Below are 62,500 nucleotides of genomic sequence, written 5' to 3' on the forward strand. Positions count from 1 at the left end.
TGTGTACACTAGCTAGAAATAATCAGAAGACCCGATTAGTGTCTTTTGAAATTATTTTATTTTAGGTGACTTTCAAGTTTCTTTACAGTCCAATCGTTATCATGAACAACACACTATTTTCAGTTTATCTTTGAAATCAATGAAATGTCAATTGACATACAAGGGATTCCATATTTTTAAGGTGGTTAATTTGTCACCAATTACGTCAAACCGGAAACGGATATTATGCAACCACAGATAAATCGAATGAGTATTCTTGATAAGGGATAACTTGAGAGGCCTTACATGACGCTACTCTTAGATAGGGTGCTAGCGACCCCACACAAGACTGGTATCATGTGCAGCGCTCTATCAACGAATCCTGGGTTTTCATCTTACTGTTGTCGGCTCTGATTGAGTAGCAGCTGTTGTCTCAAGCTCTCCACTGTCTTCTCTATGCCTTTATTTGATTTCTACATTAGCGCAAGTCGTTAGTTGCATGTTTGGTTTTCTTGAATGAAATTTCGTCTTTGTTTTTCAGCTTGCATCATTCTCGCCTTGACCATGTTCTCCATTTCTTGTCGTTGGACTCGCTACTTCAGATTCCATCTATTCACTGAGTCTTTTTTTCCTCCTCCTGTTTTTCTTGCAGCATTTCCATCTATTTACAAGAAAAAGTTCAGGTCAGACAGCCTAACCCTAACCCTAACCTAGCCATGTTTTACGTGTGTGTTCACAAACTGTAACTGAACAGTTTTGGCTGTTTCTATAGTTAACTTGCTCATAAAAAATTGGAATTATTAAAGATTTTTCCTGACTAAGTCAATCAAAGAAAGCTGGGAAGCGCTGTAACTGTTATTTTTAGGCATTCAAGGTTTTATGTACAAATATATATATTTATTTATCGCTTACTAATCCAAGTTAGGTCCTTCCATGAAATGAACAAGCTGCAGCCTCCATCTGGTGCAAAATATGCTCAAATATATTGGTCATCAGAAATTGTGTAACAACAGGCGTTAGCAAAACTTAAGGAAAGTTTTGAGACGCTAGGAAAAAATAACCAATGTTATTCTCTTTCCTGAAATTGCCTTTGCACAACTCATAATTTTCACCGCGTTCGATTTCGGACCTTTTACTCAGCAGCTTTGTAAATGTATCACAAAGATACGAAAATATCAGTGGAGTAATTAGAGTTGGTTTTGTTAGACTTCTATCTCAGGAATATCGAAACTCTCATACATACACACAAACTGATACTGGGAAAAGAATGGACTTATTTTGACAAGGTTCATCTGAATTCTTTTTATTCTAAAGCGCTGAATGAGGCATATTTGAGTAATACCTCCTCACAACCGGTTCGTTCAGGTACCTCTCGGTTGTAATGGAGGATATTCCGATTGTTTCAGCCTCTAACTGACCAATTGCTTGGTCAAGTACAGTTTCTGATCTGTTTAGTGCTGTAGAGTCTACGAAATGCCTTGCTACATGTTAAGGACACTAGACAGAAGGCTCATTTTTAAATTGATTGTTTGATTAGTTCACTAATATCAGCATGATCTTAGATACTTACTGATTACAATTGTTGTGAGATAATATTGGAAGTTTTTGTTTTGAGAATTTTCCAGTTAAGCGTTTTGTTTTGTTACGCCTTGCCTTTTGCGCCTAGGTGTTGTTTTGCTAGATTTATAGTTTTGATCTTTTATTTTTAGTGTATGCTCGAACTTGGCTCAGTTCGCGGATTTCCTTCTTACCGTGCTAGACATTTATTCGCTTGTTATGGTTGAGAATAATTAGTTTCATAGGTGGTCATGTTTGGATTGGTAAAACTGACCCTGAGGTTTACCCAAACCGAAGATCCTGTTTTTGCGCGCGATTCTCGTGCGCAGCTCGATGATTGGCGTTTGATTGGTTCCTTGGTGCTCGCCAAGTACTTCGGAGCGAGCCACCCAATTTCCCCCTTTGCAAAACAACGGATACACTATGGAAACTTCCACGGTCAGCTAACCCAGACATGTCTGCGATTTTTGTATTTAATACGTGGACACTCCTCGCTAAAAAGTAGTTGTAGGAGAAGAAAAGACCTGAAACGTTGTAGTAGGAAACAATAAAAAGAGAAGAGTCCAGAGTCTTGGTACTTCTTGTTAAAAGTCAAGCGAATTGCTAACCCCCCAACACGATGTATATCTGTTTTTCTGTATCCCTATCGGTTTTGTAATCAGACCTTTCAGCGTCACTACGCGCATAAAAAAGGCGAGTTTAGCGTCCCTTAAATCAGTTCTTCCTAAGTTTTTGAGCAGTCTTGGTAAACTTTCGCCCTTTCGTTTTCTCAACCTTTGGCACAAGCAGAACCGTTATATCAGTACCTCTGCAACTTTGCTCATTTCTGGTCTAGTTTTTTCAGTGTTGGGCGACAATGCACGAAGAGATATTCCGTTGTATGGCCAAAATTGTACCAAATGCAAGTGAACGTCCACAATTTAGATAAGAACAATGGGCTGTTAACCAGCCACCAAAATTCTTGTATTTTGTTTCGATACTTTTGTACTGTTTTATTTGTGTTGTTCTTTGTCATTTGAATCTCGTTATTGGCGTTGGGGCACAGCTTTTTATACGCGATTCTTTGATTATGTATTCAACGAAATTTCATAGATTAACAGAACTTGTTGTATTATTGTTTCAGCTTACGATCCATAGATTGATCGATTGTGAGATTGATTGTGATTTTCATCGATGATTGTGGTCCGTGGTCGATTGCCTTTCAAGAGTAAAGACTCGTACAAACGGTCAACTTTGGTTTGTTATCTCGATCTGTAAAATAGTCCACAAACGCCTCGTTGACCGCGTCTTGGAGCGACGCCCCATTTAAACTTGAGAATCTAGATTTGTGGTCGCCGCAAATGCTACACTACAGATGTTACCGATGTGAACATCCTTCCGCGTATGAAAATCAAGACATGCATGGCTGCGTGTGTTGTTATCAGCTATAATTATGTCATAGGCTGACTGGACATTGGGAATCACTCCAGGAGGGTGTTAATGGCCTTCACGTTAAGTCCAACTAGGTCAGCCAGACCTGCAAATAGAGTGGGTCATCGAAGGATAGAAAATTAACTTCAAGTTAAAGGACCTTTGAGGAAATACTTTAAAGTCAAATTCAAAGTGTGTACTTTAGACAAAAAAGTGTAAAAGTAATGTAAAATTGAAAAACATGGGACAGGATTGGGAACGCGGGACAACTCAAGAGTTAGGCCGCCACTTTATATAAAATTCCAGGGATTAAGCTAATACCTCTAAAATTGTCGTCAAAACATTTTTTTTCTATCTGAAAAATTCTTAGAATTTTGGACAAGTTAGGCGTTGCTCTTTCAAGAGAGATGAAGTTAAATGGAGACCTAGCACAATAAGCTTTTCCTCCACCAGTAACTAGTTCAGCCCATCGTTGAGGTTGGGCTTAGGAGTGAGCTCGGAATCCTCTTCAACAAAACCTTGCACTTTTCTCTCCTCGGCAGAGAAGCCTTAACTGTTGATCTGACTTCTGTACGTGTTGATGTTTTCATGAATTCCTCATTTCTAAAAGGTGGACGGAGGTAGTTTCATCACGGCTACGAAGCCAGGGGAAGAAACGCAGAATGCTTTCAGCTACTTTTTGGGTGTGGCCTGCCTGTTCCATTCATCGTTGCTTGAAAACTTGTTTGATTAAACAAGAAGCTGGTTTAGAGATCATAACTCAGCGAGTCTGAGGAGACGAGGGAAAAGGTGGCCACACCCTCTAGCTTTTTTTTCCCTGTATATTCACGAAATGCTTTGATGTGCTTGCTTCTCGAAGTATTAAAATTTAGTCAAGGCCTTGATATCCCGCGAACCAATTTTCAAAACCCTTCTCGCCAAGGATGAAGCAAATTACAAAGTCCTCAATGTTGTCACGGTGAACTAGTCAATCAGTTCAGTTTTTGTTAATAGGATACAACTAACTTTAAAGCGTAGTCAAAATATAGATGAACTAAACAGACATACCAAATTACTAATTAAATTACTAAAAGTGGAAATAAAGCTTTTTCTCTGGTTTTGGTTGAGTTACATGTAAGAAAACATCTCCATTAGTTTAGACGATATGTGATGAGTTGGTTAGGTTTTCCATTGGAACCCGCAGATTTACAAACGTTCAAGTTAGATCAGAAGAGATTAGTAAGTCTGTGCCTCTCTAACAGGGAGAAAATAAAATTCAAAAGTGGGTGTTTTCTTTTGTGTGTTGATAACACTCGTCATCCATAGTTTGGTCAACACTACTCCATTGTTAGATCAGAAGAGTTTAGTAAACCTGTGCCTCACTAACAGGGAGAAAATAAAAATCAAGAGTGGGTGTTTTCTTTGTATGTTGATAACACCCGTGTGACCGGCAAAATCATCCACAGGTAGGTCAACACTACTTCATCGTTAAATCAGAAGAGTTTGGTAAACCTGTGCCTCACTAACAAGGAGAAAATAAAATTCAAGAGTGGGTGTTTTCTTTGTATGTTGATAACACTTGTGTACATGTCAAGGTCAAGACTATTTCATCAATTAATTAATGGTGAAATGGCGAAATCGTTACTGAAGATCGCACATGTGAACAGAACTACACTAACATTCCCAATTAAAAAACGGCCGCTTGACTTGCCGTTTTATTAAAGAGACCTCAGATTCTTCCAGAAGGAAAAAGCAGAGCGAAGCTGGGGAGATCAGATGCTGCTTTGTCGCAGAAATGCATGATTGACTTTCGTTTTATTGCTGTGACCTTATTTTGCTGTTATTAGTAATTTTTCCAAATTTTTATTTGTTAAAGATCAGCAAAATTTTCAATGGAAATGAACCTGAGACAAGAATTTTCTTTTGAATTGATTGATAACTCCAAGGTGGATGATTGCCTCGAATGTTTGCTCGTTAAATCGGAGCGTGATCATCAATATCCTGCAGATCGATGTCCTACCGCGTGTAAATAGCGGCTGATAAGCCCCCTCTACTTATAACCTCCCCTTTGTTATAGACCCATTTACCTGTAAACAACAACAACAAAAAATCTGACCACAAGCCCCAAACTAGCTTTTCTTTAAGAGGTAGGAACTCTGTGCTGTTTCAAACTAAAAGTTTGAAAAGTGTGAAACAATAAGTTGACCTCTTCATTTTTAAAAAGAAAAAAAAATTAAAAAGAACCTACACAAAACAAACAAACAAACAAACTTTCATAGTAAATCGCAGACGGCTTCTTGGTGTATTAAATTACTATCAAAGGGCTACAGTATTTTCTTTCTTGCTTCCCTTTAATTTTAACCAGACATATGTTCAGAGAAAAGGGTGTATCGCCTGATTCCCGTTCTCTTGCATTCACTTCGCCCAACTTGATGTGCTTTATCCAATGTGATGTAGACGTTCGCGCATGTTTTGTGGAATGACTGATTGGTTTTCTGAGATACTGCAACAGATGATGGAGATAAACTCTATCTCTTGTCCGAAATGGAAAATGTTGTTCAAAATTACACTAGTTTCCTAACTAGAGTGCTTAGAGGTAATTATGTCTAGACAATAGCCCATTTCCGAATTACCCTTGGCCTCTTTTTCAGGACGAGGCCTGGTGCTCTGCCATTCTTGTGAAAATGAGTTTAATTTGCATGTGAATGAATACTTATAATCATATGAAAGAATGAGCACCAGGACTCGTTTTGAAAATGAGGCCAAGGGTAATTCGGAAATTGGCTATTATGGCCGTGCCTTGGTACGCATATTCAACATGTTCTCAGAGAGTCACGGAATGCTTAAACTCCAGTATTTCGCTGAATATTTCTCTTTCTTTTTATGACTTAAAGGGCCATCTGTGGAATTTTGGGCAAGACTGTTACTACCACAAGTAACAATGAGACATATTTTTATAACATTCAACACTTCCGTCTTGCGCTAAAGATTATCTTATCACGTGACTGACTTGCTTGAGTGGAATGCACTAGCTGGGCAGTTTCCTTGTGAAATCAACAGTCCGGTGGAGTGAAGTTTCAGCTAAAGAATCATTGTGTTTCCTTCTTTCATCTCAGCTCTGAAGTTGTAAAACAGTTCTGTATGTAAAGTAGATCTCACCAAGTCGAAGTTGTACAGCAGCTGTAGCTCAGTTTCATTAACCCATTAACGTCCAGTGCGCCCGTATGCGCCCATGGGGACCCACACCCTTTCTACGCCCTGTGACGTCATCAATTTTAACTCTGGAGCACGAATTCGAGCATGTACTTGAACGGGTTGAAAATATCTTGCAGACGATACCAGAATGAGCGCAACTGAGTGGAGGAGATTGGGGAAATAGCCAAAAAACCGTGTCACTTTGACTGGAAAATCTGCACGAAGATCGTGTTTCACTACCCACCTACCTTTCCGAGCATGTGCTTTGAAAATAATGAGTAGTTTCTGAAAAATCTCTACACCGAAATGAAGCCTACTCAATTTCCAGCAAGTGAGGAGAAACTTTAGGCAAGGAGAGGGGAAAAAAAGGGCAGGAGAAAGAGAGAAAAGTAGAAGTCGTAAGTGGGCTCTCTGCGCGTGCCCGAGATTTTCAGGCCGCCATTTTGCATTTGGATCGAAAGGCCGTCGAGTGCCCGAGCTGTCAAGTGGTTTTTGGTAAGTTCGAGCTTTTAAAACCCCAACAGTGACCCGAAATCTGCTGGACTAGCTTCAAAACACAGTTTTCCACAAAAGCTGCGGCCATTAATGGGTTAAACACCAACGTCTGCAGTCGTCTAGTAGAGAGGAAAGTTACAGAGGTAAGGTTGATGTCTGCTTACCTAAGCGAGCATGCATTTATTAGATTGTTTTACTGGATTCCAAGGTTTCATACTCATGTATGTGCGAATAATATGGCACAGTTTTATGGCTGCTTTGGTGAGTTTTGGAGATTGGCATTTACAACAGTTGTATAATAAATATGCTCATTTTAAATTAGCAACCTTTGCATTGCTTGATCATGAAAGTGAAAGTTGCCTATCTCATCATGTTCCTGGTTATTTATAGGGAACTGCACCTATGAATTCTTTGTTTTCCCAGTATCTCATTGCTGTTTGGTTGTCTATTTGTTTTATTTCATTTACTTGAGACTATTTTTTTGAAAAATAGATGACTTTCGATTTCCTCGGTATAACTGCGTGCATTCAAGACATCAATTTAAATGTATTTGGATATGGTTATCAACAACAGTTTGCAAATATTAAAACTTAAATTACCACATTGAAAAACATCTCGGCCTGGAGAATTAGACTTTATTCCAGTGAACTGAATGGCTAAAGCCAAGATAATTCTGGAATATCGTGAATGCTTTCAGAGGATTTTTTAATGTGACATATGCATTATACGTACGAGGCTGTAATGTGCTTATTTCACGAGTCATTTTAGCATATCAACTCCAGTCACTCTCCTTTAAATTTTGATGATGGCGGCTTATTACCTGACGCCTATTTACACCTCGACAGAAAAACGGCAAGTAATTAGTGAGCGTGTAAAAGGGTCTCTTGTTACAACGATCAGATCACCCCTGATGAAGGCACTAGTGAGACAGGAGTGTCGAAACGTTGGGTCTATGAATTGTAATTCTAACCTCGCCCTAAATTCTAAGAAAACCAAGGCCATTATTTTCTCAACTCTACAGATAGCTTATTTACATTCTCTCGGAAATCTGGAGTTGGGATTAGAGATCTCTGATAGATACTCCACTGGAACGTATAAATGTTACAAAACTCCTAGAAGTACACATTGACTCGAATCTTAAATGGGAATCCCATGTTAGTTCTATTCTTAAACCTTGTTATGCAACTCTGAGAACCTTTAGAAAAATAAGGAACTTTACTGATTTTAAACAACGGAAACATTTGGTAGAAACATTAATTCTGTCTATAATAAGCTACCGTGACATTGTTTTTTATCCACTATCAAACTTTCTCTCAGCCAGACTACAAAGGCTCCAGTTTGCTATCCCTAGTTTCGTCACTTGTAAGTGTGTAAACAGTATATCCACCATCTTGGATCTTGGCTTGCTACCTATCCTGGAGCTAAGAGACTACTCGCTACTAAACACTATTTTTAAAGCATTGTATTCTGATAACTGGCTCTCCCATTAAAATCTGGAAGTCGTTACAGCCGTTTAGGCATCTCTGTTCCAGTGTTCCTCCAAGGCTTTATATTTCATTTATACAAAGCACCTTTCAACATTCAGCAGCAATGATTTTTTAATGAATTGCCAGCAAATATAAGGAATTGAAAAGATATTAAAGAATAATGCAGGCTCTGCAAGGCGTTCTTAAAGGTGCGCGCTCTATCTTCCTTGTAAAGACATAGAAACGACCAACCACCAACCATTACATTCTACATATTCATATTCATGTATAGTTTTATTACAATTAGGTTTTTTTCCATTTTTATTGTACATGTAATATAAATATTAGTCTCGTAGGCCTTCACAGATGAAGAGCCACACCTTTTTATGTGGATGTACTGTGAATAATCCGTTATTATTATGTCGCAGAGAAATCAACTGAATGCTACATTCTAATCAGGCAGCACAGGGCGAAAACCGTAGCCTGTGAGCCATGGAGTAAAAAATAAATGTACATTAACTAATCCTAAGAAGCTTTTCCGTTGTTTCTACGGTCCTCCTTCTAACAGGAACTCAAACAGCCACCTTGAAAGTCCGGGAAAAATTCAGCGTGTCCGAGAGCACTGCCCTCTGCATCTTTCGCAGTACGTCTGTGCTTCTGCCTCCCACCAGCTTGCGCATCATGACATCCAGCTCCCGTGACCACCCCTCCGAGGGCATCCATAATGATGTTATATTGCTTGACCTCGTAGCCTGGGAACTGCTGCCTTAGTTCCCAGCGAAGGGGTCCGTACTTCAGTGTCTTCTCTTCATCCTTTCTTGTCCGATTGTTGACCCACGGGCAGCTCATTTCCATCGTCACAACTCTCTTGCACATATGATGTACAGTGCGTGCATCCACCCTATTGCATCTGACCTCTTGTTGATCAGCATATATAGGGACATCCTAATAAGCTTTAACATTCTCTGACTCATACACGGGCTTCGGCTTGTCGGGAGAGTACCAGGGTGGTATCTCGTCTATAATTATCTTTATAATTATCATTATTATTATTATTATTATTATTATCATTATTATTATTTTGATTACATTCATTGAATCTTTAAACCAGAGTCGCATCAAACCATGTTAGATATATGCCCATTTACTACAATTTAACAACTCATAAAATAATAAGGGTGTTGTATCCAAACCGTTTATTCCATTTCCAACTCTATGACATCTCCTAAAGGTTAAACAATAAACCTTACATCCAAAGAAAAGAACCATTTACTCGAACATTCGGGAATTATGTTGATAGGACAAAGTCTAACAGTCCAGTCCGGGAAAACAATATATTGATTAATTTTCTGCGGCTGTAACAAAGGGTTTTACATTGTTTTCAGTTTGGAAAAGATATTACTTTTTAGGGAGCGTCTGATTTATTATTTCGTCAACTCTGTCCAACGTTTCAAAATCAGTTGCCTTATCCTTGTAAGGAAGTACTTCTTAATGTCTCTAGAGTCGGGTGGAATGGATCGTCTGAGTAATATCCCTGAGAAGCCGGATAAAGAATGGGAAAGTCTTGTGGAAGAATTCTGTGTCCTTGTGCTCACGCTGAGCGAAGTCTTATTTACGGGTGAATAAAGGCTGATAGTTTCGAAAGAAACTGTTTTGGGCTGCGTCGGTGGGGGTAACGAAATAATTTGGATATATCAACAAAGTTGAAATGGTAAATTGGCCGCCGTAACGATTACAAAAGCTGACGTTTCGAACGTTAACCCTTCGTCGGAGCGAAGGGGACAACTTCATGATAAAACTGCGAAATGTTAAGAAATTTTTATTTCTCGTTTCATCTGTCGCCCACGATAGCTTTTATTTTTATTCTACGTTTGGCTTAGTATCCTTTTTGGGCCTAAAATCTTTATATCAAGGGGTTCCTGTTTCACTGTTGCGTGTTAGAGAAGGTAGACAAGGGTTTATGTTATCGGGAAATTTCAACTACCACGCTGTGTTCGAGAAATAAGTTCGAGAAATAAGCCTCCGTCAAGTTCTCATTGGAAGGTTTGTGTACAAAAATCGGATTCTTCGTGTCGACGTTTCAGAGTGCATGCTTCACGAATAGGCTTCAGTATCTATTTAGAGCGAGGAAACCGTGCGCGCTTTAAAATGGTTTAAATAACGTGTCTGGATTTCAACAATACAAGCACTCAAGTACACGCAGATAAACTAGTGCCCAGTTTATGGGCTCCCTTCCCACTCCACTTATCTCCCAAACCCTATAATCTGACGTACTTGTTAAAGGATACTCCAATGGCGCTGCGCGTTTGTGACGTCACAAAGTTTTGACCCCCTAGAGCGATTAGGAAAAACAAACAAGTTTCTCGAGTAAAGGAATATGGGCTATGATGCACCCATCTGTAGTTTAAACGTCTCTAAAGCTCGTATTTTAAATCAAAACGACGGTGTTCCTGGCTCAAAAGTTCGAGCAAGACCCATAGAACTATACAAACACACAATTGAAGCGTTGGTTAAAGTGTAGAGGCTTGAAATTAAGCGGAAAACGACCAGACCTCATCGCACGTGTTCGTGACTGCGTCATGTCGGGAAAACATTATGTACTTGATTCAAGTATAGATGACGGGAAATGGCTTCAGGCGAAGATACTAAAGACAAGTAAAGTCGATCGCGTGAAACTTAAGGATCTAACAGTTCAATGTAAAAAGGGAGTTGACAGGCCGCCTACACGACTGCCCAGCGCGTGTTTAGAATAGCCTATTCAAAGTTTGGCTCTTACGAGTATATCTTCGAGCGATCGCCCTCTTTTGTAAGATACGAGTGGCGGATTTTTGTATAGCTCGCTCAGTACTGGTTTTGTTTCTATTAAATGCCTGTGTCTCATGAGAATTTGCTTTAGGTTTGGCACTGATGGTTGGTATTGGGAAATAAAAGGCAAGATTCGTTAGTTCGTCTTCGGTTTCTGTTGAAGAGCTAGTTTTCTGTTTTTGAAATTCATCTCTGAGAGAGGGCCTCTGGGTAGCCTCTCTTTCGCAAATGCGCTTTGAAATTTGAAATTTTCTCCTCGAATATTGTTTGAGAGGAGTTTGTTCTGAGAAGTCTAAGGGCCTCTCCTTTTATTAAGACTTTCTTAACTTGTTGTGGGTGACAGGAACTATAGTGCGTATACTGAAATGTCTCAGTTTGTTTAAAATGAGTACGCACATCAAGGATTGCGTCCTTTTCGAATCGTTCGCCTTTGTAGATGTAGGTGTCCAGGAATGTTGTTTCCTTATTAGAAATTTCAGCCGTAAATTTTAATGTTGGATGATGATTGTTTGCTTTTTCAATGAAACGTTCTATTGTTGGTTTGTTTGTACTCCATAGCGAGATGTCGTGTATATAACGTTTCCAAACAAGCGGTTTGAAAAGGTTTTTGTCAAGGATTTCAGTTTACAGCCCAAATATAAGTATTGTAGTTAATACTATCAACTGAGAAATTCTTTCTTGAACATGGTTTACCCGGTGTTCACAAAGTTCCAAGTCATGCTTCGGCTTTCCGACTGTTTTTAAGCATTTCTTTAAGCGAATCTGGCAATCTCTCTGGATATCTTGAGTCATTTTTATATGTACCCCAATAGCAATGTTTAGTTGCAACCATTTTAGAAATTAGAGCACTTTTTGACCGAAAATATTCTTGCTTCTGACATGTTTCGCATACAACTCCTTGTAAAGACTCCGAGTGTCTGTCCTAAACCAGCGGGGGGTTTAAAGATGACATATCTATTTTTAGACCTGACGCGCAGCGCCATTCATTGAGAGCATGTCTATTGGGAACCCCTGCTGAGTTGTAGATCAACACAGAGGCCAACCAAAACAGTGAAAGTAAATATCTGATTGTCATCCAAACCTCCTCCCTTCACTGCATCAGTTCCCTCTGAGTCTAACAAGATCACAGTACATTCCCTGCCAGTGGAATCCTGAAAACCGAAGTAGAAAGTTGCAAGTTGTTGGAGCTATGGTGTGCGCAACGTAAAAAGAGACATCATCATCTCTTAGGCGAGTCAAAGATGGTCGAAAGATGTTTAGACTGAAGCATTGTTGATGGTAAAGTTGTTAAAATTACAACCGTATGTGTTTGTTTACTTTGCTTTCCATGTCTCTGTGACATCGCTGAGCATGAACAACTTTTTGATGTGTTATTCTTATTGCCATCACCGGAATAAAAGATCTGCCCATCTATATCGCTGCTTTCTCTTCTTTCCTGTGACCTGTGGACCTTCGTTTTAGCTTCAAGGAATACGGAATTTAAGGAATCCTCCTTCTAATCTCAAAACGAAGCAAACTGGAAACTACTGTAGCTTGAAATAAGACGAGGATAGGTTAGGAGGAGTCAGTTAAGCGAAGCTCAAGCGTACAGTATTTAATTCAATTCGTGTGCTTGCTTGTAAACCTTCAACTTTTTTTTAATCGTCAAGAACCGTTGTTGTTTGTAAATGAGAACATTTCCCTTGTTGTAAAATAAAGTTTTTGGTCACTTGAAGCTATTTGCATAAAAGAAAAATGATTGTTCTCTTTTACCGCTCCCTACATGGACAAATATCTTTGAATGCGTCAAATATTTATTTTGTGTATTAAAATGTAAGTTGAGTGAAACGAAGAATTAATGAATCAGGTGTTTTTTCGCCATATCGAACGAAATACGAAATACGATAGGGAAAGTAAGTTGCTTTAGGTATTTATCTTGCGATTGATTCATATTTTTTCCTGTAGTAGGCAGTTGTATATTTTGGGGGAGGATGGATCAAGCTACTTCTTACAAAAGCTGAGCTGAAAAAAAGAGGACTAAGGTTCAAAAAAGAGCTAGATGGCAACTGATTTGGCTAGGTAATGAACGGAGTAACAATTTAGAATAACTTGGCTGTTTTTAAGTCGTGTGTTGTATCAGCGAGGTACCAAAGATTCAATCTGAAATCTGCTTGACAAGGAAATCAGAATACAGCGTATACAATACTTTCCTTTAAGATCGTCAATGTAAAGTAATTTGGTCAAGTTCTGAGGCAAACAAGCAAAAAAGGCAAAAAGAAGAGAGGGAGGGAAAGTCTAGTATTCTCTCTCTTCTCGCCCTAGGCCTCTGCACGTTTATCTCTTGGCTCGTGCCACTAAAGCAAGCGTGATCTCTCAAGCATTCATCACATTTCTCGTAAACAAAGCCTACAATGACTAGTTAGTTTTCGGGCTCAATTCCTCTGAAGGGGAATTTATTTGTGCTTGCTGGTAAATAATCAGAAGACACGAGTAGTTTCTTTTTCAAATTATTTTATTTTAGATCACATTCAAGTTGTTTTGCAGTCCAATTGCTATCATGGAAAACACACAATTTTCAGCTCATCTATGAAATCAAGAATATGTCCATCGATATTAAACGGACTGTATAACTTTAAGGTAGTTAAGTCGTTGCAAGTCACAGTAGAGGCCTTACATGACGCTACACTTTGATAGGGTGCTAGCGACCCCACCCAAGACTGGTATCATTTGCAGCGCTCGATCAAAGAATCCCGGCTTTTCAATTTGCTGTCGTCGGCTCTGATTGAGTAGCAGCTGTTGTCTCAAGCTCTCCACTGTCTTCTCCATGCCTTCATTAGATTTCTGCATTTGTGCAAGTCGTTGGTTAAGTGTTTGGTGTTCTTGCATGAAATTTCGTCTTTGTTTTTCAGCTTGCATCATTCTCGCGTTTACCATGTTCTCCATCTGTTGTCATTGGACTGCTGCTTCAGCTTCCATCTGTTCACGGGGTCTCTTTGTTTCCTCCTCCTGTTTTGACTTCAGTATCTTCATCTATTTACCAAACAGGAAAAAGTTGAGGTCAGACAGCCATAAGAGAGTCATGGTGAAGAATATAATGGCATCTACCCTGGTTCCCCCTTTGTGCAAAAAACATTTAATGTCTCAGTCGCATAGAATGAATTTCTGGTGAGAAAAACTAAAATAAGATCTATTCTTGCTGGTGTGAATCAACTAAAGATACATTTAAAGGTAATTGTAAATGAAAAAGTTTTTATGAGGTAATATTCTTATAACATAGAAATTATGGAACGATGAATTTAATTTGGCTCATCACAAAATGAAGAGAGAAGGAGCTGGCAGAGACGAAGGCCCCAGCACCAGGACTCATTCAGACAAGATGCAACCTCGGGTACCTTGAGTGATCACCTTCTCTGCTACCAAAAAGGAAGTGACTCAAATAACCTGGAGTGAGTTTTGCTCACGCTTTTACCAAAGGCTTAGTTTTCTCCGTCTTTCCTTGGAATTCGCTGTATATAATTGATCGCCATGAAATTTGTGTTTCTATTCCTTGGAACAAAGGTGCGACTATTCAGCTCACCAATAGAATTCAATGGTCCTCCTCGTTCACTTTTTGTGATCTGGAAAACTGGAAATCGTCAAATGGTGGATTTGACGATGGTAGATTATTTATGATGTGGGATTAATGTCAGTGTCTCAGCAACTGCGCACCCACCCCTCTCTTAACAGACATTAGTCCTAACTCGTTATTATTTGACTGTCGTTGGTCAAGGGAGGGGTAGGTGTGCAGTTTATCAGATACTGACACTGGTTCAAAATGTCTTACTTCCTTCTGGCGCTGGCGATTTTCTTGTTGCAAACGCTCGTATTCTTCCTAGAAAAATGGATAAAAATTCAAATCAACATAAGCTTTGTCCAGCAGATGATAATATTCTATTGCATGTAAAATAATGAATCTTATTATCCAACTACACTTCTTTGAGTACAAATAACGCCATAGACCAGTACAAATATCACGCGCTATTTGTACTCTAGAGTACCGGTTAAACAGGTTTTCTCGCATAGCGCAAGCGAAGAATTGGATTGTAGTAACGAAAAAAAAAAAAAAAGTGGCGGACAATTTGAATCATATTTCCGACGACAAAGAGTCAGAATGGTTGGTAAATATAGATCTAAATTTACTAGATGAATCGAACGAAGAAAAACAGCTAGACGACCAGGAAATTTCTTCATTTATTGAACAAAACAGAAACAGCAACACGACAACACGCCAATTTCGTTTCGCTTCGGATACTTCTGTCACGCACTCCCCGAAATAAATATCCGTGAAATTCGCCCGCACTGAAATAACAGTTTGGCCTGTTGGATAATAAATAACTTATTAGACGTTTTGTTGTGTAGTATCGCTGAGTATTTTTACTTGTTATTTGTATTTTGACTCGCCCTACGGGCTCGTCAAAATACTGCACAACTCGTAAACATACTCAGCGATACTACACAACAAAACGTCTCATAAGGTATATATATTTCATGCTTTTGGTAAAAAAACACAAAGAAAGGATGAATTGCGGTCAGCTTATGTTCTCTTAAATCTCAGTTGATTGAGGTTTTTGAGAAATGGAATGCTATTATTCCATATATTTTTCGGTTTTTTTTTATTTTGATGTAGAGCATTAAAAAAAATTCCCATTTAGTCTCCCATTCCCTTTTTCCCTTTTTTCCCTATTCCTAATTTGCCATTCCTCGTTGTAAATTTCACTAACATCCGCTAAAAATAAATATGATCAGTACGTCGATTAAAGGTGTATCATCAAAACCTCAAGTTTTATCTTCTCTTGCTGTTGATAAGCTTTAGCTGCAATTTCTCGACTCAAATTCTCGTCTAAAAACCTTCAATTGTTTCAGCACGCCTAAGTTTTGCTGCATTTCTGTCATAAGTTCCTGGGATAAAAGTACAACTTTCACTTACAATCTTTTCTTTGTGTGTTGGTTTTCTTTACAGTAACTACCAGCTGTTACAGTCTCTTGAAGCTACATAATGATTACTACGAGAATCGCAATGTACTTGTACTAAAGGAACTGCATTCAATGGATATCCATATCTTTTTTTGTCCGTGAAATTATTAATGTCAAAAATTATGTAAGATGCAGATGAGGAGGCTTCAAACTCATTCATTTTTCTCATTTCTGGTCTAACTTTTAATTTCAAATAAAAAGCATTTTTACCGGATGGAATTCGAAGAACACAGCCGCACAAATTTGTTTAGCTCCGGTGGCACGATCCTTATAATCCTGTTCAATGTTTTTGTATCCTGCTACGATGTCGTCGAACATGACTTTGGCGCCTTCCTTCCCGTGAAGCTGAGCGAGGATTGGGTCCAAGTGTTGTTTTTTGAGTTGCTTTAGGAGAGCGTTGTAAGCCTCTCGAGTGAACTGATCATTTTCAGTCTGCCACATGAAATAATCTCGTTCAGCAAGCGACTGAGAAATAAAAAGAAGAAAAGACCTTACGCATCTATTGTACTTTCCCTGCTGTTGTTGGTTTTTGTTTTACGTGTGTTTCCAAACAATAACTGAACCGTTATTGGCTGTTCTTACAAGTAACTTAATAAAAAACATTGAACTTAATGAAAATTTTCCCGGCCAAGGGCCGCAAAGAATGCTAGGAAGCATAGTTACTGTTTTTTTTTAAGTATCCAAGATTGTCGGAGATGCCTTCGCACAACTTGATTTCACCGCGTTCGAATTCCGACCAGGTACGTACTCTTCCGTTTTTAAATATTTCATCATGATCCAAAACCTCTAGCCTTATTATTAGTAAAATCTTAAAAATTTTTTCCCGTTACAATTATCGAAAATTTCACTCATCCGTATAAAAAGGTTGGGACTGGGGAGAGCAATGGACGAGTTTTTCAAAAGGTCGTGGGAAGTTTTTTTTTTTTTTTTTAGAGTACTGAATGAGGTATATTTACGCAATGTGTAAAAACTCCTTACCATCAGTTCGTTCAGGTACTTCTCGCTTGTAACAGAGGATATTCCGATTGTTTCAAATTCTAACTGACCGATTGTTTGGTCAAGTGCAGTTTCATGATATTTACGAATGTCTTCGGAGTCACAAGGCAGCTGATTAGACAGTTTTGATTGCATGATGGCGTTATAGACATGCATGGCTGCGTGCGTTGCTTCAAAACATTTATCAGTTACAAATGTGTCCCAGGCTGACTGGATATTAGGAATAACTCCGGGAGTGTTGATGGCCTTCACATAAAGTTCAACCAAAGCAGCCAGACCTGGAAATAGAGTGGGTTATCGAGGGATGGAAAATTGTCGGTGTACTGTAGACAAAAGGTTTAAAAAGTAATCTAAAAATGAAAACATAATATAGGATTGGGAAGGATAATTCAAGAAGTAGGCCGTAACCTAAGATTCCAGAGATTTTGTTTATCCTCCTAATATTTTCCTCAAAACTGTTAATTTTTGAAAAATACACATAAATCTATGAGAAGTTACGTGTTGCTCTCTAACAGGAGATGGAAGTTGACAGAAGATCCAATGATAAGCTTTACCTTGACCAGTCACCAGTTCTCCATCGTTAAAGCTGCGCTTAGGAGTTAAAGTACTCTTCAGCAAGACCTGCAACCTTTTTTTCTCAGAGAAGAACTCACTGTTGATCTGACTTCTGTTTCTGTTGATGTTTTTCATGGCCTCTTCATCTACAGATGGTGGAGATAGTTTGAAGGCTTTGAAGCCAGGGCAGAAACGCAAAATGCTTTCAGCGACTTGTTTGGTGTGGTCTGCCTGTTCCATTCCTTGATCCTTGAAAACCTTGTTGGATTTAAAAGCAGTTGTAACAAGGAACCAGTCAATATCTCCTGGGGTGGAAGGGAAGGATTTTTGAGGGAAGACAGTTTTAAGGGAGGAACAGAGTGGGGAATCATGTTTATCATCAGTGTAGAGAAGAGGGACTGTAGAATATTAAACAGCCTTAGGGAGGATCAGGTAAATTTTAGTTCGACACAACCAAAATCCTTTGCCCCCCTCCCCACCTCCCCTCCCCAAGGGATCAACAAGGACCGGTCCCTCATTGTCTGGTATTGTGTCACGGAAACTTTGCGAATCTAAGGGGACAAGGAAAAAGGCTACCACGCCTTCTTTTATTTCTCCTGTATGTGTACAGAGTTGAAATGTGCTTGCTGCTCGTAAAATTTATAACTGTTTACGAACCAATTTTATATACGCCTCGCCGGGGATGGAGCAGTGTGATCAAGGTGACCCACTCAATCAGTCTCGTTCGTTTATTGGACACGACTGCGGTTCGAGCGTTGTCAAAATGTAAATAAACTTAGCAGACTTATTAATTACCATGGAGGATAAAGAAAGCTTTCGTCTCTTGTTTTGGTTGAGTCAAGAATATATTTGAGTTTAGACGACTTGTAATTAGATATATACATAGTTATAACAATCAAACAGCTCATAAAATGATGAGAGTAGTTTATCCAAACGGCCTATTCCATTCCGAAACCATCACACCTCCAAAAAGTTAAAAAATGACCCTTCCATCCAGAAAACAAAGCCATTTACTCGAAGACTCGGGTATATCATTGATATAACAAACTTTAATCATTAAAAAAGAGTACTCCATTGTTTTCAGTTTGTAGTAGAAGATATTTTTGGGAAGCGTTTGAATAATACTTTTGTCATTTCTGTCCAATGTTTCAAAATGAGTTGCCTTGCCCTTGAAAGGAAGTACTCCTTAATATCTCTGCAGTGGGGTGGAATGGACTGAGTAACATCCCTAAGCAGCCAGATAATGAATGGAAAAGTCTTGTGGAAGAATTCTGTGTCGTCTTGAGGACCACTCGCACTCACATACTGCCGTCGTCGGAGCGAAGTCTTATTCGTTGGGACAACTTCATGATAAAACTGCGAAATGTTAAGAAATTTTCTCGTTTCATCTATCGCGCGCGGTAGCTTTCTTTTTCTTCTTTGTTCAGCTTAGTATCTTTTTTGGGCAAAAAATCCTTTAAGGTTCTTGTTTCACTTTTGCTTATTAAAGAAGCTATACAAGGACTTGTTTTAACAGGAAAATTTTGCCGGTGTAAGCTCGGCTACCATTCTGTGCTCGAGAAATAAGGCGGACTCCTTCCCATTAAGCGCTCAGTAGAAGGTTTGTGTTCAAAACTCGGATCGTTCTTGTCGAGGTTGTGGAGTGCATATATCGGAGCTAGTTTTCACGAATAGGCTTCAACATCTAACTAAAATAAATTTTGAAAACGCCCCACGTTCACTAAAGCTGTTTAAATATCGCCCCCTGGGTTTCACCAAACTCCGGAGTACACGTAGACGTATTCCCAGCTCATGAGCTCCCTGCACCCCACCCCACCCCGCTTATTTCCCCATCCTTAGATGTACTTGTTAAAGGATACTCCAATCCATGGAGATTATGTCTGAGTGGGAACCCCTGCTGAGTTGTAGATCAACACAGAGGCCAGCAAAACAGTGAGAGTAAATATCTGATTGTCATCCACACCTCCTCTCATCACTGCATCAATTCCCTCAGAGACTAACAAGATCACGATACATTCCTTGCCAGTAGAGTCCTGGAGACCCAAATAGAAAGTTTCAAATTGTGTGAGCTTTGGTGTGTGTAACGTGAATATGGAGATTATCATTGTTTTAGTCAAGCCAAAAATAGTCAAAATATATTTAAATTGAATATAGAATCCTTGTAACTGGTGTCGAAGGCAGTAATTACTCGCTACTATTAGAATGACTTTTAAAGCAGGGCAGCTTGATTGTGGTCAGAAGCGGAGAAAACGCTGATTTCAAAACTTTCTTAGCGTGCACGACGTTGAGATTGCTGCACTGTCTCTATAAGACAAGCCATGCGAAATTTTATGGAAGAAATGTTTGTTACATTAATGCTTCTTTCATTTAGTTTCCTCTTATTCTTGGATACACTAGCGGGGAAAAATATACCTCACTGTCCCCGCCCCAGCCTTTTTTACAGGGAACTTTCAATTCTTTATTCGACATTAATAAGTCATAAATTCAGACATTCACAAACACTCTACTGCCACAGAAACCTAGAATACTCACCAAAACATTTGTCCTGGATCCCTAATTCTGAATGCTTTCAAAACCTGCTATGCTTTTACCAATTGGGATTTAGTAATCGTGTCAATAAATGAGCAAAAGACAGTCGCAGCTGTCAGAGAACATTGAGCGGTTGAGGTTACTTGCCAGTAACGAAACTGCGACGTACGGATGAACTTTTTCAGTTACCGGATTAAAGCGTACTCACTCGCATTTTTCGTGGTACTATCCACATCCAGATTCCAACGGTTTCCGGATCAAAATGACGCCCGAGAGGGAACACCTCAGGTTGATCAAAAGTTTCAATCAGAATATCGACTTTCCTTTCCTGTATGGACCTGCAATCGATACAAGCGGGACCTACACGCAGGAGATGAAATAAAACATATTTTTTAGTTAACAATGAACTCTAGTAATTATGAATTATTCCTTGAAATTTCGACTAAACAGTCACATCAAGTTATCATATCGGCATACATAGGAATTTACCAGCAGGAATCACAGGTAGCCCATGGCCAAATTCGATACACGACTATTACTGTACTGAGGCTTGCAACCATTAGAAATGTAAGATTTCTGTTGGTAAATTGGTTCATTTAAAAGCAGAATATTTCAGGAGGTAAATAAAGAAATGCATGTACCGTTCCTCTCTTCAGTCGTCTTTTTACCAAAATTTTTTGGTTGGTTATTCATTCCCTCATTTAGAATATACGTAAAGGAAAAAAAGAAAAAAATAAAAACGGCTTAAATGGCCATAACAAGGTCAGAAAAAAAAAGGACACGGATATGCGCACGCGAACTAAGCAAGATAAGTTATTTTCGAAACTTCATATCCCAGTGCAATTTCATGCGAGTCCTGGTGTGTTATGAGATTGCAGGTTGGCAAGTGGCCATTACAATGCTGGAAAGAAAGACACACCCACATGCATGCGCGTAAGAACGAGGCAAGATAAATTGTTGTTGAAACTTAGCCATTCTCTAATCGTAAAGAAACTCGAGGCCAATGGCATGGGACAAAATTCTCTCAACCTTCTTAGATCATACTTTCACAATAGGCTCAATAGAGTGAAAATAAAAGGAGTGAATGGAAAAGAATGGTGCTTGGCTGCCCGCAAGGCTCGTCCTTTGGCCCCCTTCTGTGGAATTTGTTCCAAAATGATATGTCATTTCATATAAATAATGCTAATTTGAGCATGTATGCCGACGACCATCTGATGTATGTCACGGGGAAGAAGCATGACATTTTCGCGCTAAGTATCAAGATACATGGAGAGAAAGCTCTATCCTGGTACAAGAACAACTATCTCTCAACCAACCCAGAAAAGTTCCAGCTATTAACGATCAACCCGAGAAATGTTGACAAAGACAACGATAATCAAAATTTTTCTGTTGATGGTCATACGATTAAGAGAATGGGGAAAATACGGCTTTTAGGAGTTCAAATAGATGAAAAATTGAGTTTTACTAGTCATATCAGTGATCTATGCTCTAAGGCCAGTCAAAAAGTAGGGGTCCTAGTGCGGCTACGCAACTTGATACACTGTAATGCTAAACTATTACTTTACAGGTCCTCAATTCTGCCCCATCTAACCTACTGTCATTTAGTATGGCACTTTTGTAATGCATCGGATCGGAGAAAGCTTGAGCGGATTCAGGAGCGAGCACTTAGGGCGGTGTACAAAACTAGATCAGCGTCCTATCAAGAACTGCTAAGTCGCACCAAACTACCGACGTTGAACAATCGGCGCCTACATGACATTGCCACTTTGATGTTTAAAGTTAAGCACAGTCTCGTACCTGAGAATATTTCTGACTTATTTGATATAAAGAACACTCAATATAATTAACGGAACAGTGACTTTGAACTGCCAAGATTCGAAACTGTAAGATTTGGTAGGAATTCTATTAAATATATGGGACCTCTCATCTGGTCGAAGTTACCAAGACACCTAAGAACGATAGAAACTCTAAATTCGTTCAAGAAGAACATAAGAAAAGTCGACCTTTTAACTCTCGTTGAAATTTAAAACTTTACTAAATACCTTTATAATCTTTTTAATTATCTACTGTAAATAACTATCATCTACATATGTAAATGTAAGTGACTTTTAAATTTTTTAGTGTCCCCCATTAGCTTATAGCTAAAAACATAGACACTTAAATAAAGTTTTTCATTCATTCATTCACTTAATGCAATCTCATACGAGTCCTGTTGTGTTACGAGATTGCGGGTTGCATGTATTCGCATATCGACCGTGGGATAAGCTGTGCTTTGGTGAGTAAGATGGGCTTCATTGTAAGTATAGGGCTTTCCCCTTTAAGGCTGCACGACTGCAAGGTCCCACAAGTGCAAATCATTTGTAGCCGTAGCGCGTCGTGGCGGCAACTTTTGAAGTGTTTGTAGAAATTTTTTCTAGGATATTGAGTATCTGACTGCCAGAGCGGCCAGCTGAGGTTTTTATGAAAAGTAATTGATTGGTTTCTTGTAAGATACAACTGAATTTTGAATGAATAATGAGAAATATTCTTCCTTCTTTGGAGCTCTTCTCCCATTTACGTTGGAAGCGTTTATAAAAAAGAAACAAACAAACTGTTATACTAAATCGCACACGGCTTCTTGTTGTCTTAACTTATTATCAAAGGGATACAGTATTTTCTTTATTGCTTGAACTTTAACCGGACCTATGTTCAGACAAAAGGGTGTATCGCCTGATTCCCGTCTTCTTGCTTTCAGTTCGCCCAACTTGATGTGTTTTATCCGATGTGATGTAGACGTTAGCGCATGTTTTGTGGAATAACTGATTGGTATTCTGAGATACTGCAACAGGTGACGGAGATGAACTCTATCTCTGGTCCGAAATGGAAAATGTTGTTCAAAATTGCACTAGTTTCCTAACTGAAGAGCTTAGAAGTAATTTTATGTCTTGCCGTGCCTAGGTACTGTACATATAATTTGTCACGCAATGTTCAACATGTACTCAGAGAGTCACGGAATGCTAAAACATCAGTATTTCACTGAATATTTCTCTTTCTTTTTATGACTTAAAGGGCCGTCTGTGGAATTTATAGCAAAAAAATTACTACCACAAGTAACAATGAGACATATTTTTAGAACATTAACACTTCCGGCTTGCGGTAAAAATTATCTTATCACGTGACTGACTTGCTTGAGTGGAATGCAGTAGCTGGGCAGTTTTCTTGTGAAATCAACAGTCCGGTGGAGTGAAGTTTCAGCTAAAGAATCCTTGTGTTTCCTTCTTTCATCTCGGCTCTGAACTTGTAATACAGTTCTTTATGTAAAGTAGATCTCACCAAGTCGAAGTTGTACAGCAGCTGTTGCTCAGTTTCATTAAACACCAACATCTGCAGTCGTCGAGTAGAGAGGAAACGGAGGTAAGGTTGTTGTCTGCTAACCTAAGCGAGCATGCATTTATTAGATTGTTTTACTGGATGTCCAAGGTTTCATACTCATGTATGTGCGAGTAATATGGCACAGTTTTATGGCTGCTTAGGTGAGTTTTGGAGATTGGCATTTACAACAGTTGTATAATGAATATGCTCGTTTTAGATTAGCAACCTTTGCATTGCTTGATCATGAAAGTGAAAGTTGCCTATCTCATCATGTTCCTGGTTATTTATAGGGAACTGCACCTATGAATTCTTTGTTTTCCCAGTATCTCATAATTGTTTTGTTGTCTATTTGTTTTATTTCATGTACTTGAGACTATTTCTTGAAAAATAGATGACTTTCGATTTTATCGGTATAACTGCGTGCATTCAAGACATCAATGTAAATGTATTGGATATTGTTATCAACAACAGTTTGCAAATTGAAAACTTGAATTACTACATTGAAAACCATCTCGGCCGGGAGATTTAGTCTTTATTCCAGTGAACTGAGGGGCTAAAGCCAAGACAATTCTGGAATATCGTGAATGCTGTAGAGTATTTTTTAATGTGACATGCATTTGCGATCAAGACTTTGCCGAGCTTCCTATACTAGCGGTTTTCGAATGAATCGTCTTTTTCTTCAAGTTAATTTTGATATTGCTGGCAATTAATTAAAAGTGCTATATTCTAATTTTTACCTTTTACTGCTGTAGATGCATTTTTGAATATAGTTGCTTTGACACTGTAGAGCACTCGGTTTGAATCTTAAAGTGGTGAGAGACTTCTGGGGCGGACCCAGGGGTGGTTCAGGTGGTTCGGTCGAACCCCCTAAATTTTCCCTCGTGACGCTGGAAATCATGTTTCCGAAGACCTAATTTTCAAAATCTTGGACCCCTCAGAAGGGGAACAATTCTCTGAACCCCCCTTGACTAAATCCTGGATCTGCCCCAGGACTTCTACATGTAGTTCCAATTTGCTCTTTAACCCTGAGCTGGGCAATGGCTTCACTGCAAACAGCTTTGCTTTGCCCAATATTTGTTAAAATTTCTCCTGTTCAGTTCACTCTACATCAAATGCAAGGGAGCATTAATTTTTAATTGAATCACGTCTGTCACTGTCTAACCCCTGTGAAATATTTGTTCTATTTCATTTTACCACTTTTATAAAATTCAGATTTTACTAGTGGACATCAGAGTATTGCAAAGAACAGTGTCTTTTCCAATCCCTATAAGCTTCTTCAGTGTTACTAATTTGACCTATTTTGAAATGCTCTCCTGGTTCTGTTTTTATTTCCTTGTCAACTCAGCTAGGTTGTAGAATTCATTTTTATATGGGTGCCAACTGTCAATTAAAGAATTGTGATTCGGTTGCCGTATGAAGCCATAATTTGGTTGCCTTTAAATCTCAGTGATTAAAAACTTGTTCTCTTTACTTGCAATACAAAAAATTTTTAAAGACCTGGACACTTTGCTGTAAACTATACCAACCAAAATAACCACCAACAAGATGGTGTGGGGGAATTCTGTTTTCCAAAATGGATCTCCCACAATGGGCTCTGTCGCATAATGTGTATCAGTAAAATTTTGATCAGCAAACGTGACAGATAATTTGCAACGCAACCAGAAAGAATATTGAAAGTTTTGAAGACCAACCCCTCAGGATTCAAATTGTGCAGAAGTTTTACTTGTGCAGTGGGATTTGATTTGTGATTAATTTGCTTGAAGAAAGGTTGTCCATTTTGTATTGTTGCACCCCAGGTGGTTTACAATTCAATCAAGCTAAGACAAATAGTGCATTAATTTTTGTTACCTTTCCACTGATATATAGTTTATGGTGGTTATATGCTTAAAATAGCATGTTGAGAATTGTCTTTTTGCAAAGAACACCCAACAAGGTCTACAGTATTTGTAATAAAGAACACTGCCAAAATGTTAAATACATGTAGATTGCCTACCAGCATTACTAACCCTAACATTATAGTTCCAAACATTCAATTTTCAGTAGTATTGTCAGCCAGCTCAAGTTGCAATTTTGCTCCTTGTCTCCATGAATGGTATTCATCCAATTGTTTTTCTGTTGAAATTGTGTTTGCAAAATTTTTATATTTGAATGGATTGTTAGTTTGTTTGTAACTTTTTTCATCATGTACAGTACCTGTAATTTTTTTTATTGGCACTAGTGGAGCTTTATTTTTTTGACAAATGACTCAGAAGTGAGGGCCTGTTTTAATTGCAAATCCATGTGTTCAGGAGCAAATGAACAAAAAGTTACAACTTAAAATTAATATCTGAACAACTCACTTGATATTTTTTTATGGTGCATGCATATTGAACTGTAAAATAATTGGTTAATCTACTTAACCCTTTACCAGCAGGCCACGCATACATGGTATTAATTACGACTATTGCTGTTATTTGTTTCTTGTTGAAATTAAGAGACCACATTATGTAAGTGTGTACATTGCAAGGCTGTTTGATGTGACACCTATTGCAGCCTAAAACACCCACAATGATTCCCGATTTCCATTGTAGTAAACCGTTCATATAACAACAAATCCCAAAACTCCAGCATTCTGCTCCAAGAGCATTACACTGAAAAAGTGTCGATCTTTTAAGATCAAAACTTGCTCAAGAAATCAAAAGTTTCCAATTAAAACACACCTCAGGGCCAGATCTTGCTGTTTGGCTGGAAAATGCCTTCTCACTTTATCCGTGCATCATACGTATCTAATACCGCAGTTCAAAATATATGAACTTCATATATCCAATGTATCTGATTTATCATCACGGGTTTATTACGAATCAACTCAACGGTCTGCTCCCAGTTGGCTTGTTAGCTCAATTGGTAGAGCGCTGCACTAGTATCGCAGAGGTCAGTGGTTCGAATCCCGTACAGGCCTGATTTTTTTCGGGTCTGATTTTCGTTACTGCATAAATTCTTCGTTTTCACGTTACTTCACGGCTAATTATGCAATGGCCTGTGAACCGGAAGTCGGCCATGCTGGTGGACAAGCGGCCGATCGCGTGGTGTCAAGACAAAGGGGATCAAGGTCAATTCAGGTCACGGTTGTCGAAGGTCTTTGTGTTTTAAGCACTTAATCAATGGGTTACATTTGTGCAGTGAAGAATTGCGGACACAACAGTGCAAGAGATAAAGAAAGATTTAAATTTTACCGGTTTCCTTCGATAATATTGAACAAGGGAGAAGAAATTCACAAATTGAGTAAAGCCCGAAGAAGACAGTGTTTCGCGAGTATTTACAGAAAGGAGTTTGACGACAACTGAGAGAGCTGAAAACCCTCGCGTCTCTAGCAATCACTTTATTTCTGGTAAGTAGATAACGTGAAATACTTTGGTAAAATTTTTAATCTCTTCTCGGGAATCAGTCCTCACTTCCACAAGGAATAAAATTGTCGACCGAACCAAATGATAGGGAATCACCTCGCGCACATGTTCGTACGTATGGTCTGTCATCTTTGAATTTGCGTGAATTATCAGGAGATAACCAAGTTATTTCTTACGAATTGTCCGAAAAAATGACCTAAATTAACGATTTGTTATCATTACATAGAAATTTTGTCAAAGAAATAGGACATTAATAAATGTTTACTTGTAGGAGAACGTGCTGAGCTCCAGGACCCCACCAACCATTACTGGGCACCTACCATAAATCTTGGTCACGACAAAATTAAAAATGTTTCCCTGGCAGTTGATCGAAATGCTCGCGCTCGAAAGAGGAATGAAATCAAGCGGAAATATTATGAGTTAACTTCCTTTAGTACTACCCAAGACAGCGGTGTGGAGGAGGGTTTACAATGCAGCGAGTTTGTCGAGACTGAAACACCTTGTGAGTGTACTTTGTCATGACCCAAATGCGGTCCTAATCGCACACTTGCTTACTTGTTTCAAGTTTCTTCGATGGAGGGTGTTGTGTGTTAACTAAAAATGTTGGCACTTGCATCTTGTCTTCTTGTTGTCACTGTGCCAGAATGCAAGTTTATATGGAATAATATTATCCCTTTCATTTCAATTAATTCAAATTGTAGACAGTATTGTATTTAGTAAGACAGATATGTTGGTAAACCCAACAGCAACCCAGTTTTTGGCCTTTCATTCTTGCCACCAACAAGCCTATGTTGGAATATTTATACAGCCATTACTAAATAAAATTATACACTTGACATATGATGCATCTATATTTTTCATGGGAGCACGCACAACCAATTTCACTTCAGGGTTATGTCCCATTGAGGATGGCACTTCAGGTTCATGTCCAATTGATGATGCCATTAACCTTGCTGACAACAGTGATTGTAATGATAATGATAAACATGACCAATCTTGCCAGACTGAAGTAAAGGTTTTGTCAGAGGGATGCTACCAGACTGACCTTGATATGGCTCAACTGGACAAACAGCAGATCTACTTGCAACCCATCACTGATGAGCTAAGCAGTACAAAGGGACAACTTCTGTCTCTTCAGTTAACTATGGAAAGCTTTACAAATAATGACAAAAAAACTAAGTTTTATACAGGAGTCCCCACATTTTCCCTTTTAATGCATGTTTTTAATATTATTGCTCCTAGCATAAAAGTAACCACCCAAAATGCACTTGGCCAGTTTCAAGAGTTTCTTTTAGTTTTAATTAGACTTAAACTCAATTCTCCATTGCAGGATTTAGCTTTTCGTTCCAATATATCTGTGCCAACCACATCAAGAATTTCATTTAGTGTCTATCAGACTAAAGTTTTTAATCCAGTGGCCAAAGCATGAGGAACTGCAAGCCACCATGCCAGCAGTTTTCCAACACAATTTTTGCAAGAGAGTTGCAGTCATCATTGACTGCTTTGAGATCTTTATGGAAAGACCATCTAGCCTAATTGTTGTGACCATCCAGGAACTGCCGGGCGGTGGCTTTGTCCCTTGTGGCTTTTCGGGTAGAAATAGGTTTTGGAAGAAAAACGTTTTTGAATCGATGTTTAAGGATTTTACAGTCAATAAATTACTTGGTTTGATTAATATTGGATTTAACGCTAATTGCTAGGGCAATGACCTGGTATAATTATAAACATAACAATACTATAAAGTTTCTTATTACACGACTTGGGAAGTCAAGAGGGCATATAACTAAAATCAACCAATCAAAATGCTTTCTTGGCGGTCAATATTCTCTCAGTATTGGACCGGGCACTGTCCAGAATGGTCCCAAATGATACTGCACTAGTGTCCCTTTGAACTTCAGTCGTGTAATAAATCTCTTATTAACCAAGCTTGCTCGGGACCATACTGGGAGATTATTGGCCCTCGGTCTTTTTTGTACGGACCTCACTGCGCTCGGTCCGTACTGTCAAGACCTCAGGCCAATATTCTCCCAGTACGGTCCTCGTGCTTGGTTAATAAGATATATTTTTTGGTGTAACACCACAAGGTGTTATCTCATTCATTTCAAAGGCATGGGGTGGGAGAGTGAGTGACAAATATCTCACAGAAAAGTCTGGTTTGTTGAGAAAGCTTTTACCTGGGGGACATAGTGCTTGCTGACAGGGGCTTTGATATTGCTGACCCTGTATCAAGCTCACCTTCATATACCAGCATTTACTAGAGGTAAGAAACAGTTGTCTGCAGAGGAAGTGGAGCAAACCAGAAAAATTGCTAATGTCCGAATCCACGTGGAAAGGGTGATTGGTCTTGTCCACAGAAAGTACACTATATTGCAAGAAATACTCCCTATTCAGCTGGTGACAGCTCGGCAAGGTGATGACTTGGCTCCAATAGACAAAATTGCAGTAACTTGCTGTGCCCTTACTAATATATCAGAGTGTCTGTGCCTTTTAATTAGAGTATTTGGACCCTTTGTGAGAGTATCAATATTGTATCAGGAATCATTGAGAAAATATGATGTTTAATTCAGCAACAATTTCCTCTTCAAGGGGTTTCTAAGTTAAGAAAAATAACTTTTAGGCCTAATCCATACCTTACAGTCAACGGAATTGAATTAAAATTTGTGTAGTTATTAATAATTATGGTGGTTCCTAATACTAATAAAACATTCAACCAACGATAAAAATGCCTAAAGGGTTAACATTTTTTGTATAGGTAGCTAAAAAAATGTTCCAGTTGTAATCAAAAGGTATCATAACAAATAAATGCAAGAACTGAATAACTTTGTACATCATGAACAACAACATTTCTTTATACCAGCAATTCCAAATTTTTGCACATCAATTTTATGGTGCACATGAAGGGCAAATCCATTCTCCATCAGGCTCTGTTCTAAGTCCCACACATGACTTATACGCTTTCATTTGCTGCCCGGGTATCCACGAGGTCTGGAGTACCAGATAATTCACAATGTCGGGATATTCCACGCTGGGATAATCCACTAAATCCTCGCTACACTCCGATTTTTTTAACGTGTATGGATCAAATCCACGAATAAGAACTTTTACTCGATACCTGGCCTAAGCAGAACCGGTAAGACTGCCATAATTCTTCGAAAAAGGAACACTTTCGCTCGAAGACGCGTCTACCGAAGCCATATTTACTTTAACACATGTTCACCAGCATGGCGGTCGCGACTTTCGTTACAAAATTTGGTCACGTGGCTGAAAACGAAGAATAGCGCTCTCTACTGCGAGGATCGTGCATCATACGTAAAGATCACCTTGTCATGTGATTCTATTAACTATGGTTCCCTCGCGGGATTAAAGGGTCGATGGCGTGAAGATTTAGCTAAAGAATCCTTGTATTTCGTTGTTTCAGCTTGGCTGGGAACTTGTAAAACAGTTCCTCATGTAAAGTTCATCTATCCAAATTTCAGTTGCACAACGGCCGTTGCTCAGTTTCAATAAACAAGCATCTGCAGTCGTCGAGTAAAGTGGAAAGAAAGGTATGTAATATTGTCTGCCAACTTGACCGAGCATGCATTGATTAGATGGTTTTACTGGATGTCTAAGATTTCTTAATCATATATGCTTGAGAAAATGTTAAATGGCACAGTTAATTAGCTTCTAGACTGAGTTTCGTAGATCGCTGTTAACAACAGTTGTTTACGTTCAAATTAGCTCCCTTTGCTTGATCATGAAAGTGAACTGGCTATCTCTCATCATGTTCTTGTTTATTTCGAGGGATTGTGTTGCAATCTATATGCCATAATTTGTATACTCAAATTAGATCGCTATTCCTGGTACGCACCATTCTTTTAGATTTATGTTTCTTTTTTAAATGTCTGAAGGGGCACATTGAGTTTGACGTCCTATCATATGTTAGCTTCAAATCATAGAAGTACGATATGAGGAATACAGAAGCCATACTTGCCAAGGGTCGTTTTAGAACCGATGCTTTAAATTCTCATTTTTTAATCGCATTGTGAATTTATGGAATGGCCTGCCTGTAGCTATTAGGACAATTGATCGAGTATCATTGTTTAGTAAGAAAGTGAATCAGTTTTATATCAGTATATTTAACTTAAGTGAGGATACATTTTTATAGTTTTTGATTACTTATTGTTGTTGCTATTTGTCTATGTTAGTGTTTCATTTGTTTTTTGTATTTTATCACAGGCAGTTTATTCAAAATAGAGTTCTAAAGTGTGACGTCACGTTGCCATGGCGCTGAAAAAGTCAGTTCTAAACAACTCGGACAATCTCTTGCGCGTGGGTCACGTAGTGCTTGTCTCTGCTTTGTCTTATAATTAAAACGTTTATTAACCTTGTGTTATATTACAAAAGAGGTCAAGAAGAAGAACACAGGGTCAAAATGTCAAATACTATTTGAAAATTATCGCTTTTTGTCGGAAGAAATTTATCGGAACGAACACAACAGCACAATGGTGTACTGCTTTGCTCCGACATGCAGTCATTCATCAGAAAGCCACACTTGCAAGTTCTTTGCATTTCCAAGCGATAAAAAGGAAAAAGACGAATACAAGCGATGGATCCGTCTGATAAGGTTTGTAAACGGCACTTGTAATTAGCGCTTTGCTCAAAAGAACATCTTAACATTTGCCATTTTTTTGCGAGTGTGCGATTTCCATCGATGAACAAGCGCATGTAGTGTCAAGTTTGTGGGTACTGAGTAGGTTTTTGTGTATTTGCTTTTCATTACATTTTAAATTTTGAAAAACCTCGAATACAACTGTGCTGAAAGAATATGTGTTTGTCTGAACGCCACTGTGCTAACATGTGCTTACTTTCAAAACTTAAAATTTCTCGGTGCCCATACTGAGTCATATATTTCAATGTTGTTTGTGCTATGAAATGCATATGGCTTACTGATTTATTTAATATATTTTTAAGAGCTTCTGGACTTCAGGAGTTAGCTGAAAGTTTGAAACGAATTTTGAGCAATTTCAATCTTTACAAGTGTTTAGGATTAAGTTCTGTTATCTGTTTTTTTGAAATAGGAGGAAAGACAGAGAACCAAGCAAGCATTCTAGAGTGTGCAGTTGTCATTTTGTGGATGGAGATAAATTAAATGGGCCCACAATTTACGAAAGAAATCGAGATAAGATATTTCCTGGTGAAGGAGGACCACCAAAGAAAAAGAGAAAAGTAACAGCTAAACAGAAGACGGTGCAGGAAATGGTGGCTGAGGCAATCACAACATCTGAGCAGCAGTCCACTAATAATGACACTGATGATACCAAACAAGAAAGTTGCAACAAGACAACAAATGAGATAATACTGGAGGCAGAATTAAATCAAGCCAGGGAGGAACTTCAGGACCTGCAAGAAAAAGAAAGCTACACACAAAAACACTACTCAGCTTCTGGATTGAGTGTAGAGGTTCTTAGAATGGAAACAGGGCTTCCAACAAAAGAAGTTTTTAACATTGTAGTACTTCATGCCTTGAGATTCAAAGATTTTATTGTTTATTATTCTGGTTGGAAAGTAGAGTCCATTAATTTTGAGGACCAGATTTTCATTACTTTAATGAAACTAAGACAAAATTATACCAACTTGCACCTCTCCCAGCTTTTCAGTTGCAGTGTTGCAACAATAGCTAATATTGTCACCACTTTTGTCCATGTTTTGCATTCCATATTATTTCATGACATCATGACAACCATTCCGTCCAGGCAAAAAAATGTGTTATGTGCACCATCTTCTTTTTCAGAGTTTACTTCTTGTAGAATTGTCATTGATTGTACCGATGTGGAGATCGCAGCCCCGGGGTTAATGAGTTTGCAAAATGCCACTTATTCAAGCTACAGGGGTATGAACTCATTTAAAGTAATTGTCGGGGTTGCACCAAATGCAGTAATAACTTTTGTTAGCAAATTGTACCCTCGGTCCATTTCTGATAAAGCCATAGTACAACAGTCAGGTCTGTTGAACCATCTTGTTCCAGGGGATATGGTTTTGGCCGACAAAGGCTTTCTTATCCAAGACATCTTGCCCAATAATGTTTCTCTTAACATTCCACCTTTTTTGAATAATGGTGTTTTCACTGAAAGCGAAGCAAGGAAAACAAAATCCATTGCCAGAGCAAGGATCCATGTAGAGAGGGCAAATGCAAGGTTAAAGGATTTCAAAATTTTAACTTTCATCCCATATTATTTAAGATGTTATGCTGATGTTATTTTTCAGTTATGTGCTGCACTGGTAAATTTACAATTTCCACTTATCAAAGAGGGGTGTGAGGGGGCAGAGTTTGAGTGATCTGAGTACAAAAAGGATGTTTGGCTGTTATCAGTAAACAAATATAATGGTCATCATATGATAGAACTGAGTCAATCGAATAACTTTTTTCAATTATGTTAATATATAAACAAAGTCAGAATGCCATTATATTTTGTAAGACATTTAGTAGAAATAATAAAGATCAACACAACCTGCACTCTTTGTTACTCAAATTTACAATCTTATGTTTATCTCTTTAAAATTTGGCCCAATAGTCCAATACATTTACCAAATCTTTGCTGGTGACACTGACATTGCTCGAGAAAAGTTACAGCCAGAGACAGTACAACCAATACTCTCAGGTGAAAAGCCTTGCACGCATGTCTGTTTAAGGAAATAAAATTACAATGCACCTTCCACTATCTTGGGAAAAATGTGTTTAAAATAGAATTCTTTCAAGACTGGAATATTTGCATCCCAGGTTTCATCTTGCTCTATTTTGACAACAGCCACGTCCTTAGAAGTCCAAACAACAAAGTAGCAAAACTTTCGCTGTGTAAAAAAGATTTCACCCTGTACCTGGTCCCAATAGACATGGTCCTTCTTTAACACATATCCATTTCCATCCTGTGCTTTTTTTAAGCAAAATGTTGGTGAAGTAGCAATGGCTTCTTCAATTGTTAGGTTCCTTTCAGTGTAAGGACACTTAGCTTCTAGGACGGTTTCATCATCTACAATTCCATCCGGAGAGGCCCCAAGGATTCCAGAAGCATCCAACCAAATACCAGTTTCCTGGACGGTTTTCCCTGTCAACATAGTGAATGCTTTGAGTGCTTCCTGTTCATTGTTCACACCCCATTGTACAGCCTTAACTCCAGACAAATCGTATTCTCCAAGAAGGCCCTTCAAGAGAGACTGGGTCACCCGTTTGGCCTTCAAAATGCAACCAAAGTTACTTGCTGTTAATCTGCCCCTTCTAGCTAAATGCCAAGTTGGGTTGTTTCTCTGTCCAATGGTAATGTCACTTATTTTTAAGATGTACTCATCAGGAATCTTTGCCTGTCTTACTAGGCAATCAATTTGTTGCTGTGATCCTTGTAATTTAAGAAATTCTTCCGAGTAAATGATATCCTCTATTGTCGGTATGGGAAGGTTACTAACAGTAGCTGGTTCAGGGCTCATAAGCCAACAAAGGCCAGTAAATCTTCCATACTCCTGTAGGTCTCTGTAAAGGGAAGACCGATCAGATTGAGTAGGGTTTCTTGATAAGCAGCAATACTGTTTTGTGGGAGGAAACATTTCTTCGACGGATTGCCAAGAGAGCGGTGTATTTGCTTTGCGTTTCTTCCAATTGCATTCAACATCTGTCCGGCTGACGTTGTAGATGCCGTGAATGAAAAGTGTAGCCGCGTGGCTGCACTTAAACTTCCCCCTTGGACACTCGCACTCACTTGATCTTATAGCATTCTCGCTATCTAAGTAAACCTAGCAAATCGGAAAAAAAAAGACGCGTGAGGACATGAAAAGCAACTGTCAAAGACTTCTAAATACATGAAGACTCCAAACGAACGAACAGTTCCATGCCTCGATTGAACTAACACATCGATATACATCGAACGACCTTAACAACAAAGTGGATCAACGCTAAAGTTTGCGCGTCTAGTTATTCCACGATTAAATTATCATGGAAAAGAACTGCTATTAACTTAAAAATCTCACTGAGAAGCATTTCAAAGCAACAAATAAGCTTAAATGACAAGCCGCATCTGCAGTGAGTATTCTGGAACCATTTCCACTCACCGTGACTTTGTAGACTTTGTTTCGCATGCTGGCGTGCACTTCTCCTCGTAAAATACCCTGACTATAATTAAATGACTCCACATGGCCTGATTTGTAGTGGTTTTCACCCTTCGTAATTGACTTCTGCTCTTCTCCGAAGAAAGAAATGAGCGACGAGATAGAGAGGGCCGACATTTTGCATGGCGTCGGTCACGTTTTGGGCCTTTGTTTGGAACTGAGTTTTTTAGCACCATGGTAACGTGACGTCACGGCTTTAGAACTCTATAAGGAATCTAGAATTCTGTATAAACTACCCTGCTGGCAGAGGCGTTTATTTGTTAACTTCCCCTACGGTCCACATAAAAATAAAGTCCTCTGCACTCGGCCTGTTAAATCTTCTTCGAGCATGCGCAACCTGTTGCTTAGAAACAAATTAGTTCCCGGTAGTATTCGGCTGATTGTGGGCTCACAATTGGTCTTGCTATATAGCTAAATAGGATGCATGCACATAAAAACGTGTTTAAAACAGGTTCTGACTGGTTTTGCAAATCAGATTTTCCACAAACTTGGATAATTCCCAGGCACATGCTTGAAGAAGATTTAACAGGCCGAGCACAGAGGACTTTATTTTTACGTGGACGGTAAGGGAAGTTAACAAATAAACGCCTCTGCCAGCCGGGTATGTATAAACTGGCCTCATTACTCAGATATCTCTTTTTTATACTTGTATAAATATTTGACTCCTTGTTTTTGCTTTGATTATCTCTGTAATTGAATTTGAGTAAATAAATAAATAAAAATTAATAGTTTACCCAGCATCTCATTGTTATTTGTTTTTTCGTTTGTTTTGTTCCATAAATTATATTTGAGACTGTTTCTTTAAAATCGATGAACTTTGAATTTATTGGTTACTGGATGCGAACACATCAATTTAACGTAAAGGATAATTATTCTTATCGAAAAATGAAAGCTTAAAGTTAGCAGGATTAAAAGAATCTGAGCCTTAACGATGAGTTTCATCTAGTAGAGTGATATGTTAAAGTTAATGCACTTGATTGTGAATTACTTCAGGGATCTTACTTTCTGATATGAGTGCCTTGGAGGTTTTTTTTATGCATAACTAACAGCTTTTGCATTCTTAATTGTCATTGATTGTCGTTGATTGAATCATCCTTTAGGGGTTCTTAGCTGTCATTCACCTTAGCACCAATTACAGTTGATTGAATCATCTTTCGCTGAGGGTTAATTTTGATATATTAGATTTGCTGGTTGTTGTTTCAAATATCATTGTAATGATGCTGAAGAGTACAAAGTTTGAATCCTTACATGGTGAGAGACTTCTACGTCTCATCCTAAATGCATTCTCAATCTCTGAGCTCTGAGGCTTCACTCTAAACAATTTTCCTTCGCTCACTAATTGTTCAAATGTCTTGTTCATTCTACATCAAAATATACAAGGGAGTATTAATTTGTGATTGAATCTTTCTTATCAGGCTTTATACCCTATATGGTATTTATTTTCAATTTACCACGTTTATGATTTTATTATTACTTATGGACTTGGAAGTTTGTCAGTTTATTTTAGGGTACCATGTCATGTCTCATGCCAATAAGTGTCTTGTGACTAATCTGAGCTACTTTTTTTGTTTTCATTCCATTGTAAACTCAGTGTAGAACTAGTTTTTTAATCACTTGGGTGTTAATTTTATGAATCAAGCATTGCCAAATGGAGCAGTGCAGTAATTGGGTTCCGCCTAAAAGTACTTTAAGGACATTGCTTGTTGCCATTTACTTTCTGGTTGTATGGAAGCAATTTGAAGGAAGGGGGGGAGGTAACTGTTGATATTAACCTAATACCAATTTAACCAATCCTTTTCTTATGACTATTAAAATGGTGGTCAAACTAAAGAGAAGTTGAGGACCCTAACAATTTATACATCCATATTCTGTGGAACAACAAAGAAATATAAAATGAGAGTAAAAGTGTTTTTATTAAAAAAAACTTCTTTGATAGAAATATTAGATACACCACTGATGTGCTTTTATCATGACCTCTCAAATATAGAGTCTTTTGATGTTGTCAGTGATGCAGGAATGAAGAGTGATTTTTTTAGTATGGAAAGGTCCAAGGCATGCAATCAGTGCATTTAAAACTGCATTCTATTATACACCCAACTTCAAGGATATCCTTGATCTGGAAAATTTCAAATGTCATGACTGTTATTAGTTTTTTTTACAAAAGAAAAATAAGAAAGACCAAGTAAACAGGCTAAGGACGGAGAAGAATTTGATTTAAAACAAAAGCAAGTTTTGGAGGCATCCTGGTGCCACTGAAGGCTGCAAATGAATCCTATTTATATGTTTGCTCCTTTAGAACAAAGTGTTTAAAAACTCTATTATATAAACAAAGGAATTACTTTAAGAAATACTGGTAGGCTATTTTTCTAACCCCAACTACTTCTTCTGTTATCAGACCACAGAAATGATATTTTGTATTTTTTTATGAGTGTCTTTTTTTTTTCCAATCTGTTTTTGGAATGGAGTCTATGACAAAATATTAATTAAACTTAATAGTAAGGAACATCGTACTTGTGGACTTGTCAGTAGAAAGAAACAAAACCATATTTGAACCACTTTAAGTAATGTTGTTAACTTAACATCAAACTGAAAAGCATATTTCCTTTAAATCTAACAAGAATGAATTATGTACAAAATTGAATAGTCCATTTTACAGTTGTGTGCTTGGTTGCCAAGGGTGACCTTGTTATGATACAAACCTTGCTGCATTTCAAATGTAAATCACTTTGTTATCATGCTAACTAGATACAGGTCTCTATCATGACAAGGTCACCTTCAGCCTCACTCCAAATCAAAGGTTTGGTAACTAAGTACACAACTGTAAAATGGCCTATTAAATATGTTTGAAGAATGTTTGAGAAAGGAAATCTTTTTAACAACAATTTGAATTTGATAACTTAAAGCTTCATTTGGTACAATAAGTTATCTTAATGATTCATGTACCTTTGTGAACTGTATCCATAATTAAAGTTAGTTTTTAATTTGTAGTTTATTAATATACTTTAGTAATTGTGCATGTAAACAATCATGTGATTGATATGAGCACGATCCTTCGCAGTAAAGCACTATTTGAGCAATAGTGAAAATCAGACCTGAAAAAAATTTCAGGCCTGTACGGGATTCGAACCACTGACCTCTGCGATACTAGTGCAGCGCTCTACCAATTGAGCTAACAAGCCAACTGGGAGCAGGCCATCAAATTAATTCGATATAAACCTGTAGATGATAAATCAAACAACAACAAACATATGAAACATATGTGTGAACTGCGGTTATGAGACGTATATGAGCACGATCCTTTGCAGTAAAGCACTATTTGAGCAATAGCAGTTAGCTAGTTAATTAAATATTGTTAAATTGTAAACATGATTGAGGAAGATGGTAATTATAAAAACAAAAAAAAAGAAATTTTTAGTCACACTGTGATTCTGCTGGTTGCATGCTTGAACCTGTTCCTTACTGTATTTTTCCATTTTATCTTAACTTTATAGAATTATTTTCTGATATATATTTCATAGTTATACAGTGTATGCAGGTGGGTGAAAATAATGTATACACATCTAAATGGCAATCATTTTTTGTTGTAATGAACTTTTATAAACAGAGATCCATTGAAAAACACCCGGACTGTGAGAGACAACTCTGTATGAACATTGCTGTGAATATTGAGTAAGTTTTGAACATCCTCATCACTGTATTAATTTTTTTAAGTTATGTTTTCTATTGATTGTAGAATTTTTGTTTTGCTCACTATTTCTAGTTTGTGACAACTGAGGTAGAAGCCTGTATTTGATTTTGCATCCAAAATTCAAGTACACTTAAAACTCCTTTCAGATGAAGAGCTTAAAACCATTTTCTTTTCTATGTGTGCATTTATGTGTACTGTAGTCACTCCAGATTGATATGTTGATCCATATGTGGTTTGCCTTCTTAAGGCTAAGTTCCAGAATATTCTGAGTTCCATTTGAGTACCATAATCCAACAGCTACAGGCTTCATGACACCTAGGTGTACAGACGAAACAGTTCCTTTTCCCACAGCTGGTTGAATTTCATTGCTGTCCAGCAGATTAATCACCACCCAGTAGATTGGTGTGAACACAATCAGCCACACAGTCTACTGAGTAGTGGTTTATCTAGTGGATGGTATTATTGATTCAATTCAGAGGAAAACAAGTACCTGAGAGTTTAATTCAACTGCTGTTATCATCTCAGAGGAGAAGCAACTTGAAAGGTGAGTGTTAATCTATTGACATCAATGCTCATGTACATATGAAATTAGATGCTGATCACTCTTAGGGTTTAAAGGGTGAATATGTGGTTCCAGAAAATATCCATACCCCCCACAGGGGCCTTTTTTGATTTGCACCCCCCACCCCTCAGGATTTTCCATTCCAGGGAGTATCACTGATTATGTACAACCAACTTTATGATGCTTTCAATTCTAACTTCTCTCTGAATATGTCCAGGTTCTTGAGAGGCCATTCTTGTTGCACTTCTTTGCTTAAGATTGTGGATGATTGGAGACTGGCTCTTGACTCTAAGAAAGTACATGTAACTGGAACTATTGCCATTTACCTTTCTAAAGCATTTGATTTGATATGTCACAATCTACTATAGGCTAAACTGCAGGCCTATGGTCTGAATTACGATGCTATTGCCATCTTTCAATCATACTTGACTGATCGTCAACAAAGGGTCAAGTTTCATGGCATAAAATTATTCTCTGAATGGCGTCCAATCAAATGCAGCGTACCTGAAGGCAGTCCACTTGGTCCCTTGTTATTTAAAATTTTTTCTCAATGACCTAAAGTTTGCCAGACAAATCTCTTCTCTGCGTCTGATTATGCTGATGATACTACAACTTATGCATCTAATTCTGACATCAACACCCCTGGAAACCTGGCTAATCCTGGACCTTGGCATCCTGGTCACCTGGTTTCCTCAAAATTGTCTCATTGTTAACAGTTTTTAAACTCAAGGTATGATACTTGGTAGTCACATTTATGTCCCTGAATTCTTCATTGGTGACTCTAAGGTGGAATTGCATGTCAAACTCACTTAAAATTCTTGGGGTGACTATTGATGACAAACTGACTTACAATGAGCACATATCTGACATGCTTAAGAAAGTCTATGCCAAGATCGGTGCTCTAAGATGACTCAAAAGACTGATGCCTCACAGTGTGTCTCTAACACTTTACAAGGCCTACCTGCTTCCTCACTTGGATAACTCAGTCCACTACTTATTGGAATGAATAAAACTTTAAGCTCTAAACTAGAGTCAGTCAACAAATATGCACTTAAAACTTTACTAAATCTAGGCGGCAATCTTGATTATGATACTATCTTATCCTTGAGTGATATCCAGTCTCTTGAACAAAGACGCTATAATAGTTCTCTTATTTTATTGTACAAGTGCAGGAACTCTAATGGTCCAGAGTACTTAAAAACTTCTTCCAAATTTCCCAAACCAGATATAACTTAAGAAGTAGGGGTGGTGATATAAAAAATCAAATAATATAAGTGAGTTCATTTGTAAGCTCAAGGCTTTTGATTTCAGCACATTAGGACCCAGCTGTCAATACAACTCTTGTCTGTAGTTTTTATCGTTTATTTGTACATGTTTTTCTCATATTTCCCTTCTTACCACTATACATTCAATTTAACTTTAACTGATTTTTTTATCCTCGTATTTATAGCATTATTTGTACATAGTTTCTATAGTCTTCCGTTTTATACATGAGCCTCTGGCTCAGGCAACCGGGTAACCATGCCTCACATAAACACAATAAACTTGATTGATTGATTGATTGATTGACTGACTGACTGACTGACTCACTGACTGACTGATTGATTGATTGATTGATTGATTGATTGATTGACTGAAGAACATCTGAGTTCTACTCTGTAAACGAGACTGAAGTGGTACTTTTGGAGTGGGTGCACTATTATAATGCTTTTGGCTAAGGTTATCTCTTATTTATGTTTGTTATCTGTAATGGCAGTAATCTTTTCTTATGTATGGAGGAGATACTCAGATAGAGGTAAAATCTTGTGCAACCAAACACTGATACAAGGCACCTATTCTCTATCTGTATATATCTCTGCTCTGTCTGAGTCCTTGTTCAACTTTGCAAAGCCACAGTCTACCAGCTTGAAGTAAAACTGCACCCAGGGCACAGTTGCTTTTCAATTTTTTCCTTTTCATCTACCCAGCAGAGTAGTGGTGGCTCAGAAATCATCTCGCTGTATTTGTGAAAGCTTTCTTCATGGATTTGACAATTAAGTGAGCTTAATTGGTTGAAGGCTCCTTGGAGATTCTGACATATCAGAAAAAACTATCCAAGACAAACTTGCCCAGATAGTTGATCATTCCAAGCAATCTTAGAATGTGAGTTTCACTAGGTGGCATAATGACAACTGGGTAATAGCCTTGACCTTGGCCAGATTTGATAGCCAGTAAGGGTACCTCAGAAGTCAAAATGTGTCTGCAGTATTGAGCCTCTGCTTCTTAAACATGAACTTGTCTTTGTTGGTTTGTTGGTTTTTTTTCCTGTTCACTTACTTTTGGCAATTTTGTTCATTCTTTCATTATTTTTTAAACCTTCTTCATCAGCACCACCAGCTTTTTTCCAAAAAGTTGTAAGCTTTTGGTGTCACTCTCTCCAGTCCTTCAATGAGTCTATCAAAATGCTTTTGAGTAAGTTCTATGCACTTGATATTTCAGAAGGCAATTTGAGCCTTATTTATTTGCAAAATGAGATGTGTTACATTGTTAGATTACTTGGGTCTTCATCAAGTTTCTCTTGCTTGAACCTATCACTTTCCAAGTCTTGATGGGAGATTATCAAAATGACTGTAGTTCAAAAGCAAAGTTTTGGTACTTTGATTTTCTATTGTAATCCTTCAAGTGACTTCAGAAATGAATGAACTTTTACAGCTGCATCAATTCAAAGCTGAGGAAAGAGGCAAGATGTTATGCTGGGCACAGGTTATCAAGCTCAAATAATAATTATGGTAAACTATACATTACCTTTTGATACTTTGCATAATTCAATTTTCCCTTTTTTTCTTTTCCAGAAGCTGATTGACAATGTCAGTAACTGTGAGAACTGAAGAGAGTAGTTCAAAGAACAGTTACAGTGACCCACCAAAGATCAGTATTAATCTTCCAGAGATAAGTGAACTAACACAGACTTTTAAAGATTGGAAAGATGTTGAACTCCCAATTGACATTCTGTTGTTAACAGTGAAGGACTGTGAGTTCTTAAGTTGCTACTATTACATTGTTGATCCATTCACAAGCTATTGTAAAGGGCTTGGTCATGTATACTTTGGCAGCATTGGTGAAGATCAAGATGTTAAACTGAAAGTTGCTTTGATGAGATGCTCAGAGGGTTCTAAAGCTCCTGGTGGTTCTTTGACTGTTGTAAAAAATGCTGTCACCCAGTTGAGACCAAAGGCTGTCTTTTCTGTGGGCCACTGTAGTGGTATGAATCAGGAAACAACAAAGCTGGGGGATGTGGTTCTATCAGAAAAACTCACCACCTATTCCTATCAGAAGTTTACAAAGGATCGCATGGAATTTTGTGGGGTCACAGCTCCTGTCAGCAAAGACATTGCTGATCTCATTAAATGTGCAGGTTTTGGTTGGAATCCACCCCTAGAATATCCTAAAGAAAGAAAAGTTGAAGTCCACCGTGGTGAGATTTTGAGTGGTTCTGAACTTGTACAAGCTGAGAGGCGCAATGGCCAACTTGTGAAGTCATTTCCTGGAGCAATTGCAATTGAAACAGAAGGGGAGGGTGAGATCTCTTTCTGTTTGAAGTAAATGTTACTGACAGTATAATGACAGACATAAAGGGATATAATTTAATCATTGAAAAGAGAGTTTTTACTTTAATAATATCAGTTGTAGAAAAAACCAGGAAAGATTTATTACTCGACGTTTCGGGGTCATCGTGACTCCATTATCAAGAGACTAGTTTAAAAACATGCAAATAAGGAAAGGTACAAGAATAACACTACCACCTCCAGCACAATAGTGAAATGCCTGAACGCTTGATCGAGCAATTCAACGTCATCACGAAATGTAACGGCAAATTTGATTGCCTTGTTAATGAAATGTTGTATATTCGCATGCGTAAGCCAACACTGAACGTGCAAACGGATTCCATCCGCGCCAAGGTGTTTGTTTAAGCCGTTCAGTCTAATTTATGCTATTCTTGTACCTTTCCTTATTTGCATGTTTTTAAACTAGTCTCTTGATAATGGAGTCACGATGACCCCGAAACGTCGAGTAATAAATCTTTCCTGGTTTTTTCTATGCCTTTGCTTTAGCAAATCCCTGCTGATCAAATATCAGTTGTGGAGGGTAAATTTTCCTGCTGGTGATGAGAGATGCACTGGCTTGATTGTCAACTTACTGGACTTCAGGTCAAGAGGTCTGGGGTCAAGACTTGGGCTGAACTCATGTCTCATAGTTTTGACTGGGATGCTTTACTCTCACAATATGTCTCTACACCCAGACTGAGTAGAGATGCCAATACTGATGAACAAACTAGCATTTCATGTACATGTAGAGAGAGTAAGAGTTACAGTTTTAGTATCCCAATGGTGTGGAAACTGAGAGAAGTTCTTGCTGGAGGGACTAACTCTGCAGCATTATATATGCAGGGTGACTTTCCAAAATATGTCTCCAGTTTCCTACAAATCTTTGATAACAAAGGTAAAGGTAAAAAGCAATAGATGTTGGGGCAAAGTTGTTGTGGTATTTATGAAAGCTTCTCATTTCTTGTCTCAGGAGTTTACAGTGCAGCACATGATCTGAAAATGGAGTGGGTTGTCGTCAAGGGTATTTCAGGTTACGCAGATGGATCTGAAGTAAAAGAAAGCTGGAAAACATTCGCCAGTGTCACAGCAGCCTCTCTTGTTGTCAGCATTCTAAATAAATGCAGCATTTTTGATGATTGGCCACATTACAAAGGTAAACAGATTAGCATTACTTTATTTCATGGTTACAGTTTATTTGCCTGCAGTTACTAGCTGTTCTTGTATGCTGTTTAGTTTTGCTTTTAAATGAATTTGCTGGAACCGAATCACCAAAGTCTCTACCTAAACTGAATTAAAAACATGATTAATGATTTATCATCATGTGCTGATCAATGAGAACAGCTCTTGGATCAGAAATGTTACATGTTTGTCAGCAATTTTCACTTGCTTTGTTGATAGATGTTCTGCTGAGTTAGCAAAAGCTGACAAATTAAATAATGACGTTTACCTCAACTCAACATACAGGAGCTCTAAGTTATCTGTGCGGGTTATCCATGCGGGTTATTCTCGGTGTGGGTTATTATCCATGCGGGCTATTATCCGTGCGGGTTATTATCCGTGCGGGTTATTATCCTTGCGGGTTATTATCCTTGTGGGTTATTGTCCGTGCGGGTTATTGTCCGTGTGGGTTATTGTCCGTGCGGGTTATTATCCTTGCGGGTTATTATCCGTGCGGGTTATTATCCGTGCGGGTTATTATCCGTGCTGGTTATTATCCGTGCTGGTTATTATCCGTGCGGGTTATTATCTGTGCAGGTTATTATCCGTGCGGGTTATTATCCGTGCGGATTTTGAATCTGCTCAAGATTGATGGTGGAATGCTTTTAAACTTTTTGAAAAATTTTGTCCCCCGGGAAAGGAGACCTCTGACCCCCATAATTCAACTGTAGAATCATGTAGACATTTACATGTAGAATCTCCTGCGTTGTAAGCTCCCCTGCTGCACCCCCATGATATAAACCACACACCATCCACATTTCTCTGTGCGGTCACACTAAGGGCGAACTCTCAAAAGGTGAGTTTTAGAAACTCTTTACGGTGGCTATTTTATGTTATCAACTGAGTTGATGAAACCAAATTATCATTGATGACATAAAGACAGTAAAGTGCTATATTACTTACATCACTTGAGCCACTGTCATTGTCTACAAATTCACAGTATGTCCGTTAAGACTTCCAAGAGTAGTAATTTTGGCCCAATTACAGCATGGTGCTTCTCCTTAGTGTAAGGAAAATGTTGAATTTCTAGGCAGAGGTAGAAGAGATTAAATGCATGGCACCAACTCCTCACTTACGTAGATTTGCATTTGTAGAAATCTTCCACCCACATTTGTTTCAGCAAATAGCTTAGCAAGCAAGGTTAGGACACAGTTTTAGAATGATGGTGGTTTGAACTAAATGTAGTGCTATGTACTTTTCCTAACCTCACGAGGTTGTCTAACTGCTGTCTGTTTGGTTTTGTGTTCTTGAAGATAATTCAACTGACAGACAACTTTCAGCACCGAGTAAAGACGTTCCGGTACAGCCATCCTCTTCTAGTGCCCAGTCTTCCCATCAGTCACAAGCCTCGTCTGACAAAATAGCAGGTATATATTTGAATGAAGAGTCTTTTAGACCAATTATAGCATAGGCTGCAGTTTTATAAGTTTTAACAGACTGCATTTAAAATTCAGCATTTAAAAATGTTGAATTTCTCGGGCAGAGGTAAGGAGAATCACACACGTGTTAAATTCCTCCCAGTTCTGCATTTGTATAACCTCTACAGCGACACTGATTTAATAATAGAGCTTTCCAGTCAAGGTTAGGACTCAGTGTTCAAATATCAGTAGTTTAAACCACTTGTGGTGGCATGTTCCGTCGGTCCCAAACGGTATGTGGCTTCGTAAACTCTTTCTATTTGGTTTTGTTTCCTTAAAGATATTTTAACTGATGGACAACATGTTTAGTTACAGTACTTATTTTTACAAGGTGGAAAGACAAAGTCACCAAGCGGGTCAATGGACAAGGACAAAAAGCACTCAAAGTTGAAAGGTACTTTTTTTATTGCAGGGACTTCAGAATTCAAGGATTGCACAGTTTCTATAAGGTTTAACGTTTTCCATGATTTTGTTTTTTAAAGATAAAGTTTTGCAGTGAACCATATCACTTTACACAGATCAAAGTCAGTATAATCCTTATTAGATTTTGCATTAATTCATTTTCGTGCACCAGAACATAAAGCTCACCATCAGATGAATTACCCGCCCTGTTCGTGAAATGAGCCCGCACTCCTCATTTTCACGGGAGAATCTAAGACTATACTGGAGAATGCGGTGCAAATGGAGTCAAAGAATAAAACAGTGTAGTGCTCAGATCAATAGAAAAGTAGAATAATATGATGAATGACAATATTAATAATTCTATTTTATATGAAGCTAAATAACTAAAGTTATACACACAGAACATAATACTTTTGACTTTAAGCTGTCATTCATGCTATATGTGTCTGCTCCGAAGTTGGCGTGTTTCTCGCTGACTTCCTCTTGGCAGATTGTGTAAAAAAATTGGGTTAATTCATGCTTTCTGCCTTCATGCCTTCTGCATAATTGTACATGTACAATTGAACTGTCTTTCGTGCTTAATTACTTTACTTAATTTTTGCCAGGTGGAAAGAGGAAGTCATCAAGCGAGTCACTGAACCAGGACAAACAGCGCTCAAAGCTGAAAGGTGCTTATCGCATAGGACTTCAGTTTATAACTTTTAGAATCTGCATTCAGCTTCTGAGTTTCAGACAGGAGGCTTCAAGGATTGCGCAGTTTCTAGAAGATTTAAGGGTTTCCCTAATTTGTTTTTCTAAAAATAAAGTTGTACGGTAAATTCTTTCACTTGTCACACATCAAAACAGTGTTTTCCTTATTAGATTTTGCATTGGTTCAGTCTCGCGTACCGGAACAGTAGGCTCACCATAGGACATTACCCGCCGCTGTTCATGAAATGAGCTCACACTCCTCATTTTCAAAGGAGGATCGAGGACCGCAGGGGGGGGTGGGAAGGGGGATAATTCTCAGGTAAAGGGGGGACCGTAATGCCCAGATAAAGGGAAATATAGAATTATATGACTAACGACAATATGATTCACTCTATTTACTCCCAGATTTGAAGAGTAAGTTTTACTGAAGTTACAAATTAGAGTTGATAAAAATGCAGCCTCTAAACTGATGAAAAACTCTAGTCTAGAAATGATTATGTTCTCTTCAATTTGAGAGTTACCAAAAATTTAAGAAGGTGTTTTTTTGTCTACAGATTCCTCTGCGATGCAATCTTTGGAATGGTGCCAGAACCAGCTGCGAACGTTTTACAGCACCATGTGTCAAGTGAAAATAACACCATGGGACCCAGACAACACGGTACACATTAATGACATATACATACAGTTGACGTTATTACAAGATCACAGAAAACCTGACGGGGCAACGAAAAAAAGGGTGGGAGACATCAGTGAAGTATTTGAAGGTGACGAACATCATCCCATCCGTAGACGAATTCTAGTGTATGGAAGACCTGGAATAGGAAAGTCTACTTTCAGTCAAAAATTAGCTGTAGATTGGGCAGATGGCAAAAAGGAGATCCTGAGAAAGTTTTCTCTTTTACTGTTAATTAAGTTGCGAGACGTTTGTGATATTCCGGACCTCTGTACTATGTTGAAAACCGCTGAACTGTTGTCTGCTGATGACCCGAAGGCAGTAAATAACTTGTATGAATATGTTCGTCAGAACCAGGAGAAAGTGCTGCTTATATTGGACGGATATGACGAGTACAGCGGTGGAAAGTCATCCCCAGTTCACCAGATTTGGAGAGGCAGTCAACTGAGAGACTGTTGTGTAATGATCACAACGCGGCCAGTGAAAGAAGATGAGCTTAGAGTGCCAAGTCATGCTCAGTTTGAAATCAACGGGCTCGATAGCAGGGAACAAAAGAAACAGTTTGCAAGAAAGATTCTTGCTGACGAGGAGGACGTTGAAAGGTTACTTGACAACCTGAAGAAGCAGGACCTCGAAGAGCTGACAGAAATACCGCTTTTGTTGTTGATGTTTTGTCTTCTCTGGAAAGAGAAAAAGCATCAGTTACCCACGTCTCGTGCGCACATTTACGTACAATTTATTCAGACTCTCTTGGATCACATGGCTACAAAAGATGCAGACAACGTCGCAACAGGTAAAAGCATAGATGAATATCAAGAGGAACTTTACAAAATAGGAAAACTTGCATATGATGCTCTTTTGGAGGACCGTCTTCATTTTGACTTCAGCAAATGTGCGCATGGTGATCTCTTCGAGAAGCTAATAGATGTGGGTTTTTTCCAAGTTTCCAAACGTTCCGCTTTGAACCGTGAGGAGATCGTTTATTTTCTTCATAAGTCTGTCCAGGAGTTTCTCGCCGCCAGGTTCGTTGTCGAAGAACTGACCGTGAAGAAGAATGGAACTGTGACCTGCCTGTCAGGAATGGATACGTTTGAGAAATCAAGGAAGATGGCTGAAGTGCTAAAATTCGCATGTGAGTTGTCATTAAAAGCTGCCGGGATTCTTTTTGATCATCTACATGACGTTGGAGAGAAAGAAGGTCTCACAAATTACCAGTTCACCAAGACACCTTCTGAAGATGATTTGTCTGACGAACAACGACAGTTTATTGTACTCTGTGTCGATTGTTTGTTTTTGTGTCCAGCCTCAGACAGAACAGCCGTGTATTCTGCATTTCTCTCGTGTGTTAACCATGTTGCGATACTTCGGGAAAAAAACACGTCTACTGCTGCTGTAGAACACTTCTTCAAATCTGTCAGCAGTTTCCCAAACTATTTATTTTTTGTACATGAGTGGCCGTTTGAACATTTTCCCGATGATGTTCTATCAATAATGTTAGACTTGAACGCGGTTCTTTTAACGTATTCTGGAGAAAGTAAAGATGTACAGAAGTACGCAGATATACTCGGTGGGAACTCTTTCCTCAAAAAATCCGGGGGGAGAAACTTTGTCTATCTAATTGACATAGAAGTTAAGGTTTTTCATTCTGAATTGTTTCCTGAACTGATATCAGCGCCGGTTTGCTCTTCTCAGCCACCTGTGGATAATTTAGTAAATAACGAAAACAACAACATTGATGTACCTTTGACTGAGAACCACTGTTTGTCACTGGTGAGAGAGGTTAGCATTTGGGTTCACACAGTTAAGGATGCTGTTCTGTTGAAGAACGTGTTGCCTTTAGTACCAGCTCCTCGAGGAATTAGAATTGAAATACGGAGACTATGGAAGGAGGAGGAGGAGGAGGAGGAGGAGGAAGCCTTTCAATTGATTGAGAGCGTGATTAACGGAATTAATTTTACTGACAATCTCCACAGATTAAGAGTTTCCGACATCAATACAGCAGCAAAGTATAAAGCTTTTATCTCTGACTCACTGCAGCAATCTCCAAATTTGCGTGAGCTCGACCTGCCCTGCATCCCTTTACACAGTGATGTGAGTCATTTGGCTGAGAATCTTCATCACGTGCCACAGTTGACGAGATTAGTATTGTGGGATGTACAAATGGGAGAAAAGGAATGTGCGGCACTGGCTGCCTCATTAAAGTACTTAAACAAGTTAGAAGAACTGAATGTACACGACAATGCCCTGGGTCACGGGATTATTGAACTGGCCAAGAACCTGAACAATGTACCCAATCTGACTATGCTGGACCTGATGAATACAAATATGGGTGAAGATGAAGCATCAGCACTGGCTGCCTCATTAAAGTACTTAAACAAGTTAGAAGAACTGAATATACGCAGCAATGCCCTGGGTCACGGGATTATTGAACTGGCCAAGAGCCTGAACAATGTACCCAATTTGACTAAGCTGGACCTGAGCAATACAAATATGAGTGAAGATGAAGCATCAGCACTGGCTGCCTCATTAAAGTACTTAAACAAGTTAGAAGAACTGCATATAGACGACAATGCCCTGGGTCACGGGATTATTGAACTGGCCAAGAGCCTGAACAATGTACCCAATCTGACTATGCTGGACCTGAGGAATACAAATGTGGGTGAAGATGAAGCATCAGCACTGGCCCATGCTGTAAAGTATGTACCAGTGCTACAATTTCTTCATCTATCTTCCAATCCACTTGGCCGCGGGGTCAGGGATCTGGTCCAACATCTCAGCAGTGTTCCTAAGCTGGAGATCCTGTCCCTTAAAGGTGTTCAGATGAGAAGGACAGAATTTGAAGAGTTGTGTACAGCAGTAGATGAGAGAAACATTTATGTGGACACCGATTACCATGTAAGTGCCATTTTGTTGTTTCACTCAGTTGTTATGCATCTAATTTTTGTTTAGATGCTCTTCAGCAGAGCACTTGATAATGTTTCCAATAACTTGCTTTGAACTCAATTAATCAGATTATTTTTAGTGAGAAAGAATGCAGTCTTCAGGAACAGTCACTGTTTTCAGAATTTTCTTTTTCTATTTTGCGACGTTAGGAGCCGATGTTGTAGATGGAGACCGTAACAGTACTTTTATGGCTCATGCGTAGCTTGTTCAAAGATGATTTGAAGAAAAAAAATTACGAAGATTAAATTTAGGGACTTCCAAATGACTTAATATTTCCTGATTACACAATAATTAAAAACTTTGGGAGTTCATTCGATTGACCTTTGCTTTGCTTGTGTAGTTACGCCTTACTTGAGAGAGAAAAAAATAGACGAGTTGTGAGAATATTTGTCTGACCAAGCTCCTCGGATCAATTTTGAATTTTGAAATTGTTCGGCTTCTGTTATTATTGTGGGATGCTTTTATTTGGGTTTGATTATTTAACGAGAAAGGATTGTTCAACCCATACGTGCTTTGAATTCGATGAAGTTGTTCCCTACATTCTATGCAGGCATTTATTCGCTTTTGCTATCAGGGAGCGTGAGCCCCAAAAAATATAAATGAGCAAAGAAAAGGGATTTTTTCCTTTTTTAAAATCCGAATTGGTTTTTTTAAGTGAAAGTCGCGTTGATTCTATTGTCATATCTTCACGTCTCAAAGGTTTGTGCCGATGATAGGAAATGATTCAACAAAAGTTGAAGGTGTAATGATTGTCTTCTTTAACGAAACTGGTACGGTGTTATAATTTACTGGGACTTAAATGGTTTCCTTATACTTATTTATCAGTTGGATTCTTTTCTTCTTTGGATTATTTGCTCGTGTTGAGTAATTCTGTCAGTTGCTCGTAGAGCCTCCTGGTCTCCTAGGTCTCCATGATAACACTATTTTGTTTTGAAAAATCAAAGACAAACATTACAAATAATGAATTTGGGTTTTTATTTGAGAACCCCGCTAATAAACAGCTAAAAAGCAAAACAAATCATTTTAAAAGGCGCGACACGCGACCATTAGTCAAACTCGGCACTGTGTTATAATTTACTCGCTTTTCAATGGTTTCCTTATTCTTATTTATCAGTTGGATTCTTTTCTCTTTTGGCTACTCTGCTCGTGTTGTGTAACTCTGTCAGAAATCGGGGCCTATCGGTCTCTCTCGCGTCGTATAAGCTCACTTTTGAAGAAAAATTAAAGAACAACATTGTTGATAATGAAGTTGTTAAACTTGCTATCGTATGTTTGTTTCTGCTTGGTCTCCCGTAAATCCTAACAAAATAAGTTTTAAACTTCAATTTACCACACACCGTGGAGTTGATTCTGTGTACACTTTACGCTACTTCCCATGTTTCTGTGACATCGCTGAACGTAAACAACTTTTGGATGTGAAACTCTTATTACGATCACTAGAATAAAACATTTGCCTACCTTATTCGCTGCTCGTCTAGCCTTTCCTGTGGAGTGTGGGCGTTTTTTGTTTGCTTCGAGGAATACGGAAATGCTGCATTATCCTTCATATATAAAAAAAAAAAAAACAAAAAAAAACAGACAATTAACTTGTGTCGCATGAAATGATAGGTTAGGAGGCGTTAGTTGAGCGGAGCACAAGTGTGAACCTTGAATTTTTTTTGATTTGTTTTGTTTTTTATCATTATTATTTACTAGGTGTCTCGCATTTGCTTCAAACATGGAGTTTTGTCAGAATGGTACGGTTTCAGGGAAAGGAATACTCTATGCTTCTAGTAAAGCGGAGAAAAACATTACAACGACAACCCCGGATTATCAAAAAGGAATATCTAGAGTTGTCTAACTTTCAGTCGTGTAACAGTGTATTGAACTTGTAATAGACCTCATCAGCTTGGGAAATATGTAGAATTTATTTCTGCACTCCTTCTCTCTAGAAGGATATAGAGTCAAACTGAAACAGACAAATTACAATCGTTTGTAGGCACTCTGCCGTAATGTCCCTGAACTAATTCAACCAGCAAATATCTTTTAATTGTACTTACAAGTCTGTATTCCGTTCCCGAAGTAAACCTTGTATTCGTGTTACGATTCTTGCTCTGTTCGTACCTAGGGACTATGAACGAAATAGCGTAGCCTCTGAAGTTTCGAAGCACGTGTTTAATTTTATAGATATATGCCTCTAGGGATGTTACGTAACTAGACAGGGATTAAAATAATTTCGTGCAAAACAAACAGTTTTGCTAGTGGAGAAATGATGTGGAGTAAAACCCGTCGCGTGTAAGCGCGAAAGGTTAAAAAATTATTTTTTTTTATTTTTCTTCGGGTAAGGAATGATAGCCAATACTTTGTATGCGGATTTATATCAATTTGAGAAGATGTTAGACAGTTTTCTTTCCTTTTGAAAATATATTATTTAATTTAATTATCTGTTTGTCTGTTAAGTATCGCCTTATTTTAATCGCCAGGGACCATTGTTGTTTGTTATTTATATCTGAGAACATTTCCCCTGTTGTGAAATAAAGTTTTAGTCGCCTGTAGCTATTTGAATTCAAAAGTGAATATCCTCTTTCACTGCTCCCTTTTTGGAAAAATATATTTGAATGCGTCGAATAATTAGCTTGTGTGTGAAAAAGTAAGTTAAGTGTTACACATAGTTAATGAAACAGGTGTTTTTTACCACAGCGGTGGAAAGGTCACATTCCGATATACGCGTGGGAAAGCAAGGTGTTTTGAAAATTTATATTGCATGAAAATGCAAGTTGAGTGTTACACATTATTGGTGCTGTGGTTGATATTGTTGCCCTTTATTCTTGTGATAGGAGATGGAATATACAGGCGAGAGGTTCATCCACCGACTTCTACAAAAGCTGAGCTTAAAAAAGAAGGAATAACATTCAGAAAAGAGCCAGATGATGAGGATGATGAAGATAATGATGACGTTGACGGTAATGAGCAGAAGGAGGAGGATAACGATGATGATGATGATGATGATGACTTTCACAAGAACTATGATGAAGATGATGATGATTATGACTATGACAAGAACTATGATGATGATGATGATGATGATCATGATCATGATGATCATAATGATGAACAGGAGGAGAAAGATCATGATGACGACGATGGTGATGATAATCATGTAGAGTGAACGGTTGGAAAAAAGGTTTCCATGGCAACTGATTTGGCGAGTAATGAGCAGAGTGGTAATTTAGAATAACTTGGCTGTTCTTAAGTCGTGTGTCGTGGCAGCGAGCTGACAAAGATTTAATCTGAGAGACAAGCAAATCAATATAATATAATTTGGTCACTCTTCTGTCTGATTGGCTTTTTAACTGTTCAACTTAACTGTGAGTTTTTTCAGGTCAATCAGAACGCAAAAGGAATCTCTTAGGTCATTAGTTTGAAAAACGGAGCATTGATCCTAGAAAGAAAATCGCGTAGAGTAGTCTGTACGAGACTCTCCCTTTTTGTAGACGGTCTAAATGGGGAGAGCTGAAACATTGGAGAGAGCTACCTCTCCTTCTCAGACTCCATTTTCATTCTTCCAATATTTCGATCTTCTTCAATAACGGATACCCTGACACAAGCTTTATCGCCAGCTGAAAAAAACTTTTTTTTAACAAGAAAAGCAGACTTTAAGAGAAAAGAGCGGGAGAATTATTTTTCTGAGCCTAGATCAGTTCTCAGGTAGCGTTGTGCAGTCAAGTAGGCTTTTTTTTATTCCTTACTTTGTTGATGCTTGAAACTGAAAATTGTTGCAAAATCGTTCGTGATCAGAAGAGTGAAAGTCATTACACAGTGATACATGCTTAAATGCTTGTTTTAGCAAGTAGCAATTTAGCTTGGCTTATTTTGATAAATGTTTTACCAGTGTACTCTTACTTTTGTTGATTTATTAAAAAACATTGCCTTAATTGCCAAAGAAGGTTCAGCTGATACGAGAGTATTTGACAAAGACAATGGATACGACCTTTATCCTTGTTGCTCGGACCCCAAATCACATTTATGAAAATTATTTCTTGAAATTATTGTACAGCTGAATGCATCGCGAGCTGAGGAATATTTGTGCCCAGATTTTTAATTCAAGAGACTATTGCTCGACATGGGTACCCTTAGGGTGTGAGGAAAGACTGGTTAATTTTCGTGGTTTTATATTTGCATCATTTTCCTTTAAGTTACAGCAGAATCTGACAGTCTGAACTGTGGAATATATACGTCTTTTGCGTTCGACCAACTGACCGACCTTTGTAATGTTCTTTTTGATGTTTTGCTGTTTGTTTGTTTTTTGCTTTGTGTTTTGCCTTTAAATAACCCTTTGGTATTTCATTCCACCAACCGCCCATCCACCCTTTAATTGTCCTCCGCTGAACTTTTGGATGAGTAGGCATCAAGAGTCACCTTAGCATCTTTTCCTCTTTACTGCTGTGCTTTTAATTCTATCAAATTTTGAGGCGAGGAAACAAACAAAAAAGGCAAATAAGAGAGAGACAGTTAAGAGACTGTAAGCAGTCTCGCGGATAGGGACGAATAAATGGAGGTCCCGTCTCCTACAGGGTTGGGGGTAGGAGACGCTAGTTTCCCACACACGAGATTACTGTGTGATGGATGCCCTCCCCTGGGGTGGGATGGTTGGTTTATAGGGCCCACAGTAATTGGCGCAAGCTGTTGCGGTGTCCCTGCCGGTCGGCGAAGCTAATAAATAAAATAAAACCTCTGTCCCCCTTTTTTATCGCTCGTACGCGACTAAAGAATATCCCAAACATTTATTACATCCCTAGTACACAGAGTCTACAATAGCCTGTTACGTTTCGGGCTAAATTTCTCCGGAAGGGAATTTTGTTTGCGCGTACTAGTTAATAATTAGAAGAAACGACTAAGGTCTTTTTTCAATTTGGTATTATGGACAACACACAGTTTTCAGTTTATCTACGGAGTCAAGAACATGTCTATTGACATAAAACGGATTATATAACATTAAGGTGGTTAATTCTTTGCAAATTACATTAATCTAGACACGGATATTATGCAACCACTAAAAATCGAACCAATGTTGTTGATAAGGAACAACTTTAGAGGCCTTACATGACACCACACTTTGATAGGGTGCTAGAGAACCCGCCCGAGACTGGTGTCATTTGCAGCGCTCTGTAAAGAATCCCGGCTTTTCAATTTGCTGTTGTCGGCTCTGATTGAGTAGCAGCTGTTGTCTCAAGCTCTCCACGATCTTCTTTGATTTCTGCATTTGTGCAAGTCGTTGGTTGAGGGTTTGGTGCTCTCGCATGAAAATTTGTCTTTGTTTTTCAACTTAAGCCATTCTCGCCTTTACCATGTTCTCCATCTGTTTTCGTTGGATCGCAGCTCCAGCTTCTATCTGTTCACGGAGTCTCTTTGTTTCCTCCTCCTGTTTTTCCCGTAGCATTTTCATCTCTTTACCAAACAGGAAAAAGTTTAGGTCAAACAGCCATAAGGGAATCACGATGAAGAATATAATGGCTTTTACCCTGGTTCCCCCTTTGTGCAAAAATCATCAAATGTCTCAGTCACTCAGAGTGAATTTCTTGTGTAAAAAATAAAATAGTTGAAAAATGTCGTTTAGCAAAATATCCACTCCACGTGTGGGTTGGTATTTATTTTTGACTGAATCATTCATATCGTGGGGCTACCCATTGGGCCTAATTTTGCTAGTGTCCAGGCTGACCGCGTCGTAACGAACTTTTGACTGCACAGGTTGAGATGGACGCGCATTCTAACGGCGTTGAAATGGCGGTCAATTTGAGATTTTCGCTGGGTTGGTTGCTCGACAACCCAACTTTTGTGGGATTTGTTTTGATGAACTTCAAGGGCAACCATTTGGCTTTCGTGCTGCCAAGTTAATGTTCTTTTTTATGCTTTTACCACTGAACTGCGGGAGACTCCTGTGACTGGTGGACTATTTAGCCACTGGCTCTGAGGGAAGGGGAAGTACATGCACTTAATAATTTGTTTCTGCAAAGAAGATCCAAACTCTTCCCTTTTATTTACCACGTTGTACCGAAAAGGCATGCAACCCTTTGATTATATCCTCCCGGAAAACTGCTACCACTTTTGTATTTCTACCAAAGAGTAAAACTCTATATCCTTAATAATCTCCCATTGATGACACAGGAAAGACAGTCGGGCTGTTTTAGTGAAACACAGAGCAGCTTTTATATCTCACTTCCCTCCTGAGTAGGACCTCGTTACATGATAATTACTTACTCATTGCATTTATTCAGTCTCTAATCTCATTTTCTTCATACCTCAGGTCTGTTTGCAGCAGCCCATGACATAAAAATGGAGTGGCTCGTTGTCAGAGGAGTCTGTGATTTTGCTCCTGGCCGTGGATCTACATACAATTCATGGAAGACTTTTGCCTGTGTTATGGCGGCTTCTGTGGTATCCAACATGTTGAGTAACTCCCTTGTGTTTGGAGAATGGCCTCACTACGGCGGGTGCGTGTTTTTGTCTTTGTTTATGTATGTAACAACTTTGGCTGTGTCTTTCAAACAATGTTACAATACAATTTTATTTTCACTTTTAGGAGAAAGCTACTTAGAGTTAATGATAAGGTTATAATTATTTATATTGCTTGAATCTTTGAAAGCGGCTCAGAGTTCCCTTTTAGTTAAAGCTGCCATAAAGTTGCAATATAGTTTGCTTAATATTAATTAATTTTCTACTTTTTGGTTTGTTTTGTTCTTTAATTTTGGTTTGATTTTTGCTTTATTTTATTTTGACCTAAGTTTAATTTTTTGGGTCATGAACGAGGTAGTCACACTTCATGGGCTATCAGAGATTGTTGAATCAAACTCACTGGCAATATATTACTCTCTTTTAATCACATGTAATGAGTTAAAAAAATTATTTTATAGGATCCTTTCAATAGGAACGTTCAGCGGCCAAATGCATTAAGATTGAAGGTAATTTCTTGTTGTATGGACACAATTTTGCTAAAAAAATAAAAAACTTTTTGCAAAAAACTACCTTGCATTGGTTAATCAGTGAGAATTCACAGTTCTTGGAAGAGGCTTTTGGTGTTGTTGTTGTCAAAGAAAGAAGAAAAACATGGGCACATTTTATTTTGTTTAGTTTTTTTTTCTTTGCCAACAGTTTTTGCGGGGGAATTTTTGAAATGGTGTCAGAATCAGCTGAGAGAGTGTTACAACACCATGTGTCAGGTAAAAATAACACTATGGGACCCAGAAAACACGGTACACATTAATGACATTTGCATACAGATAACACTTCTGCAAGACCACAGAAAACCTGATGGAATTACGAAAGAAACGCTGGAAGATTACAGTGAAGTATTTGGAAGTGACGAACATCATCCCATCCGAAGACGAATTCTAGTGTATGGAAGACCTGGCCTAGGAAAGTCTACTTTCACTCAAAAACTGGCCGTTGATTGGGCAGATGGCAAAAAGGAGATCCTCGGAAAGTTTGTTCTTGTACTGTTAATCAAATTGCGGGGTTATCCTCGTTGTAAAAACCTGACGAGGTTTTCTTTGTTTCACGAGGTATATCTTTGCTGTACGCTATTGTTTATAGTGTTTTGTTGTCTTTGTTTTACGTCACTCGTGAGCTTCACAGGTTTTTACACCGAGGATGAGCCAAGTTGCGAGACGTTTGTGATATTCCGGACCTCTGTACCATGTTGAAAACCGCTGAACTGTTGTCTGCTGATGATCCGATGTCAGTCGATGTCAGTCAATAACTTGTCTAACTTGTATGAATCTGTCCGTCAGAACCAGGAGAAAGTGCTGCTCGTTTTGGATGGATATGACGAGTACAGCGGTGGAAAATCATCCCCAGTTCACCAGATTTGGAGAGGCAGTCAACTGAGAGACTGTTGTGTAATGATCACAACGCGACCAGTGAAAGAAGATGAGCTTAGAGTGTCAAGTCATGCTCAGTTTGAAATCAACAGGCTCGATAGCAGGGAGCAAAGGGAACAGTTTGCAAGAAAGACTCTATCTAACGAGGAGGACGTTAATGGGTTACTTAACTACCTCTGGGAGCAGGACCTCGAAGAGATGACAAAAATACCGCTTTTGTTGTTAATGTTGTGTCTTCTCTGGAAAGAGAAAAAGTATCAATTACCAACATCTCGTGCGTACATTTACGTGGGTTTTATTCAAACTCTCTTGGATCACATGGCTGCAAAAAAGTCAAAAAATGTCACAGCAGATAAAAGCATAGATGAATATCAAGAGGAACTTTCCAAAATAGGGAAAAATGCATATAACGCGCTTTTGGAAGATCGCCTTAATTTCAACTTCAGCAAAGTTAGAGAATAGTGATTTCAAAGTTTCCAAACTTTCCGTTTTGAACCGTGAGAAGATCGTTTATATTCTTTATAAGTCCCTCCAAGAGTTTCTCGCCGCCCGGTTTATCGTTCAAGAACTAACGGTTAAGAAGAATGGAACTGTAACCTGCCTGTCAGGAATGGATACGTTTGAAAAATTAAAGGAAGATGGCTGAAGTTCTAAAATTCGGTCTGAGTTGTCATCAGAAGCTGCCGGGATTGTTTTTCATCATCTACAGTATCTCGGAGAGAAAGAAGGTCTCACAAATTACAAGTTCACCAAGACGCCATCTCGCATCGGTTTGTCTGATGAACAACACGCGTTTATTCTATGCTGTGTCGATTGTTTAATTGTTTTGGTGTCCAGCCTCAGACAGAACAGCAGTGCATTCTGCATTTCTTTCATGTGTTCACCATGTTGTAATACTTGGGAAGGGACACTCCTCTGCTTCTGTCCCAGAAAACTTAAAATCCATCAGAAGTTTTCCAAACTATTTATTTTTTTAAAAATTATTTAGCTGCTAATGATAACTTTCTCACCATAATTTTTTTGAACGTGATCATTTCAACTTCCTCTGGGGAAAGTAAATATGTAGAAAAGTACGCCGATTTACTCCATGCAAACTTTTTCCTCAAAAATTGCGAGGGGAGAAACTTTCTCTGTCTAATTGACATAACAGATGAGGTTTTTCATTCTAAATTGCCTCCTGAACTGCTTCCTGAACTGATATCAGCGCCGGTTTGCTCTTCTCAGCCACCTGTGGATAATTTGGTAAAGAATGAAAACAACAACATTGCACTGCCTTTGACTGAGAACCATTGTTTGTCACTGGTGAGAGGGGTTGACATTTGTGTTTACATAGTTGAGGATGTTGTTCTGTTGAAGAACGTGTTGCCTTTATAAACAGCTCGTCGAAAAATTAGAGTAAGAGAGAGGAGGAAAGCTGCCTTTGAAGGTCAATGGATTGAGAACGCGATTAAGGGAATTAATTTTACTGACAATCTCCACAGTTTAGAAGTTAATGAAATCAATATAATAACAAAATGTGCTGCTTTTATTGCTGAGTCACTGTACCATTCTCCAAATTTGCGTAAGCTCAACTTGTCAGACAACTCATTACACAGTGGTGTGACTCATTTGGCTGAGAATCTTCATCACGTGCCACAGTTGAATTTCTTGAATTTGTGGAATGTACAAATGGGGGAAAAGGAATTTGCGGCACTGGCTGCCTTATTCAAGTACTCAAACAAGTTACAAACACTGACTTTAGCTAGGACACAATGCACTGGGTCACGGGACTATTGAACTGGCCAAGAACCTGAACTATGTACCCAATCTGATTGAGCTGTGGCTGTCGAATACAAATATGGGTGAAGATAAAGCATCAGCACTGGCCCGTGCACTACAGGATGTACCAGAGCTTGGGTATTTTGCTCTAGGGTCCAATCTGCTTGGCCGTGGGGTCAGGGATCTGGTCCAAAATCTCAGCAGTGGTCCTAAGCTGGAGTACCTTTCCCTGAAAGTTGTTCAGATGACAAAGACAGAAGATGAAGAGTTGTGTACAGCAGTAAATGAAAGAGACGCGAGATTGTACACCGATTACCATGTGTCTTCTTCTTGTTTTATTCAATTGTATCTAATTTTTATTTAGGTGCCCTTCAGCACAGTTTCCAGTAAGTTGTTTAAGAGGCAGTTTGTCAGACAAGTCTGCATGGGAAAGAATCATTTCATAAGGAACAGTCACTGTTTTGAAAATTTCTTTTTCTATTTTGTGCCATCAGGAGCCATTATTGTGGATGGAAACTGTAACCAGCCCATGTTTAGTACTTTTATGGCTCATGTGTTGCTTCTTTGAAGATAATTTGTAACAAAAAAATGAAGTGGATTGAATTAAGACAGAAACAAGTTTACCGTTCGTATCAAGAAGAGTAGCTCAAATTTGATAGCAATAGGCTTTGTTAGACAAGCGAAAAATGACCCAATATGGCTATTTTTGAACAATGGCGCAACAGCTTCAGAACACACGAGGGATTTGTCAAAGTTTCCGATTAGCATACGAGCGGGAAATTTAAACGCTCGGAAAGACTAGACTTTAGTTTAGGCCCATGACGACTTTAGAAAGATTTATACGAAGAGAGGTGGTCTGAATGAGACACAACGTATTTTGAATTCTCGATGTGTGCATTGCCACATTAGCAGTCAATTTTTTCCTAGGGTAGACCATTAAGAGTTGACTCGACGAGACAAATTTACGCTACCCACTTCTCCGAAGCGGCTAAATCAGCGTTTGATTTTCCCTTGGGGTACTCCGGTGACAATTTACCTGTCGTGTGCAAATATGCGCCACCTACTCTTCCAAAATAGCTTAATTGTGATGACGAAAATGTTTTTCCGATTAGTCACGAACTTTTTCGCGTCGCTTCGGCCAAAGTCCCCATGCGCTACAAAGAACAAAAGGACTATTGTTTACTACTTAATGTGTGAAATTGAGCCGGAACAATAGACCATTTCTTGATACGTTAAAATTTCGAAAGTAGTTATTCACTGTCAGTAGTTTCCAGTGTAGTAGATATATTTTCCCCCATGGGCGAGGCTCCTTGATATTTCTTGATTTCTTGACTACACAATTAAAAACTTTGGGAGTTCATTCGATTGGCCTTTGTTTTTTTGACGAAATCTTGAAAGAGAAATCTTACGTAGCTACGCTTTACTCGAAAGAGAAAAAAAAAAAGATGTGTTGCGAGAATTTTTCTCTGATTAAACTTCTTGACACAATTTTAATTTTTGGCATGTTTGAATTCTTTTATTTGTTTTTGGATATTTGACGAGAATGCAAATTGCTTTGGATTTGATGGAATTGTTTCCTACAGTATGTACCAGCCTTTATTCGCTTTTGTTAACAGGAAGTGTCAACCCAAGAAAGTAGAAAGAACCAAAGAAAGAGCATTTGTGTCCTTGTGTAAAATCCAAATGCGGCCATTTCATCATGTATTTTGCAACGTTGTAACCGTTTAGGTGGAACGAAAAATTTAGCATGCATGCATCCGTTAGTTTTGTATGAAAAGATGAACTTCACACCCCTAAACCTTTTAAGTGTGTTGAACCAAAGTATATCGGTAAACCCTCACTAACATAGAAAAACCAACAACATATTTCAGGAGGGTAATAGGGCAAAAAGAGATGAGAGCGTGAAGTAATTGGAAAAGAAGACAGGCGTGCACGAAATTCGTTGGGAAATTTTATCTTTTTTTGGGAGGGGGGTGGGCATGTGAGGAACTGTAAACTAGTAAAACTTCGGGGAAAAAGGGAAAAAGAAATCGAGAAAAAGCTGTTTGATATGGGTCACCCCGACAAGCGCTTTGGCTTGTTGTTCCCATTCGATTCTGATATCCAAAATTAGAGCAAAATTGCCACGTCCTAACAAAATAAAGCGCCCGCACCGTATTTCTCAGCGCATAAATTAATCAAGCGAGTCGAGGGAAGATGCAATTTGAGACGTAGTTTCCATTAACATCTTTTTCATCTAAAAGTTCTTGAGAAGATGTGATAATATGCAGCCAGTATTATTGAAGCATTGGTGTGCGTCATGCCTGAGCGCCCCGCTAACAAACAAACAAAAAGCAAATCAAATCATTTTAAAAGACGTGACCCGCGACACGCGACACTAGTCAATCTCGGCACTTTTCTAGAATTTACTTGCCCTTAAGTGGTTTCTTTATTATCATTTATTAATTGGATTCTTTTCTTCTTCGGCAACTCTGCTCATGTTTTGTGAATCGTAAGAAATTAGGGCCCATCAGTCTCTTATGTCATATAAGCTCATTTTTGAAGAAAAATTAGAGAACAACATCTATCATATGTGATGTAGTGAAATATATGAAGTTCATATATTTTGAACTGCGGTATTAGATACGTATCATGCACGATCCTCGCAGTAGATAGCGCTATTTAAGCAATAGCGAAAATCAGACCTGAAAATCAGACCTGAAAAAATCACTATATCTGATTTATCACTTTCACGGGTTTATTACGAATCAACTTGACGGCCTGCTCCCAGTTGGCTTGTTAGCTCAATTGGTAGAGCGCTGCACTAGTATCGCAGAGGTCCGTGGTTCGAATCCCGTACAGGCCTGATATTTTCAGGTCTGATTTTCGCTAATGCTTAAA

At 38.5% G+C, this 62,500-nt stretch overlaps 2 protein-coding genes and 2 pseudogenes across 4 annotated transcripts; 2 read left to right on the plus strand and 2 right to left on the minus strand.

Moving 5' to 3' along the window:
- Positions 1–13,359: 13,359 nt before the first annotated feature.
- On the minus strand, positions 13,360–17,669 carry LOC148735869 (uncharacterized; annotated as a pseudogene). The gene is made up of 6 exons (XR_015998630.1): positions 17,429–17,669; positions 16,857–17,152; positions 16,089–16,343; positions 15,680–15,803; positions 14,689–14,736; positions 13,360–13,895 (listed from the first exon to the last, which is right to left on the minus strand). The product of XR_015998630.1 is annotated as an uncharacterized LOC148735869 (transcript).
- A 5,476-nt stretch (positions 17,670–23,145) lies between these two features.
- Positions 23,146–53,920, plus strand: LOC148735870 (NLR family CARD domain-containing protein 4-like; annotated as a pseudogene). Its single transcript, XR_015998561.1, has 10 exons — positions 23,146–23,351; positions 30,111–30,237; positions 38,433–39,060; positions 41,910–42,634; positions 43,633–43,815; positions 45,134–45,247; positions 45,630–45,692; positions 46,306–46,368; positions 46,945–49,958; positions 52,823–53,920. The product of XR_015998561.1 is annotated as an NLR family CARD domain-containing protein 4-like (transcript).
- LOC148735871 (uncharacterized) lies at positions 30,232–33,188 on the plus strand. The gene is made up of 2 exons (XM_088752707.1): positions 30,232–31,298; positions 31,753–33,188. Exons 1-2 carry the CDS (start codon positions 31,177–31,179, stop codon positions 33,008–33,010), a joined length of 1,380 nt encoding a protein of 459 aa, XP_088608833.1. The 5' UTR covers positions 30,232–31,176; the 3' UTR covers positions 33,011–33,188.
- LOC148735872 (uncharacterized) lies at positions 33,091–35,033 on the minus strand. The gene is made up of 2 exons (XM_088752710.1): positions 34,772–35,033; positions 33,091–34,456 (listed from the first exon to the last, which is right to left on the minus strand). Exons 1-2 carry the CDS (start codon positions 34,943–34,945, stop codon positions 33,374–33,376), a joined length of 1,257 nt encoding a protein of 418 aa, XP_088608836.1. The 5' UTR covers positions 34,946–35,033; the 3' UTR covers positions 33,091–33,373.
- Positions 53,921–62,500: the final 8,580 nt, after the last annotated feature.

Source organism: Stylophora pistillata, chromosome 3, assembly GCF_964205215.1.
Source record: "Stylophora pistillata chromosome 3, jaStyPist1.2, whole genome shotgun sequence".
Lineage (NCBI taxonomy): Eukaryota > Metazoa > Cnidaria > Anthozoa > Scleractinia > Pocilloporidae > Stylophora > Stylophora pistillata.

Excerpts from the sequence above, each read along its gene's own strand:
- LOC148735871 (XM_088752707.1), top strand. The coding sequence starts at position 31,177 with ATGGTGTACTGCTTTGCTCCGACATGCAGTCATTCATCAGAAAGCCAC. Across the intron at positions 31,299-31,752 it reads CGATGGATCCGTCTGATAAG|GAGGAAAGACAGAGAACCAA; the intron begins GTTTGTAAACGG and ends TTTTTGAAATAG.
- LOC148735872 (XM_088752710.1), bottom strand. The coding sequence starts at position 34,945 with ATGTCGGCCCTCTCTATCTCGTCGCTCATTTCTTTCTTCGGAGAAGAG. Across the intron at positions 34,457-34,771 it reads ACAAAGTCTACAAAGTCACG|GTTTACTTAGATAGCGAGAA; the intron begins GTGAGTGGAAAT and ends CCGATTTGCTAG.